The following is a 72,089-nucleotide window of genomic DNA, read 5'->3' on the forward strand; positions in this document are numbered from 1 at the left end:
GGAAACGTGAAGAACAGTCGGTGTTGTGGTGTAGGGAACGTGAAGAACAGTCGGTGTTGTGGTGTAGGGAACGTGAAGAACAGTCAGTGTTGTGGTGTAGGGAACGTGAAGAACAGTCAGTGTTGAGATGTAGGAAACGTGAAGAACAGTCTGTGTTGAGGTGTAGGGAACCTGAAGAACAGTCGGTGTGTTGTAGGGAACGTGAAGAACAGTCGGTGTTGTGGTGTAGGGAACGTGAAGAACAGTCGGTGTTGAGGTGTAAGGAACGTGAAGAACAGTCGGTGTTGAGGTGTACGAAACGTGAAGAACAGTCGGTGTTGTGGTGTAGGGAACGTGAAGAACGGTCAGTGTTGAGGTGTAGGAAACGTGAAGAACAGTCTGTGTTGAGGCGTAGGGAACGTGAAGAACAGTCGGTGTGGTGTAGGGAACGTGAAGAATAGTCGGTGTTGTGGTGTAGGGAACGTGAAGAACAGTCGGTGTTGAGGTGTAGGGAACGTGAAGAACAGTCGGTGTTGAGGTGTACGAAACGTGAAGAACAGTCGGTGTTGAGGTGTAGGAAACGTGAAGAACAGTCAGTGTTGAGGTGTATGAAACGTGACGAACAGTCGGTGTTGTGGTGTAGGAAACGTGAAAACAGTCAGTGTTGAGGTGTACGAAACGTGAAGAACAGTCGGTGTTGTGGTGTAGGGAACGTGAAGAACAGTCAGTGTTGAGGTGTAGGAAATGTGAAGAACAGTCGGTGTTGAGGTGTAGGGAACGTGAAGAACAGTCGGTGTGGTGTAGGGAACGTGAAGAACAGTCGGTGTTGTGGTGTAGGGAACGTGAAGAACAGTCGGTGTTGTGGTGTAGGGAACGTAAAGAACAGTCAGTGTTGAGGTGTAGGAAACGTGAAGATCAGTCGGTGTTGTGGTGTAGGGAACGTGAAGAACAGTCGGTGTGGCGTAGGGAACGTGAAGAACAGTCTGTGTTGTGGTGTAGGGAACGTGAAGAACAGTCGGTGTTGATGTGTAGGGAACGTGAAGAACAGTCGGTGTTGAGGTGTACGAAACGTGAAGAACAGTCGGTGTTGAGGTGTAGGAAACGTGAAGAACAGTCAGTGTTGAGGTGTACGAAACGTGAAGAACAGTCGGTGTTGTGGTGTAGGAAACGTGAAGAACAGTCAGTGTTGAGGTGTACGAAACGTGAAGAACAGTCGGTGTTGTGGTGTAGGGAACGTGAAGAACAGTCGGTGTTGTGGTGTAGGAAACGTGAAGAACAGTCGGTGTTGAGGTGTAGGGAACGTGAAGAACAGTCGGTGTGGTGTAGGGAACGTGAAGAACAGTCAGTGTTGTGGTGTAGGGAACGTGAAGAACAGTCGGTGTTGAGGTGTAGGGAACGTGAAGAACAGTCGGTGTTGATGTGTAGGGAACGTGAAGAACTGTCGGTGTTGTGTAGGAAACATGAAGAACAGTCGGTGTTGAGGTGTACGAAACGTGAAGAACAGTCGGTGTTGTGGTGTAGGAAACGTGAAGAACAGTCAGTGTTGAGGTGTAGGTAACGTGAAGAACAGTCGGTGTTGAGGTGTAGGGAACGTGAAGAACTGTCAGTGTTGTGTAGGAAACGTGACGAACAGTCGGTGTTGAGGTGTAGGAAACGTGAAGAACAGTCGGTGTTGTGGTGTAGGGAACGTGAAGAACAGTCGGTGTTGAGGTGTAGGGAACGTGAAGAACAGTCGGTGTTGAGGTGTACGAAACGTGAAGAACAGTCGGTGTTGTGGTGTAGGAAACGTGAAGAACAGTCGGTGTTGAGGTGTAGGTAACGTGAAGAACAGTCGGTGTTGAGGTGTAGGGAACGTGAAGAACTGTCAGTGTTGTGTAGGAAACGTGACGAACAGTCGGTGTTGAGGTGTAGGAAACGTGAAGAACAGTCGGTGTTGTGGTGTAGGGAACGTGAAGAACAGTCGGTGTTGAGGTGTAGGGAACGTGAAGAACAGTCGGTGTTGAGGTGTACGAAACGTGAAGAACAGTCGGTGTTGTGGTGTAGTAAACGTGAAGAACAGTCGGTGTTGAGGTGTACGAAACGTGAAGAACAGTCGGTGTTGTGGTGTAGGGAACGTGAAGAACAGTCGGTGTTGAGGTGTAGGAAACGTGAAGAACAGTCGGTGTTGTGATGTAGGGAACGTGAAGAACAGTCGGTGTTGAGGTGTACGAAACGTGAAGAACAGTCGGTGGTGTGATGTAGGGAACGTGAAGAACAGTCGGTGTTGTGGTGTAGGAAACGTGAAGAACAGTCAGTGTTGAGGTGTACGAAACGTGTAGAACAGTCGGTGTTGTGGTGTAGGAAACGTGAAGAACAGTCGGTGTTGAGGTGTACATAACGTGAAGAACAGTCAGTGTTGTAGTGCAGGGAACGTGAAGAACAGTCGGTGTTGAGGTGTAGGAAACGTGAAGAACAGTCGGTGTTGTAGTGCAGGGAACGTGAAGAACAGTCGGTGTTGTGGTGTAGGAAACGTGAAGAACAGTCGGTGTTGAGGTGTAGGAAACGTGAAGAACAGTCGGTGTTGTGGTGTAGGGAACATGAAGAACAGTCGGTGTTGAGGTGTAGGGAACGTGAAGAACAGTCGGTGTTGTGGTGTAGGGAACGTGAAGAACAGTCGGTGTTGAGGTGTAGGGAACGTGAAGAACAGTCGGTGTTGAGGTGTAGGAAACGTGAAGAACAGTCGCTGTTGAGGTGTAGGAAACGTGAAGAACAGTCGGTGTTGAGGTGTAGGGAACGTGAAGAACTGTCGGTGTTGAGGTGTACGAAACGTGAAGAACAGTCGGCGTTGTGGTGTAGGAAACGTGAAGAACAGTCAGTGTTGAGGTGTACGAAACGTGAAGAACAGTCGGTGTTGTGGTGTAGGGAACATGAAGAACAGTCGGTGTTGAGGTGTAGGAAACGTGAAGAACAGTCGGTGTTGTGGTGTAGGGAACGTGAAGAACAGTCGGTGTTGAGGTGTAGGAAACGTGAAGAACAGTCAGTGTTGTGGTGTAGGGAACGTGAAGAACAGTCGGTGTTGTGGTGTAGGAAACGTGAAGAACTGTCGGTGTTGTGGTGTAGGAAACGTGAAGAACAGTCGGTGTTGAGGTGTAGGGAACGTGAAGAACAGTCGCTGTTGAGGTGTAGGAAACGTGAAGAACAGTCGGTGTTGAGGTGTAGGGAACGTGAAGAACTGTCGGTGTTGAGGTGTACGAAACGTGAAGAACAGTCGGTGTTGTGGTGTAGGAAACGTGAAGAACAGTCAGTGTTGAGGTGTACGAAACGTGAAGAACAGTCGGTGTTGTGGTGTAGGGAACATGAAGAACAGTCGGTGTTGAGGTGTAGGAAACGTGAAGAACAGTCGGTGTTGTGGTGTAGGGAACGTGAAGAACAGTCTGTGTTGAGGTGTAGGAAACGTGAAGAACAGTCAGTGTTGTGGTGTAGGGAACGTGAAGAACAGTCGGTGTTGTGGTGTAGGAAACGTGAAGAACTGTCGGTGTTGTGGTGTAGGAAACGTGAAGAACAGTCGGTGTTGAGGTGTACGAAACGTGAAGAACTGTCGGTGTTTTGGTGCAGTGAACGTGAAGAACAGTCGGTGTTGAGGTGTAGGAAACGTGAAGAACAGTCGGTGTTGAGGTGTAGGGAACGTGAAGAACAGTCAGTGTTGAGGTGTAGGAAACATGAAGAACAGTCAGTGTTGAGGTGTACGAAACGTGAAGAACAGTCGGTGTTGTGGTGTAGGGAACGTGAAGAACAGTCAGTGTTGAGGTGTAGGAAACGTGAAGATCAGTCGGTGTTGTGGTGTAGGGAACGTGAAGAACAGTCGGTGTGGCGTAGGGAACGTGAAGAACAGTCTGTGTTGTGGTGTAGGGAACGTGAAGAACAGTCGGTGTTGAGGTGTAGGGAACGTGAAGAACAGTCGGTGTTGAGGTGTACGAAACGTGAAGAACAGTCGGTGTTGAGGTGTAGGAAACGTGAAGAACAGTCAGTGTTGAGGTGTACGAAACGTGAAGAACAGTCGGTGTTGTGGTGTAGGAAACGTGAAGAACAGTCAGTGTTGAGGTGTACGAAACGTGAAGAACAGTCGGTGTTGTGGTGTAGGGAACGTGAAGAACAGTCAGTGTTGAGGTGTAGGAAACGTGAAGAACAGTCGGTGTTGAGGTGTAGGGAACGTGAAGAACAGTCGGTGTGGTGTAGGGAACGTGAAGAACAGTCGGTGTTGTGGTGTAGGGAACGTGAAGAACAGTCGGTGTTGAGGTGTAGGGAACGTGAAGAACAGTCGGTGTTGATGTGTAGGGAACGTGAAGAACAGTCGGTGTTGTGTAGGAAACATGAAGAACAGTCGGTGTTGAGGTGTACGAAACGTGAAGAACAGTCGGTGTTGTGGTGTAGGAAACGTGAAGAACAGTCAGTGTTGAGGTGTAGGTAACGTGAAGAACAGTCGGTGTTGAGGTGTAGGGAACGTGAAGAACTGTCAGTGTTGTGTAGGAAACGTGACGAACAGTCGGTGTTGAGGTGTAGGAAACGTGAAGAACAGTCAGTGTTGTGGTGTAGGGAACGTGAAGAACAGTCGGTGTTGAGGTGTAGGGAACGTGAAGAACAGTTGGTGTTGAGGTGTACGAAACGTGAAGAACAGTCGGTGTTGTGGTGTAGGAAACGTGAAGAACCCTCGGTGTTGAGGTGTAGGTAACGTGAAGAACAGTCGGTGTTGAGGTGTAGGGAACGTGAAGAACTGTCAGTGTTGTGTAGGAAACGTGACGAACAGTCGGTGTTGAGGTGTAGGAAACGTGAAGAACAGTCGGTGTTGTGGTGTAGGGAACGTGAAGAACAGTCGGTGTTGAGGTGTAGGGAACGTGAAGAACAGTCGGTGTTGAGGTGTACGAAACGTGAAGAACAGTCGGTGTTGTGGTGTAGGAAACGTGAAGAACAGTCGGTGTTGAGGTGTACGAAACGTGAAGAACAGTCGGTGTTGTGGTGTAGGGAACGTGAAGAACAGTCGGTGTTGAGGTGTAGGAAACGTGAAGAACAGTCGGTGTTGTGATGTAGGGAACGTGAAGAACAGTCGGTGTTGAGGTGTACGAAACGTGAAGAACAGTCGGTGGTGTGATGTAGGGAACGTGAAGAACAGTCGGTGTTGTGGTGTAGGAAACGTGAAGAACAGTCAGTGTTGAGGTGTACGAAACGTGTAGAACAGTCGGTGTTGTGGTGTAGGAAACGTGAAGAACAGTCGGTGTTGAGGTGTACATAACGTGAAGAACAGTCAGTGTTGTAGTGCAGGGAACGTGAAGAACAGTCGGTGTTGAGGTGTAGGAAACGTGAAGAACAGTCGGTGTTGTGGTGTAGGGAACGTGAAGAACAGTCGGTGTTGTGGTGTAGGAAACGTGAAGAACAGTCGGTGTTGAGGTGTAGGGAACGTGAAGAACAGTCGGTGTTGAGGTGTACGAAACGTGAAGAACAGTCGGTGTTGTGGTGTAGGAAACGTGAAGAACAGTCAGTGTTGAGGTGTACGAAACGTGAAGAACAGTCGGTGTTGTGGTGTAGGGAACTTGAAGAACAGTCGGTGTTGAGGTGTAGGAAACGTGAAGAACAGTCGGTGTTGTGGTGTAGGGAACGTGAAGAACAGTCGGTGTTGAGGTGTAGGAAACGTGAAGAACAGTCAGTGTTGTGGTGTAGGGAACGTGAAGAACAGTCGGTGTTGTGGTGTAGGAAACGTGAAGAACTGTCGGTGTTGTGGTGTAGGAAACGTGAAGAACAGTCGGTGTTGAGGTGTACGAAACGTGAAGAACTGTCGGTGTTTTGGTGCAGTGAACGTGAAGAACAGTCGGTGTTGAGGTGTAGGAAATGTGAAGAACAGTCGGTGTTGAGGTGTAGGGAACGTGAAGAGCAGTTGATGTTGTAATGTCAAGGTGTGCACAGCAAGCTCCCACAAACAGCAAATGAACAATCAAGTCTTTCGGTGACATTCATTGCAGGATAGATATGATCCGAGGCAGTGCAGGTGATGTTCCTCTTATCGCAGTTTATAAAATCTTGAGGGGCATGGTTCGGGTAAATTGATAAGGTCTTTCTCCTAGAATAGGCGAGTCCAAAAGTTGAGGGATTAGGTTTAAGTTGAAAGGGGAATGATTTAATATGGACCTAAGGGGCAACCTTTTCACACAGAGGGCGGTGCGAGTATGGAATGAGCTGCCAGATTAAGTGGTGGAGGCTGGTGCAGTTACAACATTTAAAAGGCATTTGGATGGGTTTTTGAATAGAGAGATATGGGCCACATGCAGGTGAATGGGACTAGGAAATCTGGTCAGCATGGATGAGTTGAATGGAAGGGTCTGTCTCCATGCTGTACATCTCTGTGACTCCAAAAAAGCAGCTTCGGACTTGAGACTTGAAAGCTCATCTCTCAGCGATGGTGGCTATGAATCTATTGGAAATTGTCTTTAAACATTCCTCTGCTTCAGGAAGGAAGGAAGTCTGCTGTCCTAACCTGGTCTGGGCAACATGTGACCACAGGCAATGAGGTTATCCCTTCACGGTTCAGGGGACGGACAACAAATGTTGGCCCTGCCATTGATACCTACATCCCATGAATCAAGTAAAAAAGACAAGCAATGACCTGCATTGGTGTAGCACCTTTAAAGTAGGAAGCCATCCCAAAATCAAACAAAATTCACACAAGGAGATATTAGGAAGGCTTGTATCCAAGAGGTGGGATTTTGGAAGAAGGGAGAGGAAGAAAGATGAAAGGGAGAATTCTGGAGTTTTAGGCCTGGGGTTTGCTGCAGGGTACAGCCACCAGTGGTGAAGTAATTAAAATCAGGGCAGGACAAGTTGCTGGAATTCGAGGGGTGCAGATATTGTGGGGGTGGTTGGAGGATTGGAGGAGATCACAGAGATACCATGGGCCCGCGGTCATGAAGGAATTTGAAAACAAAATAAGAAATGTAAGTTTTAGGCATTACCAGATCAGGTGCACACATAGGTTAACAACAGGCCAACAGCACATGGTGACAGGAGTTGGTACAAGTTTGGATTGGGACAACAGAGCCTAGAGGAGAGCTGAAGGTTCCCGATTTCACCTTCCATTGACTTGGCAAATATCATCCCCACGAATCTTCACTTCAATCCATGTCAAAGCAACAGCGACAGAACGAAACATGTCTCCAGAGAGACGTTGAACTGACCCTCTCTGACCCTCAGTGTAAAGAAGATTGAGGACAGTGGAAAATCGGCTGCCCATTTACTCTGAGTCCCTTCAGCACGCGGTGTGGTTTTAGCACTGCCTGTCCCTACAGTGCGAATTACCTAGGCTTCAAATTGTCAGTTGATGGGAAGCTGGAAAAACACAGCAGGTCAGGCAACATCTAAGGAGCAGGAAAGTCAACGTTTCGGGCCTTGTTTCCCTCGAATATACAGCCCTCTTAAAAATGTTCCACAGATATGTTTCTTCATGGGAAGAAAGACTCTGGGTTGATAACGCCTTTCATAATTCATGTCACTTTTCAGTGCTTCACAATGACTGGGGCCACTCGTGAAGATCAGTCAGGGAGTGCTGCTCCCTGGATGCTGTCTGACCTACTGTGTTTCTCCAGCCACACATCTGTTGACCCTGGCTTCCAATATCTGCAGTCTTCCATAAAGTGATTTGATCTTTACCCGCCTGATAACGTTGTATCATCTCTCTTTCTGCTCTCTTCTGTCTCGAAAGGCTCTACTAAGCATTAGGACAACCTGAGCAGGGTTTGAGAAGACTCAGGAAAACTTAAACAGGGTGCATTCTGGTGTTCGATATCTGGAAATGGACCTCCCAAACATTCCCGTCCCGGTTTTATCATTCATTTTCTCCCTCTCCTGCTCCCTTTCCACGTTCTACAGCAATGTTGTATCACGGAGCTTTTCACGTTTGTTCATTTATTAAGGAATTTGCTGTGAAAAGCATTTGCGACATGGTCCTTCATTGTACCTGTAGCGACACCCACTGTACAGGAATGCGAGCCAATACTTAGCCAACAGCTTCTGCATTTCCAGCCCAGCCCATTCTCTCTCTCTCTCTCTCTCTCTCTCTCTCTCTCTCTCTCTCTGAGGAATGTATGCTTCAGATGCTGATTTCAACAATACCCTGTGTTTCTATAAAACCTTTAGGGCAGCGAACTGTCCCGAGCGACTTGACAGGATTGTAAAAGTTGTCAATACATCAAAGAAGGAGAGTTCAGCAGGAACATCCGAGTTCTTGGTCAAACAGGATAAGGAGTGTCTGAAAGGAGGAGACAGACACCGAGAATTTCTTTTCAACGCTGTGTAAAGTAGTGCATGCATGCTGGGGCAATTAACATCACCCACCTCCCCCACCCCCCAATTTTAGCCTGAAACATACATCATCCGGAGACAGCACAGTGGCTCAGTGGTTAGCACTGCCACCTCACAGCACCAGGGTCCCAGGTTCGATCCCAGCCTCGGGTGACTGTCTGTGTGGAGTTTGCACAGTATCCCCGTGTCTGCGTGGGTTTCCTCCGGGTGCTCCGCTTTTCTCCTGCAGTGTGCAGATTAGGGTGGATAGGCCATGGAAAACGCAGGGTTACAAGGATGGGGTGGGATGCTCTTTGGAGGGTCAGTATGGACTTGATAGGCTGAATGGCCTGCTTCCGTACTGTAGAGATTCTGTAATTCTAATGGTTTGACCTGTGGCCTGTCCTGGGGCGGGCGGGGGGGGGGGGGCGATGGATGGTGTGATTGGGGGTGGGGACTGCAGTATGTCTGGGTGACACTATGTGGACCTTGCGGTTCATTCTCTGATTTGAGAAGTCTGTATGTCCCACAAGCTTTAGTGTGTTACTGAGGGGCAGCTCCCACAGGATTGGGAATGGTTCTGTGGACACCGCAAACAACCCACTGGGCAATTCTCTCTCCAGTGGTCTCTCCTCCACTCCCACCAATGAGAAGCATGTTCCCAGCTCATTTTTTTCTCATCTGTTGTTTGTGGAAGCTTCCTAAAACTGACCTGGTTTCTGGTTTTTGCCACTATCATAACAGTGTGCTCTTCTCCCTATAATAACAGTGACTACACTTGGAGCACATTACTGGCTGGGAAATGCTTGTTTAATGTTGTGCAAAACGCAGTATCATTGGGGGTGAAACTGTAAACACTGCCCCACACAGTGTGCACTGTCCCACACAGTGTGCATTGTCCCACACAGTGAACACTGTCCCACACAGTGAACACTGTCCCACACAGTGTGCACTGTCCCACACAGTGTACTGTCCCACACAGTGTGCACTGTCCCACACAACAAGCACTGTCCCACACAGTGAGCACTATCCCACACAGTGAACACTGTCCCACACAGTGAACACTGTCCCACACAGCGTGCACTGTCCCACACAGTGTGCACTGTCCCAAACAACGAGCACTGTCCCACACAGTGTGCACTGTCCCACACAATGAGCACTGTCCCACACAGTGTACTGTCCCACACAGTGAGCACTGTCCCACACAGTGTGCACTGTCCCACACAGTGTGCACTGTCCCACACAGTGTACTGTCCCACACAGTGAGCACTGTCCCACACAGTGTGCACTGTCCCACACAGTGTGCACTGTCCCACACAGTGTACTGTCTCACACAATGAACACTGTCCCACACAGTGTGCACTGCCCCACACAGTGTGCACTGTCCCACACAATGAGCACTATCCCACACAGTGTGCACTGTCCCACACAGTGTGCACTGCCCCACACAGTGTGCACTGTCCCACACAACGAGCACTGACCCACACAGTGTGCACTGTCCCACACAGTGAGCACTGTCCCAAACAACGAGCACTGTCCCAAACAACGAGCACTATCCCACACAGTGTGCACTGTCCCACACAATGAGCACTGTCCCACACAGTGTACTGTCCCACACAGTGTACTGTCTCACACAGTGTGCACTGTCCCACACAACAAGCACTGTCCCACACAATGAACACTGTCCCACACAGTGTGCACTGTCCCACACAACGAGCACTGCCCCACACAGTGTGCACTGTCCCACACAGTGAGCACTGTCCCATACAGTGTGCCCTGTCACACACAGTGTGCACTGCCCCACACAGTGTGCACTGCCCCACACAGTGTGCACTGTCCCACACAACGAGCACTGCCCCACACAGTGTGCACTGCCCCACACAGTGTGCACTGTCCCACGCAGTGAGCACTGTCCAACACAGTGTGCACTGCCCCACACAGTATGAACTGTCCCACACAACGAGCACTGTCCCACACAGTGTGCACCGCCCCACACAGTGAACACTGTCCCACAGAGTGAACACTACCCCACACAGTGAACACTGTCCCACACAGTGTGCACTGTCCCACACAGTGAGCACTGTCCCACAGTGTGCACTGTTTCACACAGTGTGCACTGTCCCACACAGTGAACACTGTCCCACAGTGTGCACTGCTCCACACAGTGTGCACTGTCCCACACAGTGAGCACTGTCCCACAGTGTGCACTGTTTCACACAGTGTGCACTGTCCCACACAGTGTGCACTGTCCCACAGTGTGCACTGCTCCACACAGTGTGCACAGTCTCGCATAGTGAGCACTCTCCCATACAGTGTGCACTGTCCCACACAGTGTGCACTGTCCCACACAGTGAACACTGTCCCACACAGTGAGCACTGTCCCACACAGTGTGCACTGTCCCACACAGTGTGCACAGTCTCGCACAGTGAGCACTGTCCAACACAGTGTGCACAGTCTCGCACAGTGAACACTGTCCCACACAGTGAACACTGTCCCACACAGTGAACACTGTCCCACACAGTGAGCACAGTCCCACACAGTGAACACTGTCCCACACAGTGAACACTGTCCCACACAGTGTGCACTGTCCCACACAGTGAGCACAGTCCCACACAGTGAGCACAGTCCCATACAGTGTGCACTGCCCCACACAGTGAACACTGTCCCACACAGTGAGCACAGTCCCACACAGTGAACACTGTCCCACACAGTGTGTACTGTCCCACACAGTGTGCACAGTCTCGCACAGTGAGCACAGTCCCACACAGTGAACACTGTCCCACACAGTGTGCACTTTCCCACACCACGAGCACTGTCCCACACAGTGTACCGTCCCACACAGTGTGCACTGCCCCACACAGTGTGCACTGCCCCACACAACGAGCACTGTCCCACACAGTGTGCACTGTCCCACACAGTGAGCACTGTTTCACATAGTGTGCACTGTCCCACACAGTGAGCACTGTTTCACATAGTGTGCACTGTCCCACACAGTGAGCACTGTCCCACACAGTGTGCACTGTCCCACACAGTGTGCACAGTCTCGCACAGTGAGCACTGTCCCACACAGTGTGCACAGACTCGCACAGTGTGCACTGTCCCACACAGTGAGCACTGTCCCACACTGTGTGCACTGTCCCACACAGTGAGCACTGTCCCACACAGTGTGCACTGTCCCACACAGTGTGCACAGTCTCGCACAGTGTGCACTGTCCCACACAGTGAGCACTGTTTCACATAGTGTGCACTGTCCCACACAGTGAGCACTGTCCCACACAGTGTGCACAGTCTCGCACAGTGAGCACTGTCCCACACAGTGTGCACAGTCTCGCACAGTGTGCACTGTCCCACACAGTGAGCACTGTCCCACACAGTGTGCACTGTCCCACACAGTGAGCACTGTCCCACACAGTGTGCACTGTCCCACACAGTGAGCACTGTTTCACATAGTGTGCACTGTCCCACACAGTGAGCACTGTCCCACACAGTGTGCACTGTCCCACACAGTGTGCACAGTCTCGCACAGTGAGCACTGTCCCACACAGTGTGCACAGTCTCGCACAGTGTGCACTGCCCTACACAGTGAGCACTGTCCCACACAGTGTGCACTGTCCCACACAGTGTGCACTGTCCCACACAGTGAGCACTGCCCTACACAGTGAGCACTGTCCCACACAGTGTGCACTGTCCCACACAGTGTGCACAGTCTCGCACAGTGTGCACAGTCTCGCACAGTGAGCACTGCCCTACACAGTGAGCACTGCCCTACACAGTGTGCACTGTCCCACACAGTGTGCACTGTCCCACATAGTGTGCACAGTCTCGCACAGTGAGCACTGCCCTACACAGTGAGCACTGTCCCACACAGTGAGCACTGTCCCACACAGTGTGCACAGTCTCGCACAGTGTGCACAGTCTCGCACAGTGTGCACAGTCTCGCACAGTGTGCACAGTCTCGCACAGTGTGCACTGTCCCACACAGTGAGCACTGTCCCACACAGTGTGCACTGTCCCACACAGTGTGCACAGTCTCGCACAGTGAGCACTGTCCCACACAGTGTGCACAGTCTCGCACAGTGAGCACTGTCCCACACAGTGTGTACTGTCCCACACAGTGTGCACTGTCCCACACAGTGTGTACTGTCCCACACAGTGTGCACTGTCCCACACAGTGTGCACTGTCCCACACAGTGTGCACTGTCCCACACAGTGTGCACAGTCTCGCACAGTGTGCACTGTCCCACACAGTGAGCACTGTTTCACATAGTGTGCACTGTCCCACACAGTGAGCACTGTCCCACACAGTGTGCACTGTCCCACACAGTGTGCACTGTCCCACACAGTGTGCACTGTCCCACACAGTTTGCACAGTCTCGCACAGTGTGCACTGTCCCACACAGTGAGCACTGTTTCACATAGTGTGCACTGTCCCACACAGTGAGCACTGTCCCACACAGTGTGCACTGTCCCACACAGTGTGCACAGTCTCGCACAGTGAGCACTGTCCCACACAGTGTGCACAGTCTCGCACAGTGAGCACTGTCCCACACAGTGTGCACTGTCCCACACAGTGTGCACTGCCCTACACAGTGAGCACTGTCCCACACAGTGTGCACTGTCCCACACAGTGTGCACTGTCCCACACAGTGAGCACTGCCCTACACAGTGAGCACTGTCCCACACAGTGTGCACTGTCCCACACAGTGAGCACTGCCCCACACAATGAGCCCTGCCCTACACAGTGAGCACTGTCCCACACAGTGTGCACTGTCCCACACAGTGTGCACTGTCCCACACAGTGAGCACTGCCCCACACAATGAGCCCTGCCCTACACAGTGAGCACTGTCCCACACAGTGTGCACTGTCCCACACAGTGTGCACTGTCCCACACAGTGTGCACTGCCCCACACAATGAGCCCTGCCCCACACAGTGAGCACTATCCCAAACAGTGAACAACTGTCCCACACAGTGAACACTGTCCCACACAGTGTGCACTGTCCCACACAGTGTGCACTGTCCCACACAGTGAACACTGTCCCACACAGTGTGCACTGTCCCACACAGTGTGCACTGCCCCACACAATGAGCCCTGCCCCACACAGTGAGCACTATCCCAAACAGTGAACACTGTCCCACACAGTGTGCAGTGTCCCACACAGTGTGCATTGTCCCACACAGTGAACACTGCCCCACACTGGGTGCACTGTCTCATACAGAGTGCACTGTCCCACACATTTCTGAGTCAGGATGGTGAGTGGCTCAGAGAGGAACTTGCAGGGGCTGCTGTTCACCCACGTACCATAAAATTCTGAAGGATGCCTCTCAGTTTCTTGTGTGTCTGATAGCATGATTGAATTAAGTATAATTCAATTCCCTTAACACTATTATTTTTCCTCCTTCAAATTATTGTTACATTCCCTTTGAAAGTTATTATCGATCCTCCATTCACTGCCTTTCAGGGAATCCGTGACAGAGTTAATCGACTCCTTTGCGTTCTGGTCTCTTGCCAATCTCGGCTCCACCAATGACACCCCCACCTCCCAGCAGCCTGGACTGTATGCTCCGGGATTTCCTACCAAAGTCTCCCTGCCTCTCTCTCAATCCTTCTCCAGGATGCTCTTTATAATGTATCGCTTTGACCGATCTCTCGGTCACCCAACTCCAGAGATCTCTCTCCGTGGGGCTCAGCTCTCTGCTCACACCCTTGTGAGACACCTCAGGATGTTTTACATCAAAGGTGCTAGATAAATGCAGGCTGCGGTGGTTGACAGAGCCTCCGCTTGAGAGCTGCGGTCATGGTGCAAGGTTTCCCAGCCACAGTCCAAGATGGCGTAGTGTAGGTGGGCTGGTGCAGACTCGATGGGCCGAAGGGTCTCTCTGTGCTGTGTGACTCAATGATTCCATCCATCAATACTGGAGCCCCGATGGAAGGCGAGGTAGAAACCGGCCTTCACTTCCTGTGGGAGGGAAAACTGAGCCTGGACTCACTGGAGGCTGGGCCAATTGAAACGTGCGATTTGGAGGAGGTTGGGGAGATAGGGCAGATGCCAAGAGGATGGGTCCCCTTTAGGGAGAGGGGTGGAACGGAGTTAGGAGTCTCCCAATTACAACAGAGATGAGAAGAAATTTGTTCCTTCAGGGGTCTGTAATTTTTTAGAGTGTTCTAAACCAGAGAACCATAGAGGCCAGATCAGTGAATAGAATCAGGGCAGAGTTACATTGAGTTTTGAATGGTTAGGGGAGTCTAGGAACACAAGAAACGCAGGCAGGGAGGTGGAATGGGGCCAAAGGTCAGATCAAGCTTGTTGTATTGAATGGCAGAGCAGATACGAGGGCCCTAAAGGCCTCCTTTTCCACCTGTGTTTGTATGGGAGGAAGTGCGCAGATGGTTTCTCCTCTCTCCTGCCGTGAGACGCCGAGTGTCACAAAGAGACAGATGACGACGATTGGTGTTTGATGTTAGGCCAAAGACCTGATGGCTGCCTTTTGTTTGTTTTCTGTTTTCAAACAGCTATTGACTGCATTGTGGGTCCCTGGGCTCACTGGACGGAATGCAGCTCTCTGTGTGGCTTAGGGAGCCGGGACAGAACACGCTTGGTCACCATCCCACCCAGAAACGGAGGGACACCCTGTCCCGATTTGAAACAACGGCGAGGCTGTTTCGGTCATAACCCTGACCGATGTCACTCGGTGAAAGGTAAAACAATTCACACCACCAAACGTTCGGGCTTTAATACTGTGAATACTGCATTCAGGGCAACCAGGGTCACTGATACCCGTTTGAAAATAAGCAACACTATCCGAGGGTCAGTACTGAGGGAGTCCCGCACTGTCCGAGGGGCTGTACTGAGGGAGTGCTGCACTGTCAGAGGGTCAGTGCTGAGGGAGTGCTGCACTGTCGGAGTGTCTGTACTGAGGGGGTGCTACACTGTCAGAGTGTAAGTACTGAGGAAGTGCTGCACTGCCCAAGGGTCATTACTGAGGGAGTGCAGCACTGTCCGAGGGTCAGTACTGAGGGGATGCTGCACTGTCAGAGGGTCAGTACGGAGGGAGTGCTGCACTGTCCGAGGGTCAGTACTGAGGGAGTGCTGCACTGTCCGAGGGTCAGTACTGAGGGTGTGCTGCACTGTCAGAGGGTCAGTACTGAGGGAGTTCCGCACTGTCCGATGGTCAGTACAGAGGGAGTGTTGCATTGTCTAAGGGGCTGTACTGAGGGAGTGCTGCACTGTCCGAGGGTCAGTACTGAGGGGGTGCTACACTGTCAGAGTGTAAGTACTGAGGAAGTGCTGCACTGCCCAAGGGTCATTACTGAGGGAGTGCAGCACTGTCCGAGGGTCAGTACTGAGGGGATGCTGCACTGTCAGAGGGTCAGTATGGAGGGAGTGCTGCACTGTCCGAGGGTCAGTACTGAGGGAGTGCTGCACTGTCAGAGGGTCAGTACTGAGGGTGTGCTGCACTGTCAGAGGGTCAGTACTGAGGGAGTTCCGCACTGTCCGATGGTCAGTACAGAGGGAGTGTTGCACTGTCGGAGGGTCAGTACTGAGGGCGTGCTACACTGTCAGAGGGTCAGTACTGAGGGAGTGCTACACTGTCAGAGGGTCAGTATTGAGGGAATGTTGCACTGTTGGACGGTCAGTACTGAGGGAGTGCTACACTGTCAGAGGGTCAGTACTGAGGGGGTGCTGCACTATCGGAGGGTCATTACTGAGGGAGTGCCGCACTGTCAGACGGTCAGTACTGAGGGAATGTTGCACTGTTGGACGGTCAGTACTGAGGGAGTGCTACACTGTCAGAGGGTCAGTACTGAGGGAGTGTTGCATTGTCCGAGGGTCAGTACTGAGGGAGTGCTACACTGTCAGAGGGTCAGTATTGAGGGAGTGCTGCACTGTCAGAGGGTCAGTACTGAGGGAGTGCTACACTGTCAGAGGGTCAGTATTGAGGGAGTGTTGCATTGTCTGAGGGTCAGTACTGAGGGAGTGCTACACTGTCAGAGGATCAGTACTGAGGGAGTGCTACACTGTCAGAGGGTCAGTATTGAGGGAGTGCTGCACTGTCAGAGGGTCAGTACTGAGGGACTGCTACACTGTCAGAGGGTCAGTATTGAGGGAGTGCTGCACTGTCAGAGGGTCAGTACCGAGAGAGTGCTGCACTGTCAGAGGGTCAGTGCTGAGGGAGTGCTGCACTCTCAGATGGTCAGTGCTGAGGGGGAGCAGCACTGTCGGAGGGTCAATACTGAGGGAGTGCCGCACTGTCCGAGGGTCAGTACTGAGGGAGTGTTGCATGTCCGAGGGTCAGTACTGAGGGAGTGCTACACTGTCAGAGGGTCAGTATTGAGGGAGTGCTGCACTGTCAGAGGGTCAGTACCGAGAGAGGGTTGCACTGTCAGAGGGTCAGTGCTGAGGGATTGCTGCACTCTCAGAGGGTCAGTACTGTGGGGGAGCAGCACTGTCGGAGGGTCAGTACTGAGGGAGTGCCGCACTGTCGGACGGTCAGTACTGAGGGAGTACTGCACTGTCGGAGGATCAGTACTGAGGGAGCACCACACTGTCCAAGGGTCGGGACTGAGGGAGTGCCGCACTGTCCAAGGGTCGGGACTGAGGGAGTGCCGCACTGTCTGAGGGTCGGGACTGAGGGAGGGCCGCACTGTCTGAGGGTCGGGACTGAGGGAGTGCCGCACTGTCTGAGGGACGGGACTGAGGGAGCACCACACTGTCCAAGGGTCGGGACTGAGGGAGTGCCGCACTGTCCAAGGGTCGGGACTGAGGGAGTGCCGCACTGTCCAAGGGTCGGGACTGAGGGAGTGCCGCACTGTCCAAGGGTCGGGACTGAGGGAGCACCACACTGTCCAAGGGTCGGGACTGAAGGAGTGTTGCATTGTCCGAGGGTCAGTACTGAGGGAGTGCCGCACTGTCCGAGGGGCTGTACTGAGGGAGTGCTGCACTGTCAGAGGGTCAGTGCTGAGGGAGTGCTACACTGTCGGAGTGTCTGTACTGAGGGAGTGCTACACTGTCAGAGTGTAAGTACTGAGGGAGTGCTGCACTGTCCGAGGGTCAGTACTGAGGGGATGCTGCACTGTCCGAGGGTCAGTACTGAGGGAGTGCTGCACTGTCCGAGAGTCGGTACTGAGGGGATGCTGCACTGTCAGAGGGTCAGTACTGAGGGAGTGCTACACTGTCAGAGGGTCAGTACTGAGGGAGTGCTGCACTGTCAGAGGGTCAGTACTGAGGGCGCGCTGCACTGTCAGAGGGTCAGTACTGAGGGAGTGCCGCACTGTCCGAGGGTCAGTACAGAGGGAGTGTTGCATTGTCCGAGGGGCAGTACTGAGGGAGTGTTGTATTGTCCGCAGGTCAGTACTGAGGGAGTGCTACACTGTCGGTGGGTCAGTACTGAGGGCGTGCTACACTGTCAGAGGGTCAGTACTGAGGGAGTGCTACACTGTCAGAGGGTCAGTACTGAGGGAGTGCTACACTGTCAGAGGGTCAGTGCTGAGGGAGTGCTGCACTGTTAAATGGTCACTGTCAGAGGGTCAGTGCTGAGGGAGTGCTGCGCTGTCAGAGGGTCAGTACTGAGGGAGTGCCGCACTGTCAGACGGTCAGTACTGAGGGAATGTTGCACTGTTGGACTGTCAGTACTGAGGGAGTGCCGCACTGTCCGAGGGTCAGTACTGAGGGAGTGTTGCATTGTCCGAGGGTCAGTACTGAGGGAGTGCTACACTGTCAGAGGGTCAGTATTGTGGGAGTGCTGCACTGTCAGAGGGTCAGTACCGAGAGAGTGCTGCACTGTCAGAGGGTCAGTGCTGAGGGAGTGCTGCACTCTCAGATGGTCAGTGCTGAGGGGGAGCAGCACTATCGGAGGGTCAGTACTGTGAGGGAGCAGCACTGTCGGAGGGTCAGTACTGAGGGTGTGCCGCACTGTCCGAGGGTCAGTACTGAGGGAGTGCTGCACTGTCAGAGGTTCAGTACTGAGGGAGTGTTGCATTGTCCGAGGGTCAGTACTGAGGGAGTGCTACACTGTCAGAGGGTCAGTATTGAGGGGATGCTGCACTGTCAGAGGGTCAGTACCGAGAGTGTGCTGCACTGTCAGAGGGTCAGTGCTGAGGGAGTGCTGCATTGTCCAAGGGTCGGGACTGAAGGAGCACCACACTGTCTAAGGGTCGGGACTGAGGGAGTGCCGCACTGTCCGAGGGTCAGTACTGAGGGAGTGTTGCATTGTCCGAGGGTCAGTACTGAGGGAGTGCTACACTGTCAGAGGGTCAGTATTGAGGGAGTGCTGCACTGTCAGAGGGTCAGTACCGAGAGAGTGCTGCACTGTCAGAGGGTCTGTGCTGAGGGAGTGCTGCACTCTCAGAGGGTCAGTACTGTGGGGGAGCAGCACTGTCGGAGGGTCAGTACTGAGGGAGTGCAGCACTGTCGGACGGTCAGTACTGAGGGAATACTGCACTGTCGGAGGATCAGTACTGAGGGTGCACCACATTGTCCAAGGGTCGGGACTGAGGGAGTGCCGCACTGTCTGAGGGTCGGGACTGAGGGAGTGCCGCACTGTCCAAGGGTCGGGACTGAAGGAGCACCACACTGTCTAAGGGTCGGGACTGAGGGAGTGCCGCACTGTCCAAGGGTCGGGACTGAGGGAGTGCCGCACTGTCCAAGGGTCAGTACTGAGGGTGCACCACACTGTCCAAGGGTCGGGACTGAGGGAGTACCACACTGTCCAAGGGTCGGGACTGAGGGAGCACCACACTGTCCAAGGGTCAGGACTGAGGGAGTGCCGCACTGTCCAAGGGTCAGTATTGAGGGAGCACCACACTGTCCAAGGGTCGGGACTGAGGGAGCACCACACTGTCCAAGGGTCGGTACTGAGGGAGCGCCGCACTGTCTGAGGGTCGGGACTGAGGGAGCACCACACTGTCTGAGGGTCGGGACTGAGGGAGCACCACACTGTCTGAGGGTCGGGACTGAGGGAGTGCTACACTGTCAGAGGGTCAGTATTTTGGGAGTGCTGCACTGTCAGAGGGTCAGTACTGAGGGACTGCTACACTGTCAGAGGGTCAGTATTGAGGGAGTGCTGCACTGTCAGAGGGTCAGTACCGTGAGAGTGCTGCACTGTCAGAGGGTCAGTGCTGAGGGAGTGCTGCACTCTCAGATGGTCAGTGCTGAGGGGGAGCAGCACTGTCGGAGGGTCAGTACTGTGGGGGAGCAGCACTGTCGGAGGGTCAGTACTGAGGGTGTGCCGCACTGTCCGAGGGTCATTACTGAGGGAGTGCCGCACTGTCAGAGGGTCAGTACTGAGGGAGTGTTGCATTGTCTGAGGGTCAGTACTGAGGGAGTGCTACACTGTCAGAGGGCCAGTATTGAGGGAGTGCTGCACTGTCAGAGGGTCAGTACCGAGAGAGGGTTGCACTGTCAGAGGGTCAGTGCTGAGGGAATGCTGCACTCTCAGAGGGTCAGTACTGTGGGGGAGCAGCACTGTCGGAGGGTCAGTACTGTTGGGGAGCAGCACTGTCGGAGGGTCAGTACTGAGGGAGTGCCGCACTGTCGGACGGTCAGTACTGAGGGAGTACTGCACTGTTGGAGGATCAGTACTGAGGGAGCACCACACTGTCCAAAGGTCAGGACTGAGGGAGTGCCGCACTGTCTGAGGGTCGGGACTGAGGGAGTGCCGCACTGTCTGAGGATCGGGACTGAAGGAGCACCACACTGTCTAAGGGTCGGGACTGAGGGAGTGCTGCACTGTCTAAGGGTCGGGACTGAGGGAGCACCACACTGTCCAAGGGTCGGGACTGAGGGAGTGCCGCACTGTCCAAGGGTCAGTATTGAGGGAGCACCACACTGTCCAAGGGTCGGGACTGAGGGAGTACCACACTGTCTAAGGGTCGGGACTGAGGGAGCACCACACTGTCCAAGGGTCGGGACTGAGGGAGTGCCGCACTGTCCAAGGGTCAGTATTGAGGGAGCACCACACTGTCCAAGGGTCGGGACTGAGGGAGCACCACACTGTCCAAGGGTCGGGACTGAGGGAGCGCCGCACTGTCTGAGGGTCGGGACTGAGGGAGCACCACACTGTCTGAGGGTCGGGACTGAGGGAGCACCACACTGTCTGAGGGTCGGGAATGAGGGGGTGCCGCACTGTCTGAGGGTTGGGACTGAGGGAGCACCACACTGTCTGAGGGTCGGGATTGAGGGAGTGCCGCACTGTCTGAGGGTCGGGATTGAGGGAGTGCCGCACTGTCTGAGGGTCGGGATTGAGGGAGTGCTGTATAATTAGAGGGTGACTAACAGGCAAAGAATGAAATGCAAAACATTGCTGGTCCACTCTGAACTATGATCTCTTCACAGAGGTGGCTAAGATTTTGCCTGACATATACAAGAGGAACTTCAAAGATCCATGGAAGAGGCCCCACATGTTGGCAAAAGAGCAGCAGCCGAGGTAACCGAGAGAGATGGGGGCTGTTAATGTTTCACTTTCCACACCTATGTTTAATGTTGAAGAGATGACAAACTAGGATGTTTTTTTTCACCATTAATAGCATATGGTTGTTTGATTGTTGAGGAAACAGTATGGGAGAGGAGGGAGCTATATCTGACCATCTTCCTCAGTGTGGGGGAGGGGGTAATATCTGACCATCTTCCTCAGTGTGGAAGAGGGGTGGTATATTTGACCATCACCCTCAGTGTGGGAGAGGGGGTGGTATATCTGACCATCTCCCTCAGTGTGGGAGAGGAGGGGGGTATATCTGAGCATCTTCCTCAGTGTGGGAGAGGGGGTTATATCTGACCACCTTCCTCAGTGTGGGAGAGGAGGGTCGGTATATCTGACCATCTTCCTCAGTGTGGGAGAGGGTGGTAAATCTGACCATCTTCCTCAGTGTGAGGGGGGGGGGGGTATATCTGACCATATTCCTCAGTGTGGGAGAGGGGGCGTATATCTGACCATCTTCCTCAGTGTGGGAGAGGGGGGGTATATTTGACCATCTTCCTCAGTGTGGGAGAGGAGGGGGGTTATATCTGACCATCTTCCTCAGTGTAGGAGGGGAGGGGGTCATATCTGACCATCTTCCTCAGTGTGGGAGAGGGTGGTATATCGGATCATCTCCATCAGTGTGGGAGAGGAGAGGGTGTATATCTGACTATCTTATTCAGTGTGGGAGAGGAGGGGGGTATATCTGGCCATCTTCCTCAGTTTGGGAGAGGATGGGTATATCTGACCAACTTCCTCAGTGTGGGAGAGGAGGGGGTATATCTGACCATCTCCCTCTGTGTGGGAGAGGGTGGTATATCTGGCCATATTCCTCAGTGTGGGAGAGGAGGGTGGTATATCTGGCCATATTCCTCAGTGTGGGAGAGGAGGGGGGTATACCTGGCCATATTCCTCAGTGTGGGAGAGGAGGGGGGTATATCTGGCCATATTCCTCAGTGTGGGAGAGGAAGGGGGTATATCTGACCATCTTCCTCAGTGTGGGAGAGAAGGGGGAATATCTGACCATCTTCCTCAGTGTGGGAGAGGAAGGGGGTATATCTGACCATCTTCCTCAGTGTGGGAGAGAAGGGGGAATATCTGACCATCTTCCTCAGTGTGGGAGAGGGTGGTATATCTGGCCATATTCCTCAGTGTGGGAAAGGGTGGTATATCTGGCCATATTCCTCAGTGTGGGAGAGGAGGGGGTATATCTGACCATCTTTCTCAGTGTGGGAAAGGGTGGTATATCTGGCCATATTCCTCAGTGTGGGAGAGGGTGGTATATCTGGCCATGTTCCTCAGTGTGGGAAAGGGTGGTATATCTGGCCATATTCCTCAGTGTGGGAGAGGAGGTGCTGACCACACTCTGCCTAATTTACAGCGGTCACCAAACCCTTGTTGCAGGGGCTGTGCCCTTGTATTGATGATGTCTATAGCCTGTAGGATGGCCCCTAGGCGTGGGTCTCAGCTTGAGGGCTCTGGGCAGTGTATTGGCTGCTTCCTGTTCCTGGTTACAGTGTGGCTGTCATTATGGGAATGCTGGGATATAAAACCCTTGTGCCCATTCCCGTCCTCATTTTCATAGGAAGGTGGTGAGGTGCCCTGTTCTGGAGTACAGAGTCTCTGTGATCTCACAGAAATTCACGTGGATGGCAAACTGGGAGGTGTTCACAATGATATCTGTCTGAGCCTGAGAGAATCCGCTGAGAAAAGAGTAGTCAAGGTCTCAAATCCCCCTGGCGTTGCCATCGTTACTCTGCTCTGAGACTGGAGGACCAGTTAGAAGAGGTGCCACTGTCCTGTAAGCAATGCCTCAATGCCTGATCACCTGCTCCTGGGTCATACCCGGGTTGGGCAAGGGCTCGGAGAAGACCTTGAGGTGGGCAAAGCCTCTTGCTCAGAGAAGCTTGTCATGGCCCCCCTCCCAACCCCACCCACTCAACCTTCCCTCCACCTTCCCCACCATCACCCCCACACCATTCCAACAGCTTGTCCTCTTCACAGAGGGTGGAGCCTGCCACTGTATCTCCCCCATGCTCAGCGGCTTATCAACTCAGTGGGCATCACAAGCAGCGACTGCCATCCGTGGGCTGGCAGGGATTTTGAGTGAATCTTCCCCATCCTGTACTCCTACCCTTAACCCAGTGGGGGTGAGGCCAAAGTTGGCCCTCTTGAATGCTGGTTCGAATTGACATGCAGACCAATTACTCTGGCCTCAAGTGGCCTCTCCATGGAATGCTACCTTTGATAATCATGTGGCAGAGAACACAGCGCTAACGCAAGAGCTAGTTGTGTGAAGTCATGTCCCCGATGGAAATCTCTGTCTACCCAGAATTGTCTCTCTGACATTTTGTCTGCAGAGGGTATCGGGTTTTGATGGATTTATTGTTCATTAAAGGATAGGATATTCTTTAAGGTCCTTTCAGTCAGTGCCTCCACTTTCCAACAGAGAGAGAAGAACATCTTAGTCCAGTAGCTCAGTTTGGTGTAGAGTTGATTAACTTGTTCCCTGCTTCCTGCCTCTGTGCAGGATAAATGTCCCGGCTGAAGCACTGGAAAAGCTCATTGTAAACAGACCTTCTCAAAGTCATCAAGGCTTGTAATTGTCACCAAATCTGTCAGTAAAACCTACATTAAAACTGCAGCCATCTTACAGGGCTCCTGAGACTGAGGAGGGAGAGGAAAGCGTTCAAAACAGATGACAGCTTAACCTTCCCCAAGGTCTGTCGAATGACGGAAATGTACAACATGTTTCACAGCATATGCCAAAGAGTTTATCCGATTATATTACATCCGCTCTACTGAGGCACTGTCCCCCCACCGCCCCCACCCCCCAGCTGGCTGGGAGACAGCGAGAACCTCGGGAAAGGCAACGCTGCCTGATTCTCTCGGGCCACCTGTCCCCAGACAGTGCCGCCAAAGAGTGACGATTTGGTTTACCCGTCCCCCCAATACCATTCCACCCCCCCCCCCCACTTCTCACCCTGTGTCAGCAGGACCCCCTAAACATACAAATCAATCACTGCAGGTGCTGGAAACCTGAGATTTACAAACAGGAAATCTCCAGCCAGCTGCCGGTCTGCTGAGACGGTCAGAATCCTTCACCTGGGACAGGAGCAGGATTAGATCATTCCATCCCTCTGGCTTGTTCCATTAGATAGAGTCATAGAGTCCCACAGCAAGGAAACAGACCCTCCGGTCCAACCAGTCCATGCCGAACATAATCCCAAACTAAACTAGTCCCAGCTGCCTGCTCCTGGCCCGTAGACCTCCAAACATTTCCCATTCATGAACTTATCCAAAAGTCTTTTAAATGTAACTGTACCCACATCCACCACACACAAACCACCGACTGTGTAAAAAAGTTGCCCCCATGCCTTTTTTTACATCTTTTGCCTCTCACCTTAAAACTACGCCCCTTAGTTTTCAATTCCCCCACGCTAGAGAAAAGACATCTGCCATTCACCTTATGTATACCCCTCATGATTTTATAAATCTCTATAAGGTCGTCCCTCAGCCCCCTACACTCCAGGGAAAAGTGCCCCAGCCTCTCCTTATTACTCAACCCTCCATTCCCGGCAGCATTCTGCTAAATCTCTTCTGATCCCTCTCCAGCTTCATAATAGCCTTCCTATTAAAAGGAACGACATACAGTCCACCAGAAGAGGCCTTACTAATGTTCTGTACAACCTCAACATGTACAATCCTCCTGTACAATCCCAACTCCCAGACTCAACCATCTGAGTAATGGTGGCAAGTGTGCTAAACACCTTCTTGCCTGATCTGTTGTGAAACCCTTACCTTCCTTGTGGCTTGAACTATTAACCCAGAGACCCAGGGAATATTCTGGGGACCTGTGTTTGAATCCTGTCATGGCAGATGGTGGGGAATTTGAATTCAATAAATATTTGGAATTAAGACTCTAATGATGACCATGAAGCTATTGCCACTCATCAGGAAAAACCCATCTGGTTCACGAATGTCCTTCAGGGAAGGAAACTGCCATCCTTACCTGGTCTGGCCTACATGTGACTCCAGCCCCACAGCAACATGGTTGACTTTTAGCTGCCCCCTGGGCAATTAGGGATGGGGCAAGAACTGACCAGTGACACCCACATCCTGGGAATGACTAAATAAAAACACGCCTTTGCTGCAGAATCTGATCGGTAGCAAAATGGTTTGACACACAAAAAGTAGAAAAAGCTGCAGCATCTCAGCAGGTCTGGCAACGTCAGTGGAGAGAGAAACAGAGAGAATGTTCCAGATCGATGTGCTTTCACTGCAGCTGAAGAAGGTGGCAATTTTAAATCAGTCTCAGTTTTATCGAGTGCATTTCGCCTCGTTCCTTTCAGATGAAAATGTTGAAGATTAGCTGCTAATGCTGCCTTGAGCTGGGGCAAGGAGTACCTGAGGGTACAGAGAGGGGTCTAACACCATTCAGAGGTGTGTACAATCAGAGCGAGGGGATTGTAGTCATGGGATATAATTGAGGATGATTACATCAATGGATACAGCAATCAAAATACACAGTTCTATCATGGATATAATGAACAGCAAATGGTAAGGTCCTGAGGAATCATAGAGTCATAGAGATGTACAGCATGGAAACAGACCCTTCGGTCCAACCCGTCCATGCCGACCAGATATCCCAACCCAATCTAGTCCCACCTGCCAGCACCCGGCCCATATCCCTCCAAACCCTTCCTATTCATATACCCATCCAAAATATTGCAATTGTACCAGCCTCCATCCCTTCCTCTGGCAGCTCATTCCACACAAGCACCACCCTCTGTGTGAAAAGATTGTCCCTTAGGTCTCTTTTATATCTTTCCCCTCTCACTCTAAACCTGTGCCCTCTAGTTCTGGACTCCCCTATCCCAGGGAAAAGACTTTGCCTATTTATCCTATCCACGCCCCTCATAATTTTGTAAACCTCTATAAGGCCACCCCTCAGCCTCTGATGCTCCAGAGAAAACAGCCCCAGCCTGTTCAGCCTCTCCCTATAGCTCAAATCCTCCAACCGTGGCAACGTCCTTGTAAATCTTTTCTGAGCCCTTTCAAGTTTCACAACATCTTTCCGATAGGAAGGAGACCAGAATTGCATGCAATATTCCAACAGTGGCCTAACCAATGTCCTGTACAGCCGCAACATGACCTCCCAACTCTTATATTCAATACTCTGACCAATAAAGGAAAGCATACCAAACGCCTTGTTCACTACCCTATCTACATGCGACTCCACTTTCAAGGAGCTATGAACCTGCACTCCAAGGTCTCCTTGTTCAGCAACACTCCCTAGAGTATTGTGGAACACAGGGACCTAGGAGTACAAGGACATAGTTTGTTGAAAGTGGCGTCACAGGTAGACAGGGCAGTGAAGGAGGCATTTAGCACACTGGCCTACCTCAAAGTTTGTGAGAAGATTTGTAGCTCGGGTGCTCGTTGCTGTGGTTCTGTTCGCCGAGCTGGAAGTTTTTGTTGCAAACGTTTCGTCCCCTGTCTAGGTGACATCCTCAGTGCTTGGGAGCCTCCTGTGAAGCGCTTCTGTGGTGTTTCCTCCGGCATTTATAGTGGCCTGTCCCTGCCGCTTCCGGTTGTCAGTTTCAGCTGTCCGCTGTAGTGGCCGGTATATTGGGTCCAGGTCGATGTGTTTGTTGATGGAGTTTGTGGATGAGTGCCATGCTTCTAGGAATTCCCTGGCTGTTCTCTGTTTGGCTTGCCCTATAATGGTAGTGTTGTCCCAGTCGAATTCATGTTGCTTGTCATCTGCGTGTGTGGCTACTAAGGATAGCTGGTCGTGTCGTTTCGTGGCTAGTTGATGTTCGTGGATGCGGATCGTTAGCTGTCTTCCTGTTTGTCCTATATAGTGTTTTGTGCAGTCCTTGCATGGGATTTTGTACACTACATTAGTTTTGCTCATGCTGGGTATCGGGTCCTTCGTTCTGGTGAGTTGTTGTCTGAGCGTGGCTGTTGGTTTGTGTGCTGTTATAAGTCCTAGTGGTCGCAGTAGTCTGGCTGTCAGTTCAGAGATGTTCTTGATGTATGGTAGTGTGGCTAGTCCTTTGGGTTGCGGCATGTCCTCGTTCCGTTGTCTTTCCCTTAGGCATCTGTGATGAAATTGCGAGGATATCCGTTTTTGGTGAATACCTTGTATAGGTGTTCCTCTTCCTCTTTTTGCAGTTCTGGTGTGCTGCAGTGTGTTGTGGCCCTTTTGAATAGTGTCTTGATGCAACTTCGTTTGTGTGTGTTGGGGTGGTTGCTTTCATAGTTCAGGACTTGGTCTGTGTGTGTGGCTTTCCTGTATACCTTTGTGGTGAATTCTCCGTTCGGTGTTCTCTAAACCATCACGTCTAGGAATGGGAGTTGGTTGTCCTTTTCTTCTTCTCTCGTGAATCGGATTCCTGTGAGTGTGGAGTTGATGATCCGGTGTGTTTTCTCTATTTCTGTGTTTTTAATGATTACAAAGGTGTCATCAACGTATCTGACCCAGAGTTTGGGTTGAATTTGTGGTAAGACTGTTTGTTCTAACCTTTGCATTACCGCTTCTGCTATGAGTCCAGAGATCGGTGAGCCCATGGGTGTTCCGTTGATTTGTTCGTATATCTGGTTGTTGAATGTGAAGTGTGTTGTGAGGCACAAGTCCAGTAGTTTAAGTATGCCGTCTTTGTTGATGGGTTCAACGTCCTGTTGTCTGTTATGTCTGTTCAGCAGGTTGGCTAGGGCTTTGTCAATAGAGGTGAACAGTGCCGTTACGTCGAATGAGACCATGGTTTCTTCCTTGTTTATGTGTATATTTCTGATGATGTCCAAGAATTCCTGTGTTGATTGTCTAGATCCACTGATCAGGTGTTTCAGTTTCTGCTGTAGAAACACGGAAATAGAGAAAACACACCGGATCATCAACTCCACACTCACAGGAATCCGATTCACGAGAGAAGAAGAAAAGGATAACCAACTCCCATTCCTAGACGTGAGGGTACAGAGAACACCAAACGGAGAATTCGCCACAAAGGTATACAGGAAAGCCACACACACAGACCAAGTCCTGAACTATGAAAGCAACCACCCCAATACACACAAACAAAGTTGCATCAAGACACTATTCAAAAGGGCCACAACACACTGCAGCATACCAGAACTGCAAAAAGAGGAAGAAGAACACCTATACAAGGTATTCACCAAAAACGGATATCCTCGCAATTTCATCACAGATGCCTAAGGGAAAGACAACGGAACGAGGACATGCCGCAACCCAAAGGACTAGCCACACTACCATACATCAAGAACATCTCTGAACTGACAGCCAGACTACTGCGACCACTAGGACTTATAACAGCACACAAACCAACAGCCACTCTCAGACAACAACTCACCAGAACGAAGGACCCGATACCCAGCATGAGCAAAACTAATGTAGTGTACAAAATCCCATGCAAGGACTGCACAAAACATTATATAGGACAAACAGGAAGACAGCTAACGATCCGCATCCACGAACATCAACTAGCCACGAAATGACACGACCAGCTATCCTTAGTAGCCACACACGCAGACGACAAGCAACATGAATTCGACTGGGACAACACTACCATTATAGGGCAAGCCAAACAAAGAACAGCCAGGGAATTCCTAGAAGCATGGCACTCATCCACAAACTCCATCAACAGACACATCGACCTGGACCCAATATACCGGCCACTACAGCGGACAGCTGAAACTGACAACCGGAAGCGGCAGGGACAGGCCACTATAAATGCCGGAGGAAACACCACAGAAGCGCTTCACAAGAGGCTCCCAAGCACTGAGGATATCACCTCGACAGGGGACGAAACGTTTGCAACAAAAACTTCCAGCTCGGCGAACAGAACCACAGCAACTGGCCTACATCGTTCGAGGGTCTGAGTATGGGAGTCGGGATGTTATGTTATAGTTGTATAAGTTGTTGGTGAGGCCGCCCTTGGCTGTGTTGTGTACAGTTTTGTTCACCCTGTTATAGGAATGACATAGTTAAACTGGAAAGAGTGCAAAGAAGATGTACAAGAATGTTGCCAGTACTAGTAGGCCCGAGTTAAAGGGAAAGGTTGGGTAGGAGAGGACTTTATTTCTTAGAATGTAGGAGAATGAGGGGTGACCTTATTGAGGTGTATAAAATCATGAGGGGCATAGATCAGATGAATGCAGATAGCCTTTTTCCAAGAGATGGGGAATTGAAAACGAGGGGGCATAGGTTTAAGGTGAGAGGGGAAAGGTTTAGGAAGGGCGTGAGGGGCAACTTCTTCACACAGAGTGTGGTGTGTATATGGAATGGGCTGCTAGAGAAAGTCTTGAGGCAGGTACAACAGCAACATTTAAACATTTGAATAGGTACATTTTTTTGGGAAGGGTTTAGAGGGATATGGGCCAAATGCGGGCAGTTGGAAATAGTTGAGTGGACACCATGGTCAGCATGGACCAGTTTGTGCTGAAGGGCCTGTGTCCCTGCTGTGTTACTCTCTGTCAAAACAACAGCAGTTTAAAAGGGAGAAGAGCAGACAAAGGAAGCGCATGGTGAGGACAGTGCAGGCGAGAGAGAGAGAGAGAGAGCCTGCACAGTTACCACCTTTGCTGTTTGAATTCGTGTATCGCTGGACATCGGAGTGCATCTGGGAAAATTAACAAACAGTGAAATTCACAACTAATCTTGGAGGAACTGTTGGGCAAAGTTCACAGCACAGAATCAGATAAGTTAATTGTTGTTTTAAGTCTGTCCAAGAGAAAGGCTGCAGTAGTGAGTACAGTGGGTTCTTTGTTGATTATATGTTTTTGGAGATAAGTCTCTTTCTTGATTAAACTTAAAATATAAGCCATAGCTATTAATTTAACCTGGGGCAGTGTTTTGTAGAGGAATAAGACGGTGTTATTTTCTGGGTCTGTAGATTGTGAAGGAGCAAAAATGGCCTTTGCAGTGATATGTACTTCTTGTCAGATGTGGGAGTTTAAAGAGAGTTTAAGGGTTACTGCGGATTATATCTGCCATAAATGCTGTTGGATGCGAATCTTATCAGATCGAGTGGATCGGTTGGAGAGACAGATAGAAGTGATGAGGAATTTGCAACAGTAACAGTATGTGATGGATGGCAATTATAGGAAGAGGGGAAAGTCTCAGATACAGTCACATAGATGGGTTAACTCCGGGAAGGGTGAGAGAGGTAGGCAGCTAGGGCAGGAGTCTTTTGTGGATATACCCATTTCAAACAGGTATGCTGTTTTGGAAAATGTAGGGGGTGATGGATTCTCAGGGAAACGTAGCACGAACAGCCAAGTTTCTGGTATTAAGACTGGCTCTAATGCAACGAGGGGTACATACGGGGACATGAGATAGCTTTGGCAAATAGAATTAAGGAGAATCCAAAGGTGTTTTACAAATATATTAAGGACAAAAGGGTAACTAGGGAGAGAATAGGGCCCCTCAAAGATCAGCAAGGCGGCCTTTGTGTGGAGCCACAGAAAATGGGGAGATACTAAATGAATATTTTGCATCAGTATTTACTGTGGAAAAGGATATGGAAGATATAGACTGTCGGGAAATAGATGGTGACATCTTGCAAGATTACAGAGGAGGAAGTGCTGGATGTCTTGAAACGGTTAAAAGTGGATAAATCCCCAGGACCTGATCAGGTGTACCTGAGAACTGTGGGAAGCCTGAGAAGTGATTGCTGGGCCTCTTGCTGAGATATTTGTATCATTGATAGTCACAGATGAGGTGCCGGAAGACTGGAGGTTGGCAAACGTGGTGCCACTGTTTAAGAAGGGCAGTAAAGACAAGCCAGGGAACTATAGGCCGATGAGCCTGACCTCAGTGGTGGGCAAGTTGTTGGAGGGAATCCTGAGGGACAGGATGTACATGTATTTGGAAAGACAAGGACTGATTCGGGATAGCTGAAAATGTGTTGCTGGTCAGGCAGCATCCAAGGAACAGGAGAATCGACGTTTCAGACGTAACCGACTGATCCCGCACGGACTCCGGACTACGGAACCTTCTGATTTGTGCGTGGGAAATCATGTCTCACAAACTTGATTGAGTTTTTTGAAGAAGTAACAAAGAAGATTGATGAGGGCAGAGCAGTAGATGTGATCCATATGGACTTCAGTAAGGCGTTCGACAAGGTTCCCCATGGGAGACTGTTTAGCAAGGTTAGATCTCATGGAATACAGGGAGAACTAGCCATTTGGATACAGAACTGGCTCAAAGGTAGAAGGTGGTGGTGGAGGGTTGTTTTTCAGACTGGAGAACTGTGACCACTGGAGTGCCACAAGGATCAGTGCTGGGCGCTCTACTTTTTCTCATTTACGTAAATGATTTGGATGTGAGCATAAGAGGTATAGTTAAGTTTGCAGATGACACCAAAATTGGAGGTGCAGTGGACAGCGAAGAGGGTTACCTCAGAGTACAACAGGATCTGGACCAGATGGGCCAATGGGCTGAGAAGTGGCAGATGGAGTTTAATTCAGATAAATGCGAGGTGCTGCATTTTGGGAAAGCAAATCTTAGCAGGACTTATACACTTAATGGTAAGGTCCTAGGGAGTGTTGCTGAACAAAGAGACCTTGGAGTGCAGGTTCATAGCACCTTGAAAGTGGAGTCGCAGGTAGATAGGATAGTGAAGAAGGTGTTTGGTATGCTTTCCTTTATTGGTCAGAGTATTGAGTACAGGACTTGGGAGGTCATGGTGCAGCTGTACAGGACCTTGGTTAGGCCCCTGTTGGAATATTGCATACAATTCTGGTCTCCTTCCTATCGGAAAGATGTTATGAAACTTGAAAGGGTTCAGAAAAGATTTACAAGGATGTTGCCAGGGTTGTAGGATCTGAGCTACAGGGAGAGGCTGAACAGGCTGGGGCTGTTTTCCCTGAAGCATCGGAGGCTGAGGGGTGACCTTATAGAGGTTTACAAAATTATGAGGGGCACGGATAGGATAAATAGACAAAGTCTTTTCCCCAGGGTCGGGGAGTTCAGAACTAGAGGGCATTCGTTTAGGGGAAAGATATAAAAGAGACCTAAGGAGCAACTTTTTCATGCAGAGGGTGGTACGTGTATGGAATGAGCTGCCAGAGGATGTGGTGGAAGCTGGTACAATTGCAATATTTAAGAGGCATTTGGATGGGTATATGAATAGGAAGGGTTTGGAGGGATATGGGCTGGATGCTGGCAGGTGGGACTAGACTGGGTTGGGATATCTGGTCGGCATGGACGGGTTGCACCGAAGGGTCTGTTTCCATGCTGTACATCTCTATGACTCTATGACTCTAATACAGCAAACTATCCCAATGTGGGTCTTCCCACTTCCCTCGCTCCCCCCACCTCCAATCCCCTTCCCCTACCTCTATTCACCCCCACCCCATCTCCATTCACCCCCACCTCACCTCCATTTCCCCCACCCCACCTCCATTCCCCACCACCTCCAATCCCCACCCCCACCTCCATGCCCCCCACATCCCCCACCTCCATTCCCCCACACCTCCAATCCCCTCCCCCACCTTCATTCCCCCCCACACCTCCAATCCCCTCCTCCCACCTCCATGGCCCATGCCCCCCACTCCCAACCTCACTCAGCAGCTCCCACATCCCTCTTCCTGTTGGGGCTGGGCATCAACTGAAAATCTCAAACCAGAGCTTACTCTCCTTTTGTTGGTGGAGGGGATTGAAGGATATCGAATTAAGACGGCTGAATGAAGTTCAGGGGGAGATCAGTCACTAATGGCTTGAAGAGCTGAATGGTCTCCTCTTGTTTTCCTTCCAGCAGAGAAGGCTAGGGGAGGGAGGGGAGGGGAGGTGAGCGGAGGGGAGGGGAGGTGAGGGGAGGGGAGGTGAACTGGATAGGAGTGTACAAAACTCTGAGGCGCATCAACAGGGTGCATAGGGAGTCTTAGAAAAGGGCACCACAACGAGAGGAGGGGAAGAGATTTAAGGTAAGGAGCTGAAAGTTTGGAGGGAACTCAAGAAAATATCTTTTCACCCAAAGGGTGGTGGGCATCTAGAAACGGTGGGAGGGGCAGGAACCCTCAAGACTCTCAAGAAATAATTCAATGAGCGCTTGAAACATAATGGCATACCAGGCTAAGGAAGATAGGATTAGCATACAAGGCTAAGGAAGATCGGGTTATAACTAAAGTGTATCAGCTGTAAGGAGAGGTTGGACAGACTAGGATTGTTTTCGCTAGAGTGTCGGAGGCTGAGAGGTGACCTCAGGGAAGTGCATCAAATTATGAGAGGCAAGGATAGGGTGGATAGTTTTCCCGGGGAGGGGAGCGGAAATATCAATTACGAAGTTTAGGGTGAGAGGAAAAATGTTTAAAGGGAATAATTTTACACAGAAGGTGGTAGGTCCCTGGAACACACTACTGTGGGGGTGGTAGAAGCAGATATGCTTGCAATGTTTTAGTCAGACACATGAAGGGGCAGGGAACAGAGGAATGTGGATCATGTGCAAGCAGATGGGATTTAGTTTAGACGAGACAGCACAGACACAGTAGACTGAAGTGCCTGTACCTGTGCCATACTATTGTCTGTATCTGCATGTATCTATGGATGCTTGATGACCAGCATGGATCCGATGGGCCAAAGGGTCTCTTTCGGTTGTGTAAAGACTGGTCCTGCAGGTATAGGTCTGGGCTCCTAGTGGATTCTGGATCCCATGGTGCCCCCTCTCGTGGTGCACATGTGCAACTGCAGGTATAATCTTCTCAGGCAAAACCAGCACAAATAGAAATTGTTGGAGAAACTCAGCAGGTCTGGCAGGTGTGGAGAGAGAAACAGAGTTAACATTTGGAGTCCAGTCATCCTCCTTCAGAACTGACCGTAGATAGGAAAAGGTGTTATTTATGCTGATGGCAGGGGAATGGTTGAGTGGACAGGTGGAGACAGAGGCGAAAGTGAGGACTGCAGATGCTGGAGATCAGAGTCGAGAGGGTGGTGCTGGAAAAGCACAGCAGGTCAGGCAGCATCAAAGAAGCAGGAGAGTCAACATTTCGAGCAAAAGCCCTTCATCAGAAATTGTCATCAGGTGGAGACAGAGCCCAGTCTGGCAGACAAAGGGATGGATGATGGTGAGCCAGGGAAGGAGACACACTGATAATGGGGACCCTGAGTAGGTGAGATTGGATTGGAAGTGCTGAAAGCAGCCCATATCATAACGGTGAATAAGGAGTCTTAGTGGAGGGCTCCACAATGAGGCAGGGGGAATAGATTTAGAGTTGAAACTTTATTGCTGGAACAGCACAGCAGGTCAGGCAGCATCCAGGGAACAGGAGATTCGACGTTTCGGGCACAGGCCCTTCTTCAGGAATGAGCAGAGAGTGTTCAGCAGGAGAAGATAAAAGGTAGGGAGGAGGGACTTGGAGGAGGGGCGTTGGAAATGTGATAGGTGGAAAGAGGTCAAGGTGAGGGTGATAGGTCGGAGTAGGATGGAGGCGGAGAGGTCAAGAAGAAGACTGCAGGTCAGGAAGGCGGTGCCGGGCTGGAGGGATTCGGCTGAGACAAGGTGGGGGGAGGAGGGATGAAGAAACTGGTGAAGTCCAAGTTCATCCCCTGTGGTTGGAGGGTTCCCAGTCGGAAGATAAGACGCTCCTCCTCCGACCGTCGCGTTGTTGTGGTTTGGCGGTGGATGAGTCCAATGACCTGCATATCCTCGGTGGAGTGGGAGGGGGAGTTGAAATGCTGTGCTACAGGGTGGTTGGGTTGGTTCGTCCGGGTGGCCCAGAGGTGCTCTCTGAATCGCTCCGCAAGTAGGCGGCCTGTCTCCCCAATATAGAGGAGGCCACACCGGCTGCAGCGGATGCAGTAGATGATGTGGGTGGAGGTGCAGGTGAATCTGTGGCGGATATGGAAGTTTCCTTTGGGGCCTTGGAGAGAAGTGAGGGGGGAGGTGTGGGCACAAGTGTTGCACCTCCTGCGGTTGCAAGGGAAGGTGCCGGGAGTGGAGGTTGGGTCGGTGGGGGGTGTGGATCTGACAAGGGAGTCACGGAGGGAATGGTCTCTACGGAAAGCTGATAGGGGAGGGGAGGGAAATATATCCTTGGTGCTGGGGTCTGTTTGGAGGTGGCGGAAGTGACGGCGGATGATGCGCTGTACATGGAGATTGGTGGGGTGGTAGGTGAGGACCAGTGGGGTTCTGTCCTGGTGGCGGTTGGAGGGGCGGGGCTCAAGGGCGGAGGAGCGGGAAGTGGAGGAGATGCGGTGGAGGGCACCGTCGACCACGTCGGGGGGGAAAATTGCGGTTCTTGAAGAAGGAGGCCATCTGTGTTGTACGTATTTTGAACTGGTCCTCCTGGGAGCAGATGCGGCGGAGACGAAGGAATTGGGAGAATGGGATGGCGTTTTTACAGGGGGCAGGATGGGAGGAGGTGTAGTCCAGGTAGCTGTGGGAGTCGGTTGGTTTGTAGTAGATGTCCGTGTTGATTCGGTCGCCTGAGATAGAAACAGAAAGGTCTAGGAAGGGGAGGGAGGAGTCCGAGACTGTCCAGGTGAATTTGAGGTCGGGATGGAAGGTGTTAGTGTAGTGGATGAACTGTTCAACCTCCTCGTGGGAGCACGAGGTAGCGCCGATACAGTCATCAATGTAGCGAAGGAAAAGATGGGGGGTGGGGCCAGTGCAGTTGCGGAAGATGGATTGTTCCACATACCCTACGAAGAGGCAGGCATAGCTGGGGCCCATGTGGGTGCCCATGGCTACTCCTTTTGTTTGGAGAAAGTGGGAAATAGATTTAGAGTAAGGAGCTGGAGGTTTGGAGGGAATTCAAGTAAATATCTTTTCACCCAGAGGGTGGTGAGTATCTAGAACTCACTGCCTCAAAATGGTGGGTGAAGCAGGAACCCTCAAGACTCTTAGGAAATAATTTGATCAGCACTTGAAACACAATAGCATACAAGGCCAAGGAAGAAGGGTTTGGGTGTGGGAGTAGGTAGCAACTGTCATAACAACTATTTATTTTGTACCTTTAGAGTCAAAGAGATATACAGCATGGAAATAGACTATTTGGTCCAACTCATCCATGCCGACCAGATATCCTAAACTAATCTAGTCCCATTTGCCAGCATTTGGCCCATATCCCTCTAAACCCTTACTTTTCATATACCAAACGAGATGCCTTTTAAATGTTGTAACTGTACCAGCCTCCACCACGTCCTCTGGCAGCTCATTCCATACACGCACCACCGTTTGTGTGAAAATGTTGTCCCTTAGGTCCATTTTAAATCTTTCCCTTCTCACCCTAAACCTATGCCCTCTAGCTTTAGACTCCCCTACCCTGGGGAAAAGACTTTGTCTATTCACTCTGTCCATGCCCCTCATGCTTTTATAAACCTGTATAAAGTCACCCCTCAGCCTCCACTGGCATTGAGAATCCTGAGGGACTGCTGAAGAAGACAGTGATGGCTGAGGGAAGTGTGTCCGTATTCTGAACATACTCAATCTCATCAAGCTCAGTAAATCCAGAGAACCCAGAGGAAATCCGCACAGACACAGGGGTAGAATGTGCAAACTCCACACAGATAGTCGCCCAAGGCTGGAATCAAACCCAGGTCCCTGGCGCTGTGAGGCAGCAGTGCTAACCACTGAGACACTGCGCCACCCCAAAGGTTCAAGGCTGAACCTCATGCACTCTGAGTGGCTGGTTTGTCGAACTCCAAAGGGACATGTATATTGATCCATTCCTGGGATGTGGACATTGTTGGCAAGATCAGCATTTCTCATCAGTTCCCAGTTCACTCTGGGAAGGTGGATGTGTGGCTGCAGACAGTGTGGGCCGTGGCAGAAACCATGTACAGTAAGCGTGTACAGTAAGCTCTGCCAGTTGTTTCTCCCTGCTACTGTGTGGTGTCTGTACGATTGATATTTTTAATTTGTGGGGTGCTTTGGTCAATCCAAAACACATTCTGGCTGCCACACAATTGACACCTGGTTTTATAGGCCTCACACAGAGAGCTACAGCATGGAACCAGACGCTTCAACCCAATTAGTCCACACCGACCACGTTCCCAAACTGAATTAGTTCCATTTGCCATCCCTCCAAACCTTTCCTCTTCGTTTCCCTGTCCAAAAGTCTTTTAAATGTTGTAAATGTACCTCCATCTACCACTTCCTCTGGCAGTTCATTCCACTCTCCGTGTAACAAAATTGCCCCTCAGTCCTTTTTTAAATCTTTCTCCTCTCTCCTTAAAAATATGCCCTCTAGGTTTGAACTCCCCCAGCTATTCACCTTATTAGACTAGATTACTTTACAGTGTAGAAACAGGCCCTTCGGCCCACACCGACCCTCCGAAGAGCAACCCACCCAGACCTATTCCCCTACACCTAATGCTACGGGGCAATTTAGAATGGCCAATTCACCTGACCTGCACATTTTTGGACTGTGGAAGGAAACCACAGCACCCAGAGGAAACCCACGCAGACACGGGGAGAATGTGCAAACTTCACACAGACAGTTGCCTGAGGTGGGAATTGAACCTGGGTCTCTGGCACTGTGAGGCAGCAGTGCTAGCCACTGTGCCACCTTATCCCCCCCTCATGATTTTATAAACCTACATAAGGTCACCCCTCAACCTCCGACCCTCGAGTGAAAAACGTCCCAGACCCTCCAGCCTTTCTTTATAACTCAAATCCATCCAATCTTGGCATCATCCCGGCAGAACTTTTCTGAACCCTCTCCAATTTAAAAGTATCATTCCTATAGCAGAGTGACCAGAATTACACACCGTACTCCAAATGTGGTCTCACCAACATCCTGTACAAATTGGGTGATTGTGAGGAGTTTGCACATTCTCCCTTTGTCTGTGTGGGTTTCCTCCACGTGCTGTGGTTTCCTCTCACAGTTCAAAGGTGTGCGGGTATGTGAATTGGCCATGCTAAATTGTCCATAGTTTTCAGGGATGTGCAGGTTAGATGCATTGATCAGGGGAAATGTAGGGGAATGGGTCTGGGTGGGTTACTCTTCAGAGGGCGTGTGTGGTCTTATTGGGCCAAATGGACTGTTTCCACACTGTAGGGATTCTATTCTAGCCACAGATAGATTGATTGCTGTGATTGTCAACAGTGTCACTATTTTTGTAACTGTGTGACCTGTGAAATTCTTAACGGGCTCACCAGAAGCTGAGAGGCCGTTTGTTTGCCTGTCAAATCCAGAGCCAGGGATCAAAATCCCAAGGGTAAAAGGGTTGCCATTTTGGAAGGCAACTTCCTGTCTTGGGGAGTTCTGAATCTTTGGAATTTTCGAAGTCAGAAGAGCTTGGTCGATCAGGCTGAGGTCGATGGATCTTTTAGCGCTAAAGGAATCGAGGAATATGGGGTAAGGATTAAAAGTGGAACCTGAAGGTCAGCCATTATCTTGTTAAAAGACAGATCAGACTCAAGGGGCTGAATGGCCTATTTCTCCTCCAAATCTTATGTTCTTTGTGCCAGAATAGGAGAAGCTGAGCCAGATGGTCTTTTGATCTTGTTTTCATCCAACAATTCCCTTTGTTCTACGAAAATTGTTCACTGGAGGAGAAAGTGAGGTCTGCAGATGCTGGAGATCAAAGTTGAAACTTTATTGCTGGAACAGCACAGCAGGTCAGGCAGCATCCAGGGAACAGGAGATTCGACGTTTCGGGCACAGGCTATTCCTGAGGAAGGGCCTGTGCCCGAAACGTCGAATCTCCTGTTCCCTGGATGCTGCCTGAAAATTGTTCACTGCCTGGCCAACCTCCTGCTTCTCCAAACCATGAAAGCATATCTTGAGTTTATCTGAATAAATAGTCGTGACTGCAAGAGCAAGTTCCAGTGGGGAATTGAATGATGCTGGATTATGGCAAAATGTTTTGTTTTGTTTCTGAGGGAAGAGGTCTTCATGACAATCGAGTTTGAAACCTCTCTGTGTGTTATACCCCATGTGTGAACAAAGTAAAATCATCGCTTAGTGCCAAGGAGGTTTATCTGATCTGAGGTCTGCAGTGAATTGCGTCAGTGTAATCCAACACTGCCGCGCTGTGAAATTGCACCTAATTGTATTTCATGCTCTTGAGCAATTGCTGACTCTGTCAATTTCAAGGAAATATTGAAAAACTTAATACACCAACTGTTTCTTTGGAAATTCCTTGCAAATACTTTTCCCATGGTTCTGAAGGATTTGTCACATTCCGGCCGTTGGCGGAAGGGGGTTGCTGAGGGAGAAGGTTGGAATCTGACCCAGATGCAAGAATTTCACGTGACCCCTCCATGACCCCTGGAAGCGCTAGGCTTCGGAGTACCTGACAGGGAGAGCTGAGGATGATAGGGTCAGGTCTGCAAACCATGTAACCTCACGCCTCAACAACCCCTCGTTGTCTCATGTTCCTTAACCACAGTCACAATGAGCCCAACAAACTGCGGCTGAGGTGTAGAAATCACAGAGTTGGTGGGAGATCCAGAGGTGACTTGAGGGAGACCTTTTCCAGGCAATGAGTGGTTTGGGTTTGGAGAGTCCTGATAGGGTGATAAATGGAAATTCCTTGCAAACACGTTTCCCATGTTTCTGCAAGATTTGTCACATTCTGGCCATTTGAAGGAAATGAGAAAAAAAAACTTGAAAAAGAAATGTTGCAATGACATGGGGAAAGTCCCTGGGTATGGAGATAATGGGATTGATCTCCAAAAGAGCTAGCAGACACCAAATGGGCAGAATGGCCTTCATTTGTGCAATAGCATTCTATGGTTCTAGAACATTATCTTGTCAGGCCAAAAGCATTGAATAATAGCTTCAGCTGTGTCCCTATCTTTTATCCCATTGGCTGTTCAGAAACTCCAAATTATGAGGAATGCCGAATTTCACTCAGTCACAAATAAAATCCCAAAGGTGTCCACAAACTGGCCTTTTCATTGCCTTGACTAGCTTGTTTATTGCTATGGCCATCAGCTCAGGCCTCTGAGTTGACAGATTTTGAGTCTGAGTCCCACTCCAGCCCAGTGGTGAGGCAGTGCTGCACTGTCAGAGGTACTGCCTCTCTAGTGATCAGGATTCGTTAACACCATCAATGTATTGTAATGAACCTTGATCATTGAGGGAAGGAGAGCAGGGGACTTGTCTACAATGCACTGGTGTATAGTTATCCTTTAATAGCATGAAAGACAGATTATCTGGTCATTATTGCATCACAGTCAATGGGATATTGCTGTAATAGTGCTTTTATTTCCTACTTTTACCACTAAATGCACTTCCAAATGATAAGTACATAATTGGAAAGAAAGCACGATGGATTGTTATGAAAATGATGGGTAATGCAAGCAGGTCTTAGCTTTCATATTAATGCATCTCTGCTTCACCATCTCCTTGGCATTAGTGACCTATTGAAAAAAGTTCCAAATCTGAACACAATATTCTAATAGCAGCCTCGAAAGACCATGTCTCTTCATTTTTATGCTTTTCAAAAACAATTGTGACCTAAAACAGGAAAGCACTGTGTGAAAACCAGTGTTTTGAAAAGATAGCTACATGAAAAGCAAGTAACCTGTAACCCATGGCAAGCATCATAAATAACTGTTTGAATGAGCAGTCATTGAAATGGTTGAAGATAAACAAGAGTCAGACTTCTGGTTGACAAGATATCGATTGGTCTATGGACTAGTGACCAGTTACAGATGTCAAGGGCCTTCTGCTTGCCAACAATCATGTGATTGGTTGTCTGGTAACTGAGCAGCTTGGAGGCCAGCACAGGAGATGCCTCTCTGTTCAATGCAGTCAGAATCCATCCTAAACCCAAAGCCAATCAACTTATCTTTCCTTCAGCAGTTGTTCTAAGCTCTTACCTAATTAGTCAAAGGTGTTTTATTAGCAAATCAGCCACCTTGTGTCTTTTGCAAGCCAATGGAATAATCTGGAGAAAGGTGACTGAGAAGCAACATCTGACCAGCAGAAGGAAAATTCAAAGTTTGGGAGAAGATTTGTAGCTCGGGTGCTCGTTGTTGTGGTTCTGTTCGCCGAGCTGGGAATTTTTGTTGCAGACGTTTCGTCCCCTGTCTAGGTAACATTCTCAGTGCTTGGGAGCCTCCTGTGAAGCACTTCTGTGATGTTTCCTCCGGCATTTATAGTGGCATTTATTATAAATGCCAGAGGAAACATCACAGAAGCGCTTCACAGGAGGCTCCCAAGCACTGAGGATGTTACCTAGACAGGGGACGAAACGTCTGCAACACAAATTCCCAGCTCGGCAAACAGAACCACAATAGAAGGAACATCTCAGCAACCCATGAATAAGAACCAGCAAACGGCCTGCACGTTTCCCTCCGCCCTGTGTAAATGTGTATGTCTATGTGTATGTATATGTGTGTGTATGTGACTATCTGTGTGTCAGTGTGTGTCTATGTGTGCATGTGCATGTCTGTGTGTATGTATATATATATGTGTGTGTGTGTGTGTGTGTATGTGTATGTGTGTGTAAGTGGAGGGGTTTAGAATTTTAATTAGTAGTGTAATATGCTGACAGTTTATAGAGTCATAGAGATGTACAGCATGGAAACAGACCCTTCGGTCCAACCCGTCCATGCTGACCAGATATCCCAACCCAATCTAGTCCCACCTGCCAGCACCCGGCCCATATCCTCCAAACCCTCCCTATTCATATACCCATCCAAATGCCTTTTAAATGTTGTAATTGTACCAGCCTCACCACTTCCTCTGACAGCTCATTCCATACATGCAACACCCTGTGTGTGAACGTTGTCCCTTAAGACCATTTTAAATCTTTCCCCTCCCACCTTAAGCCCTCGAGCTTTAGACTCCCCTGCCCCGGGGAAAAGACTTTATCTATTCACCCTGTCCATGACCCTCATGATCTTGTGAACCTCTATAAGGTCACCCCTCAGCCTCCGACACTCCAGGGAAAACAGCCCCAGCCTGTTCAGCCTCTCCCTATAGCTCAAATCCTCCAGCCCTGGCAACATCCTTGTAAATCTTTTCTGAACCCTTTCAAGTTTCACAACATCTTTCCGATAGGAAGGAGACCAGAATTGCACGCAATATTCCAACAGTGGCCTAACCAATGTCCTGTACAGCCGCAACATGACCTCCCAAGTCCTGTACTCAATACTCTGACCAATAAAGGAAAGCATACCAAACACCTTATTCACTATCCTATCTACCTGCAACTCCACTTTCAAGGAGCTATGAATCTGCACTCCAAGGTCTCTTTGTTCAGCAACACTCCCTAGGACCTTACCATTAAGTGTATAAGTCCTGCTAAGATTTGCTTTCCCAAAATGCAGCACCTCACATTTATCTGAATTAAACTCCATCTGCCACTTCTCAGCCCATTGGCCCATCTGGTCCAGATCCTGTTGTAATCTGAGGTAACCCTCTTCACTGTCCACTACACCTCCAATTTTGGTGTCATCTGCAAACTTACTAACTGTACCTCTTATGCTCACATCTAAATCATTTATGTAAATGACAAAAAGTAGAGGATACAGCACCGATCCTTGTGGCACTCCACTGGTCACAGTCTGAAAAACAACCCTCCACCACCACCCTCTGTCTTCTACCTTTTGCCAATTCTGTATCCAAATGGCTAGTTCTCCCTGTATTCCATGAGATCTAACCTTGCTAATCAGTCTCCCATGGGGAACCTTGTCGAACGCCTTACTGAAGTCCATATAGATCACACCTACCACTCTGCCCTCATCAATCTTCTTTGTTATTTCTTCAAAGAACTCAATCAAGTTTGTGAGACATGATTTTCCACACACAAAGCCATGTTGACTATCCCTAATCAGTCATTGCCTTTCCACATGCATGTGCATCCTGTCCCTCAGGATTCCCTCCAACAACTTGCCCACTACCGACATCAGGCTCACTGATCTATAGTTCTCTGGCTTGTCCTTACCACTCTTCTTAAACAGTGGTGACATGTTAACCAACATTCTGTCTTTTGGCATCTCACCTGTGACTATCGATGATATAAATATCTCAGCAAGAGGCCCAGCAATCACTTCCCTGGCTTCCCACAGAGTTCTAGGGTACACCTGATCAGGTCCTGGGGATTGATCCTCTTTTATGCATTGCAAGACATCCAGCACTTCCTCCTCTGTAATATGGACATTTTGCAAGGTGGCACCACCTATTTCCCTACAGTCTACATTTTCCATATCCTTTTCCACAGTAAATACTGATGCAAAATACCTGTGGATAGTGTCTAATTACTTGTAATAAATAGTAATTCCTATTCAGAATGGAAACCTGGTAGTCATACTGTCTATTAACTTGGGTCTGAAAATGAGATAAGTTTGGAAATTTTGTGTACTTATTTTAAAATCTTAATCTGTTGTGATGACTCCATGACTAGTAGGCTTGATTTCTGGTGTTTTACTCCAGGGAGCTGTGACAAGCCTAACTGAGAGCTTGCGCAGGTTTAGCATACGCAAGGTTGCTATCTGACATGGGTACACCCAGGGGTACATTAGAGTGCATCACTGACATATACTTCTGTAAACTGATAACACTTTTTAAATTCCCATCCCAAATTATTTCTTAGATTTGCATTTAAGGGTTGCATCTGAACTGGAAGGGGACCAATGTCCTGGGTGGAAGGTTTGCTCGAGTAGTTCGAGAGGGTTTAAATTAGTATGGCAGGGGGAATGGGGACCTGAGCTATATACCGGAGGTGAGAGTTGATGGAGATGAGGCAATAGCAAGAGGTAGACCAGCCAGTGGGAAGGATTTTCCTGGGAAGGAACCAAGGGATCAGTTAAAGTGTGTTTGCTTTAACGCAAGGAGTATCAGGAATAAAAGTAATGAATTTAGAGCATGCATCAGTACCTGGTGCTATGATGTTGTGGCCATAACAGAGAGTGGGTTTCTCAGGGGCAGGAATGGTTGCTGGATGTTCCAGGGTTTAGAACATTTAAAAAGAATAGGGAGGGGGGGAAAAAGAGGAGGGGGGTGTGGCACTGCTAATCAGAGAGGGTATCACAGCTACAGAAGCTTCCATTGTCGAGGAGGGTCTGTTTACTGAGTCAGTATGGATGGAAATTAGGAACAGTAAGGGAGCAGTGACCTCATTAGGGGTTTACTACAGGCCCCCCAATAGCAGCAGGGAGATTGAAGAAAGCATAGGTCGGCAGATTTTGGAAAAGTGTGAATGTAGTAGGGTTGTTGTAATGGGTGACTTTAACTTTCCCAATATTGATTGGAACGTCCTTCGAGCAGATGGTTTGAATGGAGCTGTTTTTGTCAGGTGTGTTCAGGAGGGTTTCCTAACTCAGTACGTTGACAGGCTGACGAGGGGAGAGGCCATTCTAGACTTGGTGCTCGGAAACGAGCCAGAGCAGGTATCAGATCTTGTGGTGGGAGAGCATTTTGGTGATAGTGACCACAACTGCTTCACATTCTACATATCTATGGAGAAGGAGAGGATTAGGCAAAATGGGAGGATATTTAATTGGGGAAGAGGAAACTATGATGCGATTAGACATGAGTTAGGAAGCATGGATTGGGAGCAATTGTTCCACGGTAAAGGCACTATAGACATGTGGAGACTGTTTAAGGAACAGTTGTTGCAAGTGATGAATAAATATGTCCCTCTGAGACAGGCAAGAAGTGGTAAGATAAAGGAACCTTGGATGACGAGAGCGGTGGAGCTTCTCGTCAAAAGGAAGAAGGTAGCTTACATAAGGTGGAGGAAGCTAGGGTCAAGCTCAGCTCTAGAGGATTACAGGCAGGGGAGGAAGGAGCTTAAAAATGGTCTGAGGAGAGCCAGGAGGGGGCACGAGAAAGGCTTGGCAGAACGGATTAGGGAGAACACAAAGGCATTTTACACTTATGTGAGGAATAAGAGAATGGTCAAAGAAAGAGTAGGGCCAATCAGGGATAGCATAGGGAATTTGTGTGTGGAGTCTGAGGAGGTAGGGGAAGCCCTAAATGAGTTTTTTGCTTCTGTCTTTACGAAAGAAACAAACTTTGTAGTGAATGAAACCTTTGAAGAGCAGGTGCGCATGCTGGAATGGATAGAGATAGAGGAAGCTGATGTGCTGAAAATTTTGTCAAACATTAAGATTGACAAGTCGCCAGGCCCGGACCAGATTTGTCCTCGGCTGCTTTGGGAAACGAGAAATGCAATTGCTTCGACACTTGCGAAGATCTTTGCATCCTCGCTCTCCACTGGAATCGTACCTGAGGACTGGAGAGGGGCAAATGTAATTCCTCTCTTCAAGAAAGGAAATAGGGAAACTCCAGGCAATTACAGACCAGTAAGTCTCACGTCTGTCGTCTGCAAGGTGTTAGAAAGGATTCTGAGGGATAGGATTTATGACCATCTGAAAGAGCATGGCTTGATTAAGTGCAGTCAACATAGCTTTGTGAGGGGCAGGTCATGCCTCACAAACCTTATTGAGTTCTTTGAGGATGTGACTAGAAATGATGAGGGTCGAGCTGTGGATGTGGTGTATATGGACTTCAGCAAGGCTTTTGATAAGGTTCCCCATGGTAGGCTCATTCAAAAGGTCAGGAGGAATGGGATACAGGGGAACTTAGCTGTCTGGATACAGAATTGGCTGGCCAACAGAAGACAGCGAGTGGTAGTAGAAGGAAAATATTCTGCCTGGAAGTCTGTGGTGAGTGGTGTTCCACAGGGCTCTGTCCTTGGGCCTCGATTATTTGTAATTTTTATTAATGACTTGGATGAGGGGATTGAAGGATGGGTCAGCATGTTTGCAGACAACACAAAGGTTGGAGGTGTCGTTGACTGTACAGAGGGCTGTTGTAGGCTACAGCGGGACTTTGGCAGGATGCAAAGATGGGCTGAGAGGTGGCAGATGGAGTTCAACCTGGATAAATGTGAGGTGGTGCATTTTGGAAGGTCGAATTTGAAAGCTGAGTACAGGATTAAGGATAGGATTCTTGGCAGTGTGGAGGAACAGAGGGATCTTGGTGTGCAGGTACATATATCCCTTAAAATGGCCACCCAAGTGGACAGGGTTGTTAAGAAAGCAGATGGTGTTTTGGCTTTCATTAACAGGGGGATTGAGTTTAAGAGTCGTGAGATCTTATTGCAGCTCTATAAAACTTTGGTTAGACCGCACTTGGAATACTGCGTCCAGTTCTGGTCACCCTATTATAGGAAAGATGTGGATGCTTTGGAGAGGGTTCAGAGGAGGTTTACCAGGATGCTGCCTGGACTGGAGGGCTTATCTTATAAGGAGAGGTTGACTGAGCTCGGACTTTTTTCATTGGAGAAAAGGAGGAGGAGAGGGGACCTAATTGAGGTATACAAGATAATGAGAGGCATAGATAGAGTCGATAGCCAGAGACTATTTCCCAGGGCAGAAATGGCTGGGGTCATAGTTTTAAACTGGTTGGAGGAAAGTATAGAGGGGATGTCAGAGGCGGGTTCTTTACACAGAGAGTTGTGAGAGCATGGAATGCGTTGCCAGCAGCAGTTGTGGAAGCAGGGTCATTGGGGACATTTAAGAGACTCCTGGACATGCATATGGTCACAGAAATTTGAGGGTGCATACATGAGGATCAGTGGTCGGCACAACATTGTGGGCTGAAGGGCCTGTTCTGTGTTGTACTGTTCTATGTTCTATGTTCTAGATAAACAAAACAGGGTGTAGCCTGGCTTTTGTCTCAATGTTTGGTACTTAAGGGATGTAACGTGTGACAATAGACAGTTTTTTCAGGAATGATGGACAGGCAACAGAATTGAGAGACAGTATTTAAAGTGCACCCTCTAAAGAGCATAGACCATAACTACAATGTAACAGGCAAGTGGTTACATATTGGATTTCCACTCTCAAAGTTTTCAATATAAATGTTTTTAATGTTAAGATAAAAGCCTGACCAAAAATTGTAGCAATAAGATATGGTGGAGGATGTGTCTGGATACAATAATCCTTAATCACTTGATTGTAGGGAACCTGAAGGTTGCTGAGCAAAGAAACATGGTGTCAGAGTTTTGCAGCTTCCACTCATCAGGATGGAATGCAAGAGTGACACATTTCAAAAAGAACAACAATTTATTTCGTATATGGAACCGATATTGATTAGTCGGCAAGTCAACTCTGATTGGTCAAAGTATTGTCCCAGGGAATGGACCAGGGAACTATTATCTCTTTGGTTTTTAAGATTTGTTTAATTTTTAAAAAGCTACAAGACTTTGATACGTTCCTTTCTCCTGCAGAGGACAAGTCTCAACATCTATTTAGCTTCTAGCAAGGTGAGATGACTGCACAGAGGGCACTATCCTGCTACAAGTCAGCCTAGATTTCCATGTGTATTGTACATGGACTCTGGCCAGCCAGCTCAGAGCCAGTCCCTAGAATGAGGAGTCTCTCTGACTCTCCTGTTGCTATCTGTCAGCCAGGACTCCCTGATTGGCCCAGGTTAATAACCCGAATCGGGGATCTCATAGTGAATGGGGTCTACCTGGCCCTAGTTCCAATCACAACACAAGGGTAAGTGAACTACATTGGGAGCCCAACTGATCAATTATGTACTGTAATTCATAGCACACTTGGGATTGTTCAACATAGGAGGTGTAGTTAGTAAGTTTGCAGATGATACCAAAGTGTGAGGTCTACTGGACAGCAAAGAAGGTTACCTCAGATTACAACAGGATCTGGACCAGATGGGCCAATGGGCTGAGAAGAGGCAGGTGGAGTTTAATTCAGATAAATGCGAGGTGCTGCATTTTGGGAAAGCAAATCTTAGCAGGACTTATACACTTAATGGAAAGGTCCTAGGGAGTGTTGCTGAACAAAGAGACCTTGGAGTGCAGGTTCATAGCTCCTTGAAAGTGGAGTCGCAGGTAGATAGGATAGTGAAGAAAGTGTTTGGTATGCTTTCCTTTATTAGTCAGAGTATTGAGTACAGGAGTTGGGAGGTCACGTTGTGGCTGTACAGGATATTGGTTAGGCCACTGTTGGAATATTGCGTGCAATTCTGGTCTCCTTCCTATCGAAAAGATGTTGTGAAACGTGAAAGGGTTCAGAAAAGATTTACAAGGATGTTGCCAGGGTTGTAGGATCTGAGCTATAGGGAGAGGCTGAACAGGCTGGGGCTGTTTTCCCTGGAGTGTCGGAGGCTGAGGGGTGACCTTATAGAGATTTATAAAATCATGAGGGGCATGGAGAGGGTAAATAGACAAAGTCTTTTTCCTGTGGTCGGGGAGTCCAGAACTAGAGGGCATAAGTTTAGGGTGAGAGGGGAAAGATATAAAAAGAACCTAATGGGCAACCTTTTCACGCAGAAAGTGATGCGTGTATGGAATGAGCTGCCAGAGGAAGTGGAGTAGGCTGGTACAATTGCAACATTTAAAAGGCATCTGGATGGGTATATGAATAGGAGAAAGTGAGGACTGCAGATGCAGGAGACCAGAGTTGAAAAATGTGGTGCTGGAAAAACACAGCAGGCCAGGCAGCATCCGAGGAGCAGGAGAATCGACGTTTCGGGCATAAGCCCTTCTTCAGGGATGAAATTGAATATATGAATAGGAAGGGTTTGGAGGGATATGGGCCGGGTGCTGGCAGGTGGACTAGATTAGGTTGGGATATCTGGTCTGCTTGGATGAGTTGGACTGAGGGGTCTGTTTCCATGCTGCACATCTCTATGACTCTATGACTTTAAGTGTTGTCAATTTCCCAAGTCACATCTATCAGTCGACATTATGTTCTGAGTTTTGCTCACATGGTCTGGTTGAGTACAGTTTGTACTCGTTGCAAACGTAGGGGTTGTGTAGTTTGACACGTTTGATCTGTCAGCCATTGAGACATACAGCTTTGTACCTGACAGCACACTGGCACTGGGTAGTGCAAAGTATATCTGGTTGGTTGGTTGGATGATAGTATCCGGTTGGCTGATTGGTTGGATGACAGTATCCGCCTGGTGGGTTGGTTGGATAACAGCATCCGATTAGTTGTTGGTTGGTTGAATGAGAATATCTGGTTAGTTGGTGGTTGGATGACAGTATCCGGTTGTTTGGTTGGTCTGCTGGATGACAGTATCTAGTTGGCTGGTTGGTTGGATGACAGTATCCAGTTGGTTGGTTGGATGAGAGTGTCCGATTGGTTGGTTGGTTGGATGATAGCATCTGGTTGGTTGGTGGATGACAATATCTGGTTTGTTGGTTGGATGACAGTATCTGATTGGTTGGTTGGTTGGATGACAGTATCTGGTTGGTTGATTGATTGGATGACGGTATCCAGTTTGTTGGTTGGATGACAGTTTCCGATTGGTTGGTTGGTTGGATGACAGTATCTGGTTGGTTGGTTGGTTGGATGAAATATCCGGTTTGTTGGTTGGATGACAGAATCCGGTTTGTTGGTTGGTTGGATGACAGTATCTGGTTGGTTGGTTGGATGACAGTATCTGATTGGTTGGTTGGTTTGTTTGATAACAGTATCTGGTTGGTTGGATGACAGTGTCTGATTGGTTGGTTGGTTAGATGACATTATCTGGTTGGTTGGTTGGATGACAGTATCCGGTTTGTAGGTTGGATGACAGTATCTGATTGGTTGGTTGGTTGGATGACAGCATCTGGTTGGTTGGTTGGTTGGATGACATTATCTGGTTGGTTGGTTGGATGACAGTATCTGGTTTGTAGGTTGGATGACAGTATCTGATTGGTTGGATGACAGTATCTGGTTTGTTGGTAGGATGACAGTATCTGATTGGTTGGATGACAGTATCTGGTTTGTTGGTAGGATGACAGTATCTGATTGGTTGGTTGGCTGGATGACAGTATCCGGTTTGTTGGTTGGATGACAGTGTCTGATTGGTTAGTTGGTTTGATGACAGAATTTGGTTGGTTGGATGATAGTGTCCGGTTGGTTGGATGACAATATCTGGTTGGTTGGTTTGTTTGATGACAGTATCTGATTGGTTGGTTGGTTGGTTTGACGACAGTATCTGATTGGTTGGTTGGTTGGTTTGTTTGATGACAGTATCTGGTTGGTTGGTTGGTTGGATGACAATATCTGGTTGCTTGGTTTGTTTGATGACAGTATCTGGTTGGTTGGTTTGTTTGATGACAGTATCTGGTTGGTTGGTTGGTTGGATGACAATACCTGGTTGGTTGGTTTGTTTGATGGCAGTATCTAATTGGTTGGTTGGTTTGTTTGATGACAGTATCTGATTGGTTGAAATCACCACTCGTGTTGCTACTGATTAAAGATTTTTGAGATGCCTTCCGCTTCCAAGATATGCATTGAGAATAGACTGAAAGGTGTGATTGCTCTCAGACGCAATGGGATTTAGGCTCAAACTAGTTCATAAGTGACACAACAGAGAAATCTGATGAACTGAGTGTTTACTCAAATTAAAGGTTATTAACTTACCTTGGTATGGGCTCTGAACATTTTAGGCCCACATCCAAATTTGGAAACGTTGGCATGGTTTCTGAACTAACTTAAACATAGCATCAGCTGTATTCGGGTTTACTTTCCACAGTATTGAATAGTTCTAACCATAACTAACAATTGTGTTATCCTCCTTTCCATTAACCGACTGATTTATTCTTGAATGTTGAACTGTTTCAGTCACGACATGCATCTGCGCATTGAATTGACCTCAGCCACCCTCTGGAATGGCCTCGCAAACCATTCAATTCCAGGGCAATTAGGGATGGGTAACAAAAGCTAGCCCTGTCAATGATACCCAGGAAAAACAGGAAAACGCGGTTTTATTCCTTCAGTACTGGTGTCCATGCTTTCAGCTGCCAGGGCCCTGCAATCTAATGAAGGGGCCTTTAACTGAGCTCATAGACTGACAGAGCTCCATGAACTCTCAGTCTTTTTTGTCTGTCTGTCTGTCTGTCTATCTATCCATCCATCTATCTAATCTAATCCATTTAATCTATCTATCTACCTACCTTCCTATCTATCTACCTATCTTCCTATCTATCTTCCTATCTATCTATCTATCTATATCTGTCTGTCTACCTAATCTATCTATCACCTATCTGATCTAACTTATTCATCTATCTAATATGATCTAATCGAATCTATTTAATCTATCTATCTATCCATCTATCTGTTTAATCAATTTATCAATCACTTGTTAGGGAAAGATCAAGCACTAATGCCCAACTCTTCCCCTTCTGTTCTCTGCCCCCTCTTCCCTTGACAGCTACTGTGCTTATTTCCGAATGAAGGAGGTAAGTCCCTCCTGCCGACTTGGGCTACGGACCAGCCGACTGTTCCGGGAGAAATACGTGTGTGTGGAGTGCCAAGGAGAAGCCATGGGGGTCAGAGATCGTTGTGAAGGTGATGGGCTGGAAGGAACCAGGTAGGGAGCAATCTGTTTCATGTCTCTCATGAAGAAATCTTCATTAAAGACTGCATAGGGGTCCTATTAACATAAGAGGTATGGCTTTGTACTGAAGATTTGTCATCAAACTGTGTCAAACGTCTATTCATATTTTCTGATATTTTTGTCTTTATTCTATGAGTACTATTTAACCAATGTATTTATGACCTACTGCTTTGAATGTTAGCTCTACCATCATAGAGCATAGAAGCAGACCCTTTGGTCCAGCTCATCCATGCCAATGAAGCAACCAAAACTGAATTATCCCACTTGCCTGTGTTTGACCCATATCCTGCTAAACTCTTCCTATTCATGTACCTGTCCAAATGCATTTTAAATGTTGTAATTGTACCAGTCTTAACCACTTCCTCTGGCAGTTCATTCCAAACAAGCACCATTCTCTGTGAAAATGTTATCCCTCAGGTCCCTTTTCAATCTTTCCCCTCTCACCTTAAGCCTCTGCCCTGTAGTTGTAGACTCCCCCACCAAGGGAAAAAGCCCTAAGCTATTCATGCTGTCCATGCGCCTCGTAATTTTATAAACCTCTATTAGGCACCCCTCAGTCTCTGACGCTCCAGAGAAATGAGCCCCAGCCTATTCAGCCTCTCCTTATAACCCAAACTTTCCAGCAACCTTGTAAATATTTTCTGCACCCTTTCCTGTTTAACAACATCCTTCCTACAGCAGGGTGACCAGAATTGTACATAGTATTCCAAAAGGGGCCTAACCAATGTCCTGTACAGCCACAAATGACATTCCAACTCATATACTCAATGCTCTGACCAGTGAAGACAAGCACCCTAGGTCTCTCTGCTCAACAACAGTCCCCAGGGCCCTACCATTAATTGGCCTGGTTTGTCTGACCAAAATGCAACACCTTCCATTTATCTGAATTAAACTCCACGGGCCATTCCTCGGCCCACTGGTCTAGCTGATCAAAATCCCATTGTACTCTTAGATAACCTTCTTTGCCATCCACTGTATCACCAATTTTGGTGTCATCCACAAAATATACTAACCATGCCTCCTATACTCTCATCCAAATCGTTTATATAAATAACAAACAGCAGTGAACCCAGCACTGATCCTTACAGAACACTGCTGGTCACAGGCCTCCAGTCCAAATTAGAACCCTCTCCCACACCACCCTCTGTCTCCCACCGTCAAGCCAATTTTGTACCCAATTGGCTAGCTCTCCCTGGATGCCATGTGATCAAACAATTCCATTTTGCTTTGCCAATACTGAAGATGTGGGATTTGTTAACAGGACCCATCATTACTTTGGTCTTAATTACAAGTTGGCTATTTATCTGTCAGTGATCTAACTCCATTCTTTGATTATCCTTTTACCTTTTGTGAAGGTTTGTGAAGGTTGAGGTTTCGGGTGTAGGTTTGTTCACTGTGCTGTAGGTTTGATATCCAGAAATAGAAAGCAGGAGACGACAGCTTTGCTTCACTTGGAGGTCGCCACTGATGATGTTACCTAGCCAGGTAATGAAACGTCTGGATATCAAACCTACAGCTCAGTGAGCAAACCTACACCCTAATCCTTTTACCTCTGTACCTACTATAAATGGACTGTGTGTATTTATGTGTGTGTCTGTGTGTGTGTAAAAGTGTGAGTGTGTGTACGTGCGTGTGTGTGTGCACGCGCGTGTGTGTGTGTATAGCACGTTGTTCTGTGGAGCTTTCTGATGTGGAGTGTGACACACCAAGATGATCGTCATGACATCCTGTGTTGGCATGGCTAATTATAATTCAGCTACCGTAATCCTCCAAATACAAGGATGGCAAAAACTGTTTTGGTGCAGGAGTTACTGGAGACTTCCAAAGTGGAATATGATACACCAACCTGATTATATGCAAATAGCTCTCATTCAGTGTAAAAATCAACACCCCACCTTTGGTCTAGTGGACAAATAGTCTGTATAAAAGGCATTGCTCATTCCTTTTGATTGTCAGTCCACTTAATATGTCCTCATCCCCTTCCAAACCTCTCGTTTTGCTTCCCTTTATAAACTGCCGAGGGTTGGATGCAATGTTGGCCCAGTTGCATTTACTTTAAACAACACTATTTCTGTGACTAGGCTTCATTGCTAACAATGGAAATGATACCTGATGAAGTCCCAGTCCTTATCAAGGTGATGAGCCACAAGTCTCCTGCACATGGGGTGTGCCCTGAATGTGTCATAAATCCATCTTTACACCATCAGCCTCTTGCTTGGATTGTGTCTTCCATTATTTCAGATTAGAGGGATGATATCCCCTATCTACACCAGATAAAACTGATCAGAGACTCACTGAGCTTCGCTAGATATCAGGGCATACCCACTAATGTGTGATACCAACCACTCAGACACATAGCTGAAGACACTGTGGGAATCAAGTAAGACTTATTCACATTTAAAACAGGAACTTACAGCTGGCAGTGAGTCAGAGGTAGGAGTGCATGCACAGAAATCTCCCATACATCGCTGCACTGATCGAGCACTTAGTCCCAGTCCCAACTTCAGTTCTGACTTCAGATTTAAGATGCATTCACTCCAAAACTAAACCACAACCAATCAGTGCTATAGATGCTTTGTAAAGTACCATGAAATTACCATCTAATTGTTTAAAAAAACTGCACTACTTGGACTAGGCTGCATGTGACTCCAGACCCACAGCAATGTGGTTGACTCTTATCTGCCCCCTCACAATGGGCCAAGGATGCACCACAGTTCAAGGACATCTAGAGATGGGTGACAAACGTGAATATGTTCTCATGTTGGATATAGCACTGGATGAGTCATCTAGAGAATATGAATTCAAATTTCATTGTTGTGATTTGAATCCTTCTTTGCATAAGTCAGATTGCTATTAATACCCTAACTAGTTCACTAACATCCTTTAAAGTTTGTGCGAAGATTTGTAGCTCGGGTGCTCGTTGTTGTGGTTCTGTTCGCCGAGCTGGAAGTTTTTGTTGCAAACGTTTCGTCCCCTGGCTAGGCGACATCATCAGTGCTTGGGAGCCTCCTGCGAAGCGCTTCTTTGATGTTTCCTCCGGTGTTTATAGTGGTCTGTCCCTGCCGCTTCCGGTTGTCAGTTTCAGCTGTCCGCTGTAGTGGTTGGTATATTGGGTCCAGGTCGATGTGTTTGTTGATGGAGTTTGTGGATGAATGCCATGAACACCGGAGGAAACATCAAAGCAGCGCTTCGCAGGAGGCTCCCAAGCACTGATGATGTCGCCTAGCCAGGGGACGAAACGTTTGCAACAAAAACTTCCAGCTCGGCGAACAGAACCACAACAACATCCTTTAACTCCAGAACCTGTTAGCTCGGGCAAACTACAAATTACAACTGACTCCAGCCTCACATCAGACTGATGAACTCTTAGCTGGCCTAGTAAGTCACTCATTTATGTAGGATTTGTATTGATTCTTTTGCGGGATGGGGAGGTCAGTGGCAAGGCCAGCATTTGTTACGTGTCTCAAATTGTCCTTGGACTGAGGAGCTTACTAGACCCGTTGCGAGGGGAGGGGGGAGGTCTGGAGTCACGTGGAGGCCAGTCCAGTTTTCTAAACAATTGGATGGCCACCATTACATTGACTAGTTTTATATTCCTGAATTATTAGTTGAACTTAAATTCTGCCAGTTTTTATGGTGGGATTTGAACCCATTACCTCACAGCATTAGCCTGGGCCATTGGCTTATTAGGCTGGCAACATTTACCGCTGTGCCACTGCCTCCACTATTTGAAGGCAATGAAAGGTAGTCATTAAATCATTGCCTTATCCATATCAGGAAAATGAATTTGAGGGAGACAGAAATGAATATATGAACACAGGAACCGGCCATTCAACCCTACCATCCCGTTCTGCCATTCAATGAGGTCATAGCTAATCTGTGGCCTAATTCCACCATCCTACCTTTGGCCCATATCCCTTCATTCCAACAAAAGAAAAGTATCTCTGAGACAGTCTGAAAAAAATGCACAGGAATTGACATCACAAACCCAGGAAAACTTAACACATAAATAGAAAGTGGGTCACTAACACTAGTGCTTCACCAGAGACTCACTGATGATGTTACCTAGTATGGTGACAAAACATCTGAAAACAAACCTTCCAGCTCAGTGAGCAAATTTACATCCAAAAGTACCTATCTCAGATTTAAAGAATTCCACGTTTGTCCCCCTGGTTTCCTAAAACTACCTTTGTGTGTGGATCTTTCTTTCCCCTCTAGAACATTCTGGATAGCGGTCTCCAACGCTGGCTGCCAAGGATCTTGGGTACGTGAATCTCTGCATGAAACTTGTCGCTGTCCCCCACAGTCGCTGATCTTTGTTTAACGCTGCTCTGAATTTGACACGGAACCCCATTCAGCAATAGAAGTCAGCTCAGGGGAGCCACAGAGAGGAAAGCCCTGCGCAGAGCCATCGTCACTCGCTGGACTCCTGCATTTGGCAATGAGATGTGAGACATGTAAAAATGGCAGAAGGAAAGGCTATGTAACCTTGCTGCATGCTATTTACCTCAGTATCCTTCTACGTAAGCACATGCAGAGTCTTATAACCTCACGACAGAACAATGAAAGTCTCAAAGCACAAAAAGAACAGCTAAGAACCTTTAAACCTTTTACCTCTGAAACTCTGCTGACAGCTACCTCCATAAACACACTTGCATTTATTAAAAAAAACAAAAAAGTCCTTTCAATGGTTTTCTACTATTTGTCAAGTTTTTTTAATTGTCTATCCATACGCTATGTAACTGGGAACAGCAAAGATGAGAATATTTAGATGCAAAGACTGAATATTATTTAAAATTACTTTTGAATAAATCCATTATCATGATGATCTTGGCTACATTTACATTTTTTCAGGTAGTCCCTATGTGCTGGGACTGCGGAAGTGAGGTTGAGCAGATTGGACCTTCATTGGAATTTCGAAGACTCAGAGGTGACCTTATTAAAAACTACAAAGGTTCTTACAGGGGCTTGACAAAGGGGTCTCTCCTTTGTGGGTGTAATCTCAGAATAAGGGGTAAAACATCTAAGACAGAGGTGAGGAGGAATTCCTTCTCTCAGAGGGTAGTGAAGCTGTGAAATTCTTTACTGCGGAGGGCTGTCGAGACTGTATATTCAAGGCCGAGACAGATACTTAATCTGTACAGAGGAACCTCGATTATTCGAATGACATGAGTGGGGAGTATTTTGTTTGGATAATCAAATGTTTGGATAATCAAATGTTCAGATAATTGATGCCAGACAACACAGTTTACCCAAGTAATGGGACCCTGCGATCTTGTTCAGATAATCTGAAATTTGGACAATCGAATGCCGGATAATAGAGGTTCATCTGGAATGGAATCAGGGAGGAAAAACAGGAAAGTAGAATTGAGGAATACCAGATCAGCCACAATCTGATTGACTGGCAGAACAGACTCAATGGGCTGAATGGCCTTTTATCTGCCCCTATGTCATTATTAATAAGGCAGTGCCTCAGAGGGCTTGTCCTATTAGGGTTCTTTCAACATAGCCATATGTGTCATCAACCCTCTGACACTGTTCTAAGACAGGACTTTTCCTGCAGATTTCCGGACCCTACTGTCAGGATTAATTAGGCACCAGGAGTCCACAGAGGGTGAGCAGCAGGTGCCCGTTGTGACTTTCTCTGGATTGGCCAGATGGTGGCCATCCAAATATGATCAGAGGATGGTGTCTTAATCTGGGAGAGGGCCACTCAGGGGTTGTCCAACCTGTAAGCAGAGTGCCATGGTGGGGGTCGGGGGGGGGGGGGGGGTTAGTAAGGCAGAGGTCACAAGAATGCTCAGTGCCTCAGAGATAGCAGAAATAACACACAGCAGGCTCTCCGTGGGAAGAGAAACTCATGGGGGGTCAATAAACAGAGGACATGGATGTTCGGTGATCAGGAAAAGAACATAGAGGTGACACGATTTTTTTCATTTTGATTTTTATTGTCAATGTATTTTACAGTAAGAGCACAATAAAACACTGTGAAAAGCTTTCATTTATCACCATGATATGGTCCCATTTTGAATAATTTAAGAATAAGGAGGAAAAAAAATGAAAGACCTAGCTTAAAAGGACAGACCGGGAATGGTTATGGTATGGATTGAACCTCATTCTTGACGAAGGGCTTTTGCCCGAAACATCGATTTTCCTGCTCCTCAGATGCTGCCTGACCTGCTTTTCCAGCACCACACTCTTAACTCTAATCTCCTTCATCTGCAATACTCACTTTCGCCTATGGATTGAACCTCGTTAACATTTCATCCTGGGCTTGTGGGAACCGTTGGCCAGCAGTTATTTCTCACTGTGAATGGTCTTCATCAGGCTGATATAATAAAATAAAGAACTGCCAATGCTGGAGATCTGAAACAAACTAATCCAGAAATCCCTGGAGAAACTCAGCAGGTTCATAAGATCTAGGAGCAGAATTAGGCCATTCAACCCATCAATTCTGCTTTGCATTGACATGGCTGATGTGCTCCTTAGCCCCATTTTCCTGCCTTCTCCCCATAATCCTTCAACCCATTACCAGTTAAAAATCTGTCTAATTCTTACTTAAATATACTCATTGCCCCAGCATTCACCACACTTTGGGGTAACGAATTCCACAGGCCTGGCAGCATCTGTGGAGACAGAAACAGAGTTAATGTTTCCGGTTCCTTGACTCTGTTCTGCAGAAAATAACTGCACAACAACAGCTTGCCTAAAAGCTGACAGATGAATGGGGAGTGAACCAACGGCTTGGCTTTTCTGATGGACACTTCAGCCTGGTCTTCTCTTCTCAGAGAGGGAGGGCTGTATGAGGGCAGACAGATGGGTGTCAGAGTGAGTGGGGGAAAAGGATGATGGAGAGAGCAGTCAGAACGTGAACAGGGTTGAATCGGAGAGTTTGAAGATTACACCTGGCTCCGCGTAGAGAGATCAGAAGCTGGGGCATATTTTTTATTCTTGCATGTAGACCAGAACCTAAACTGAGTAAGTGCTGCCGACAATCCATTTAACTACTTTGGCAGGGATTCAGTTAAGACCAAAGATGACAGATCATTTTCCCTAAAGGGGATTAGTGAACGAGGAAAGTTTTCCAATTGATTCATGGTCAGCATTACAGAGACTAGCTTTATCTATTGAATTTAAATCTATTGAATCCACGGTAGGATTTGAACTCATGTCCATAGGCACTAGCCCAGGCGTCTGTAAAAGCAGGCCATTACCACAACAGGTCATTTGGGTATAACGCGTGTTTTGTCAACACAAATTGGCTATAACCCAATAGACAAATTGTGGATGATGTTTGGATAATGCAAGCTTTCTTCCGAACAGGCTTAGTGATTTTCGGTAGTGATCTTCTAAAGTGTCATGATTTGGAGATGGCAATGTTGGACTAGGGTGTACAAAATTAAAAATCACAACACCAGATTATAATCCAACAGGTTTAATTGGAAGCACTAGCTTTCGGAGCGCTGCTCCTTCATCAGGTGGTTGTGACAAACACTTGAAGGAGCGGCGCTCCGAAACCTAGTGCTTTCAATTAAACCTGTTGGATTATAACATGGTGTTGTGTGATTTTTAACTTTCTACAGTATGATTTTCTACTGTAAAAGGAGTCTGGAGGGATTGTGGACGTGGGGGCGGGGAGTGACTATGAAATGGCAGTCTGGAAGAGAAATCTGGGCTAATGCTTATGGCCGTGTGGTGACCTGGAATTTAAAAACAAAACCCGCCTAGCTCTTCCAGTCACATAAATCCTTCCTCGACACAACAAAGTAAGTGCGAAGTGAAATCTACGTTAAAATCTCCAGACACAAATGTTCAAAAGCTGGGCCGTACGGTTCAAAATCATATGGGGTCTATCCTTTGACCCGGGCAGATATTAGAAAGGAGAATGAGAAGGGACAGATCCTCCACGCTGACAGATGGCTGGACAACACTAACACTTCAAAGGCAAATTCTGACTTGTATAATTGATACAATCAGAAAAATCTGTGGATGTTTAGCAAGCGTCAACAGAATTAGCGTAAGGGCCCTCTAACTCGATGGCTACAAAATCTTAACAAAGGTTCCTGTGGAGTAGTGATAATATCCCTACCTCTGAGCTAGGATAATCTGGAGTCAAGTCCCATCTGTTATTGAGGTGTGCAATGATGTCTCTTTATGTAGAAAATATCTAAATGTGGCTCCGGAGCAAAGCAGTCTTAACTGCAGGGGTCAACCTGACCTCCTAGTCAGCGCCCATTTTGATTTCCCTTCCTTTCAGACATGACCATCCTCGGCCTTCTCCTTTGCCATAATGAACCAAACTGCAAATTGGAGGAACAACACCTCAGCTTCTGCCTGGGCAGCCTACAGCCCAGAGGACTCAATACAGTTCTCCAGTTTCAAATAACCTCCCTCCCCTCCATTCCCCTCATCGACCCTTCCTTCTAACCACCAACCAGATTCATTCCTCCCAATGACCAACCAGGTCGTACCCTCTGCCTGTCTTAACCGATTCCCACTTCACCACCCTGCCCCCACCTCCTTTATCTGCAGCTCCCCCCACACCCACCCCCAGTCCTGAAGAAGGGTTACACCTGGAACATCGACTTCACCTCCTGATGCTGCCTGGCTTGCTGTGCTAAACATAGAATGGAATCCCTACAGTGTAGAAACAGGCCCTTTGGCCCAAGTCCACATTAGCCCTCCAAAGAGTAATCTACCCATACCCATTCCCCAACTACTCAACATTTACCCCAGACTAATGCACCTAACCTACATATGGGTTAGGTGCATTATGGGTAATTTAGCATGGCCAACCCACCTAAACTGCACATCTTTAGACAGTGGGAAGAAACCAGAGCGCCCAGAGGAAACTCACGCAGACACTGGGAGGATGTGCATACTCCACACAGACAGATGCCCGAGGCTGGAATTTAACCCAGGTCCCTGGCGCTGTGAGGCAGCAACCACCAGTGCTAACCACTGAGCCACCGTGCTGGCCCAATCTACAGGAGACTGTTCTTCCAGCTTGTCTACCTTCCTTTGAATAGAGCTTCAAGAGCAATCGATACCCTAAACCAATGTTGCCCTCTCAGTGCAGTCTACACCATCAAAGGAAGTCAGGGAGGAATGAGATATTAAAGTTGTCCTTCCCTCTCAGATTGACATAAAAACAAGACTTGGTTTCTACAGTCTTTAAAGGAAGAGAATTCCAATGTGTCTCATCAGATTCTTTTTCTCACCTGTTTTAAATGGGCAACCCATTATTTTTAAACAGTGACCCCTAGTTCTAGATTCTCCCACTTCAGGAACCATCCTGTTCATATTGACTTGGTCAAGACTCCTCCAGATCTTATATGTCTCAATCAAGTTCATTTCTTACTCGTCTAAACTCCAGTGGGTGCGAGCCGAGTGTGTGCACCCTTTCCTCATAAGACAACCTACCAACTCTAGGTAAATCTTCTCTCAACTGCTTCCAATACATTTGGATCTTTCCTTACCCAAAGAGACAAACACTGTACCCAGTACTCCAAATGTTGTCTAACGAGTGATGTGTAACAGTAGCACAACCTCCCTACTTTTGTATTCAATTCTGTTCATAATAACTAATAACATTCTATTAGCTATCCTAATTAAACACTGTATATGCCTACTAACCTTTTACAGTTCATGTACTATAACACCCAGACCCCGCTGACAGCTCTGCAATCTCTCAACATTGAAATAATGTTTTTTAATTACTCATGTGAAAAATGGACAAATTTTTCTCCATGGTTCACAATTTGCCAGAGGTTTTGCCTGCTCACTTAACTTGGTCAGAAGCAACACCAGGTTATAGTTCAACAGGTTTATTTGAAACCACACGCTTTCAGAGAGCTGCTCCTTCATCAAGTGAATTATGAAGGGGCAGCACTCCGAAAGCTTGCAATTTCAAATAAATCTTGTTGGACTATAACCTGGTGTTGTGCGACTTCTGACTTTGCCCACCCCAGTCCAACGCCAGCACCTCCACATCACGTAACCTAGTTATCGCTTTTTTCTAGTCTCCTTAATGTTCTATACACCATTTACTTTCCTACCAGTGTTGGTGTAGGTCTGGCTTTTCTGTTCATTTTTATTTTGTATGGGAACTCACTGGGCAAAAAAAAACCACAGCCGCTGTGTTTCCAAGGAAGGTTCCATTTTGAAGTGCTTTGGAAGGACCTAAGGCCACGAGAGGCGCTATGGAAATGCAAGCCTTCTTCTCAAACAGGAAAAAAAAGTATTAAAAAATTCCAGTCATAACAAACTCCAGACTGTTAAAAATCACTGCGTTCACTGGAGCACGACACCCATACGGCTGTGTCAGCATTACGCTTTCTTTCACAACGCTGGAGAAAGATTTGTGTCAGCCATGACTGATGAACCTGGGCCTAACCTTTCCTGGCAGAGGGCTCAGTTCAGAAAAGGGAGGAATAGCCATCTCCAGGCTTGATGCCTGATGACTCATGACAGCAGTGGATTCAGTGATTATCCCCACTGAAAGGAGGGGGGAACATTCCAATCCTCAAGGCCATTGTCATGAGCCACCACTGTTTGCTTTCACCAAGACAATTAAATTTAGAGTAAAGCTGTTCGAACTTGCATCCAGCACGACAGAGACTTCCGATCACAGGGTGCACGTGTCTGTCCGGCCACTACGCCAGCCGTGTCATTCAACAGAAGTGAAATGTTGAACAGGGACCACAGCAGGAAATGTTGCTATCGGAAACGGCAACAAATCCATTGGGTTTCAGTCAACTATGTTATTGTTTAATGGTTTCTAAAATATAGGTGCACAAAGCTGTATTCATTTCTTTTTACCGTGGTAAAACTCTGGAATACTTCAGAAAGCTTGAACTAGAAAGAAGATGAGCCAAAGAAGGCAACAACATTTTGGTCACGCACACACGGGCCCTAAAGAGATATTAAAGGAAGGGAGAAAGAGGTAGGGTGGTTACTGTAGGAACATAGAAGGGTTGCCGAGGTACTGAAGGCTATGGGCCAAGCACTGTGGAAAACAGGATTAAAATATAGTTAGGTGGTGGATTTTGACTAGGACAGATGGATGGGTGGAAGGATCTGCCTCTGTGTGGTAGATCTCTACGATTCTAACTGCGATTAATAGCACTGAAAGAGGCCATTGTGTTGAAACCATTTGAAAGGGATTTACCTGGCTAATCCCAGCTTCTAGATCTTTCTTCATAGCCCCATGGATTTCAGACAAGGAGTTACAGAATCCTGTCACTATAAATTAAAATCCTTGCAATAATTACTTTACAATTCCCCCCACCCGGTTTAATGACCCCCGATAATGGAAATAGGTCCTCCCCATCCTCAAATACAGACCCCCCTAGTCTCTATTCCAACATCAACAAAAGACAATCTGCCAGTGATGGTCCAGGAAGTGCAGGGATTCAGATTCAGAGGGGCAGAGATTAAAGGAAAGTTGTAGGGCTGAAATCACAGAAGTGTTACAGTGGAGCAAAAGGCCACTCAGTCCATTGCTTCTGTAGCAGCCCTCTGAGTATTTTGACTTGCTGCAAAAATCCAGCCTTTGCCCTGTAACTCTGCACATCAGATGGTTATTCAAACGGATGCAATGCTGTCTTGAAAGCTCAACTGAACCTGCCTCCACCCGACCTACTTACTGTGTGTAAAAGGTTACAGGGATAGGAAAGGAGCAAGAGATCAATAATTTCAACGATTTTAAATTGGAATTGTTGGTGGATTGGGAGACAACTTGGTCACAAAACCCAGGGTTGGGGGGAGTTGGATCCTGGTATGGATTGAGATACCAGGCAGCAGGGCCTGGAGTACAGTGGAATCATTGAAACTGAATAGGCCCAAATTGTGGTTGAGCTACTGCACTCATTTATCTATAGCGTATATGCACATCAACAGGTAAGATTACATATACTGTGGGTTTCTTTTCTCTGATATAGAGAAAATGCTTATTCCAAAGGCAGATATTTGGTTCATGGCAGTTTTTGCCTATTTCTCTAGCCTCTGACATTTTTCTACATTTCTAATAATTTCCTTCAATCTTTAGGCCATCACACATTGATATTCTCTTCCTCTTTTCTCAAAGTTTTCCCTCAATAGCATCTCTTACAAATCCACGTCCTCTTGGAATGTACCTGACCTAGACTGTTTGGCTTCTTCTGATTATTTCCCCAAACTGTCTTTGTTCATTAGCTTCCTACAGCCCCTCATCATTCACTAATTTCTCTGTTGAGGAGATCCTTTCTGATCTTCACCAAACCCAAGTTACAAAGCTATAGATCTTCTAAAAATCAAAATTTCACAGGAAGGCCAGGGTTAAGGAGGGAGATAAGCAAGAGAATGGCATTAGGCTATAATCAGATCATCCACTGAGGTAACAGTGGTTGAAGGACCTGAACTTAAGGGAATTTATATTTGCCAGGAATTGGTGGAGGAGACTGTTAGGTCTGAAGGTTGATAAGTCCCCGGAGCGTGATGGTCTACATCCCAGGGTACTGAAGGTGGTGGCTCGAGAACTCGTGGATGCATTGGTGATTATTTTCCAGAGTTCAATAAATTCGGGATCAGTTCCTGCGGCTTGGAGGGTGGCTAATGTTGTACCACTTTTTAAGAAAGGTGGGAGAGAGAAAGCAGGAAATTATAGACCAGTTAGTCTGACCTCACTGGTGGGAAAGATGGAGTCTATTATAAAGGATGAAATTACGACACATCTGGATAGCAGTAACAGGATAGGTCAGAGTCAGCATGGATTTAATGAAGGGGAAATCATGCTTGACTAATCTTCTTGAATTTTTTGAGGATGTAACTCTGAAGATGGACAAGGGAGATCCAGTAGATGTAGTGTACCTGGACTTTCAGAAAGCTTTTGATAATGTCCCACACAGGAGGTTAGTGAGTAAAATTAGGGCGCATGGTATTGGGGGCAAAGTACTAACTGGGATTGAAAGTTGGTTGGCTGACAGGAAACAAAGAGTAGTGATAAACAGCTCCATTTCAGAATGGCAGGCAGTGACCAGTGGGGTACCAGGGATCAGTACTGGGACCGCAGCTTTTTACAATATATATTCATGATATAGAAGATGGCATTAGTAATAACATTAGCAAATTTGCTGACGATACTAAACTGGATGGCAGGGTGAAATGCGAGAAGGATGTTAGGAGATTACAGGGTGACCTGGACAAGTTAGGTGAGTGGTCAGATGCATGGCAGATGCAGTTTAATGTGGATAAATGTATGGTTATCCACTTTGGTGGCAAGAACAGGAAGGCAGATTACTACCTAAATTGAGTCCATTTAGGTAAAGGGGCAGTACAGAGAGATCTGGGTGTTGTTGTACACCAGTCATTGAAGGTAAGCATGCAGGTACAGCAGGTAGTGAAGAAGGCTAATAGCATGCTGGCCTTCATAATAGAGGGATTGAGTATAGAAGCAAAGAGGTTCTTCTACAACTGTACAAGGCCCTGGTGAGACCACACCTGGAATATTATGTGCAGTCCTGGTCTCCAAATTTGAGGAAAGACATTCTGGCTATTGACGGATTGCAGGGTAGGTTCCAGGTAGGTTCCTGGAATGGCGGGACTACCTCACGCTGAAAGACTGGAGCGACTGGGCTTGTATACCCTTGAGTTTAGAAGACTGAGAGGGGATCTGATTGAGATATAAGATTATTAAAGGATTGGACACTCTGGAGGCAGGAAACATGTTTCCGCCGATGGGTGAGTGCCAAACCGGAGGACACAACTTAAAAATACGGGTAGACCACATAGGACAGAGATAAGGAGAAACTTCTTCACCCAGAGAGTGGTGGCTGTGTGGAATGCTCTGTCCCAGAGGGCAGTGGAGGCCCAGTCTCTGGATTAATTTAAGAGTTGGATAGAGCTCTCAAGGATAGTGGAATCAAGGGTTATGGAGATAAGGCAGGAACAGGATACTGATTTAAGGATGATCAGCCATGATCACACTGAATGGTGGTACAGGCTCGAAGGGCAGAATGGCTTACTCCTGCACCTATTATCTATTCAGTGGTGAAGCAGACTCAATGAGCTGAATGGCCTCTTGCTAATAATATCATGATACTGTTTGGTTCCTTGGGTGTCCATAACACAACCACAACCATTATATACTTATAACCCACACTGATGGGGGTCATCTTTCAATGATCATGTCAACAATTACAGACACTTAGCGAATTACACACAAGCCAACCACAAGCACTTTAAGCTAAACACCAACTCAACAGTATTTTACAAGCAGGTTAAAGAAACAGAATCAGACATTTCTATTGGCACTTGGAGAGCAATCATCAACAAATGAAGACATTTGGAAAGTGGCTCGTTGACAAAAAATCTGTCAGAAGGTGAGAGGTACATAAACATCCAAAAAGGTATTAACATTTAAAGCAAGTTGTTGTTTGCTGGGACTTGCCAGTTATGGCATCGTTTCTTAGAGAGACAGATATACAGCACCAAAACAGATCCTTCGTTGCAACTTGTGGGTACTGCAGATGCTGGAGATTAGTGCGGTGCTGAAAAAGTATAGCAGGTCAGGCAGCATCCGAGGAACAAGAAAATAGACATTCCTGAAGGGCTTTTGCCCGAAACATCGATTTGCCTGCTGCTTGGATGCTGCCTGACCTGCTGTGCTTTTCCAGCACTACTAATCTTGACTTCGTTCCAACTTATCTGGTCAGCATGGACATGCTAAATTAATCTGGTGCCATTTGCCATGTATGCAAACTGTAGTAGTGAACCTGCAGCCTATTGTTCCAAAGAATGAGACAAGTATTATTTAGTTTTATTTATAGACAAGTAGTTTTATTTTTTATATTCTATTCTGACTCTAGTACAGCCAAACAGCAGCCTTTTAACTATGAACTTAGCTTTCCAGCTGCAATTTAGTTCAAACCATAAACAAATGCTGGCTGTCACAATCATTTAAAAATAAAAATCAGTGCTGCTTTCATCACTCAACTTGGTAAATACAAGTTTACTGAACTAAGAGAAAACAACCTTTTTCCAAAGAATTGAACTCCCAGATTTTAATTTTCTCTACATCCAGTAAATTGCAGAAATCCATTCTTTTCATGTTTTTTTTCGGGGATGGGGGATGGGTAACGTCTGTGGTTATAGTGATGGACTGTATCTAGTCCACCAGTAAAAATCACCAATGAGAAAAGATGTAGCGACAGGTTTATAGATAAAACACCAGGCCACTATTAGAACCAAAGCTGCAGAGAAATTCTATTTGGAATATACCTGACCTAACTATAGAGAATAAGTTACATTACATTTTGCTTGTACAGATCAGTGGGCTAATGCTCCTAGTAAACTTCCACACATAACAGCCAACACTTTCACCTAGGTCTAAAAATCAGGCAGGGCCAAAAAAAAATGTTGTAACAATTCCTACCAGCAACAAATTACTACATTTTACAATATCATAGTTTCAACAACAAGTTATTTGCATTCCACAGGTTTTGTTTTGTGAAATATGGGGCTTACAGCATGTCAAATCAAAACTTGGAATGTGGGGGTGATTGGGGAAATAGAAAGGAGTGGGGAGGGTGAAAAAGATGGGTTGAGGAGGAAGGGCAGAGTGGAGAATGAGGTGAGAGCATGGGGAGGAGGACAAGTGGCCATCTAGGGAAGGGTAGAAGTGAGAGAATGGGAGGACAGAAATATCAAGGATAGAGAGGGGAGGAGTGGAGGGAAAGAGAATAGGGGAAATGGGGTGAGTCAGTTATCACAGGAGGAGGAGTAGAGGAAGATGAAAAACTATCCAGTCTCCATGCTTCCTTTTGGTCCACTCACTCTCAATAACTCCCCTTAAAGATATGGGCATTTATCAAATCATCTGGTCAAAATATCAACCTGTGTAGAGATTCCAGGACAAGTTGGTTGGTTGCTTAGACATGGAAAAATAGCTATAGCACAGAGGTTTCATTGAGAAAGATGAAATAATGACCATCTTCCTTTTCCTCCACAAACCCTTTCATCCCCATCTCAGAAGCAGAGGCCTTGGTGCACCAATTTGATTTTTTTCCCCTCTCTTCACCTACCCTGAGCCTGATCAATGACCTGAAAGCAAAACAGAAAAAGAATCAGTTGGGAGGGAAAGCATTTTCCAACAAACCACACACCAGGATACCTTGTAAGTAATTCAATCCATACCAGGAAAAGAATGAATCAAATGAATAAGCTTTCAAAATTAGCTTGGACAGCTCGCTGAGAGATCAGAACAAAATCTGTAAGGAGTCAGATTAACCTGTACGATATTGACTTACTATTCGCTCCTGCACAACATGCTGCCTATGAAGTCAGCCCTTCAAGGAGTTATATAGTTCTGCACAGTTAATACCCTCCAAGGCCAAAAACAGATGTAAAAGGAAAAATAACAGTTGATCGATTGTTAGCAGAATAATCACAGTGGTAATTCTAACACTTGTGGACAAAATGAATTTCCTGCTTTCTTGTAAACTCCTTCAGATCAAATGAGAAACAAAACTGCACATGGATAGGTTACAGTCATGTATATCCTGTTGTGGACACCTGCCTAAGTTCTGTATAAAACCACCAGTTTAGTCATCAGTCAAAGTGCCATAACTACAAGGGTTACTACATCCTCTCTGGATTTATAATAGGACAGCACACAAGTGCCCACTTGTATTATGGCACATTAATGGGCTACGAGCACAAGATGTACTCAAAACAGCGAGATTTAACAAGCACCTGTTCCAGAAGCTCAGTTTTGTCAGAAGCAGGGAGCTTTGTAACCTTCAAAAACCATCTATTCCTGATTAATTAGATTTACTGACGTTACAATCCGCTGGTCTTTTGTGGCAATGCTAATTACACTCCAAATCAATTACACTAACTTCATTTAGTGTACTCTACCAGAGATTGAGACAACAACAGAACATGTAGCTTTAGAAATTAAAATAGTTAGAAACTTAGTCAGATGTACAGCATGGAAACAGACCCTTCGGTCCAACTTTTCCATGCCAACCAGATATCCCAAGTTAATCCAAGTCCTATTTGCCAGCACTTGACCCTTGATCGCTTTAAACCCTTCCTATTCGTATACCCATCCAAATGCTTTAATTGTACTCCACCACTTCCTCTGGCAGCTCATTCCATACACTTACTACCCTGTGTGAAAACATTGCCCCTTCAGTCCCTTTTAAAATCTTTCCCCTCTCACCTTAAACCTGTCATCTAGTTTTGGACTCGCCATCCCATGGAAAAGACTTTGTCTATTTACCCTCTCCATGCCCCTCACGATTTTTTAAACATCTAAGGCCACCCCTCAGCCTCTGACACTCCAGGGAAAATAGCCCCAGCCTGTTCAGCCTCTCCCTATAGCTCAAACCCTCCAACCCTGGCAACATCCTTTTCTGAACCCTTTCAAGTTTCACAACCTCCTTCCGATAGGAGGGAGACCAGAATTGCACGCAGCATTCCAACAGGGATCTAACCAATGTCCCGTACAACCGCATGACCTCCCAACTCCGATAGATGATCCTCACTTTCTCCCAACTGCTATACTCAATGCATTGACCGATAGAGGCAAGCATACCAAACACCTTCACTATCCTGGGACTCCACTTGCAAGGAAGTATGAATTAGACCTTTTGGAGTGCAAGTTCAGAAGAAGCAGAACACAAAACAATGAAAGAGAGTGCTTTAGGGTGTAGGTTTGCTTGCGGAGCTGTATGTTTGATATCCAGACGTTTCATTACCTGGCTAGGTAACATCATACTGTAGCGACCTCCAAGTGAAGCGAAGCTGTTTTTGCCTGCATTCTATTTATATCTTGCTCCTGGATGGGGTTCCTGGGGTTTGTGGTGATGTCATTTCCTGTTCGTTTTCTGAGGGGTTGATAGATGGCATCTAGAGCTATGCGTTTGTTTATGGCGTTGTGGTTGGAGTGCCAGGCCTCTAGGAATTCTCTGGCATGTCTTTGCTTAGCCTGTCCCAGGATAGATGTGTTGTCCCAGTCACAATTCCGGACAATTAAACAAGACTGAATTCCAGAAAATGAAACCCAACGGGACCAACACCCCACGATTCTACGGTCTACCAAAAATCCATAAACCAGGAGCCCCCCTCAGACCCATAGTCTCACTACCCGGAACACCAACTTACAGACTGGCCAAAGAACTACACGCAAGACTGAAATACCTAGAAGAGTCACAGCACTCCATCCACTCCACCCAGGAATTCCTAAAAATCAAAAACACCAAAATAGAGGAAGACAAAACATAGATCTCATTCGACGTAACAGCACTGTTAACCTCCATCAACATCGACCTGGCAAAGGAAACACTTACCACACTTTTAGAAGAGACCATCACACACACCCCAACCACCACCAATCGCATTACCAATGAAAACATCATGAAGCTAGTGGACCTGTGCCTCACCACTCACTTAGTCTTCAACAACAATCTACAAACAAACCAACACACACCCATGGGATCTCCGCTATCAGGATTCATAGCAGAAGCGATAGTGCAAAGACTAGAACAAACAGCCCTACCAACCATCAAACCAAACATCTGGGTCTGCTTCGTAGATGACACCTTTGTCATCACAAAATGAAACAAGATAGAAGAGACATTTAACATCATCAACAACACCCTCACAGGCATAAGGTTCACCAAGGCGGAAGAAACCGACAACAAACTCACATTCCTGGACGTCACAGTCGAAAGAAAGGACCACGGAGAACTACAAACCTGCGTATACAGAAAACTGACAAACACTGACCAAATACTTAACTACACCAGCAACCATCCCAACACACACAAACAAAGCTGTATCAGAACACTATTCCAACAAGCCACCACATACTACAGCACAGACGAACTTCGGAAAACAGAGGAGAACCACCTATACAACGTATTCAAGAAGAACGGATACTCAAAAAATACAGTGCGCAGATTCCTCAAGAACAAACCACGACAAGCAGACCAAACACAGCCAGAAACCCTAACCACCTTACCATACATCAAAGAAGTTTCAGAAATGATAGCCAGACTACTAAGACCCCTCAGAACCCTAGTAGCACACAAACCCACCAACACTCTCAATCAAAAACTAACAAACCTAAAAGACGCAGTACAACCCATGGACAAAACCAACGTCATCTACAAAGTTCCATGCAAGGACTGCCACAAACACTACATGGGACAAACAGGAAGAAAGTTAGCCACCAGGATACACGAACACCAGCTAGCCACAAAAAGACACGACCCTCTCTCCCTCGTACCCTACACACGGACGAAAAAAACCCACCAATTCGACTGGGACAACACATCTATCCTGGGACAGGCTAAGCAAAGTGCAGGTCAGGCAGCATCAAAGAAGGAGAATCGACGTTTCGGGTATAAGCCCTTCTTCAGGAATGAGGAGGGTGTGCCAAGTAGGCTAAGATAAAAGGTCAGGAGGGGGGACTTGGGGGAGGGGCATTGGGAATGCAATAGGTGGAAGGAGGTCAAGGGGAGGTGATAGGCCGGAGAGGGGGTGGGGGCGGAGAGGTCGGGAAGAAGATTGCAGCTCAAGAAGGCGGTGCTGAGTCCGAGGGTTGGGACTGAGAAAAAGGTGGGGGGGGGAGGGGAAGTGAGGAAGCTGGAGAAATCTGTATTCATCCTTTGTGGTTGGAGGGTTCCTAGGCGGAAGATGAGTTGCTCTTCCGCCAGGCGTCGTGTTGCCATGGTCTGGTGATGGAAGAGGCCTAGGACCTGCATGTCCTTGGTGGAGTGGGAGGGGGAGTTAGTGCTCAGCCACGGGGCGGTTGGGTTGGTTGGTGCGGGTGTCCCAGAGGTGTTCTCTGAAACGTTCCGCAAGTAGGCGGCCTGTCTCCCCAATGTATAGGAGGCCACATTGGGTGCAGCAGATGCAGTAAATGATGTGTGTGGAGGTGCAGGTGAATTTCTGATGGATATTGAAGGATCCCTTGGGGCCTTGGAGGGAAGTGAAGGGGGAGGTGTGGGCACAAGTTTTGCATTTTTTGCAGTTGAAGGGGAAGGTGCCGGGGGTGGAGGTTGGATTGGTGGGGGGTGTGGATCTCACAAGGGAGTCGCAGAGGGAGTGGTCTTTCTGGAACGCTGATAGGGGTGGAGAGGGAAATATATCCTTAGTGGTGGGGTCCATTTGGAGGTGGCGGAAATGACAAAGGATGATCCGATGTATCTGGAGGTTGGTGGGGTGATAGGTGAGGACTAGTGGGGTTCTGTCCTGGTGGCAATTGGAGGGGTGGGATTCAAGGGCAGAGGAGCAGGAAGTGGAGGAGATGAGGTGGAGAGCATAGTCAACTACGTCTGAGGGGAAATTGCGGTCTTTGAAGGAGGCCATCTGGGTTGTTTGGTATTGGAATTGGTCCTCCTGGGAGCAGATGCGGCGGAGGTGAAGGAATTGGGAATATGGGATGGCATTTTTACAGGGGGCAGGGTGGGAAGAGGTGTAGTCTAGGCAGCTGTGGGAGTCAGTCGGTTTATAGTATACGTCCGTGTTGAGTTGGTCGTCCGAGATAGAGATGGAGGTGTCTAGGAAGGGGAGGGAGGAGTCTGAGACGGTCCAGGTAAATTTGAGGTCAGGGTGGAATGTGTTGGTAAAGTGGATGAACTGTTCAACCTCCTCGTGGGAGCACGAGGTAGCGCTGATACAGTCATCGATGAAGCGGAGGAAAAGGTGGGGGGTGGTGCCAGTGTAGTGGAAGATGGACTGTTCCACATATCCAACGAAGAGGCAGGCATAGCTAGGGCCCACGCCCTCCACCTCCATGATTTGCGCTTCCCTGGCCCCCAATGCCTTATCTTCACCATGGACATCCAGTCCCTATACACCTCTATTCCCCCATCACGAAGGCCTCAACGCCCTCCGCTTCTTCCTTTCCTACCGAACCAACCAGTACCCTTCCACTGACACCCTCCTTCGACTGACTGAACTGGGGTCCTCACGCTGAACAACTTCTCCTTCCAATACTCCCACTTCCTCCAAACCAAAGGATGAGCCATGGGCACCCGCATGGGCCCTAGCTATGCCTGCCTCTTCGTTGG

The 72,089-nt window shown here is 47.8% G+C and overlaps 1 protein-coding gene across 1 annotated transcript; it reads left to right on the top strand.

The window, feature by feature from the left end:
* Positions 1-14,724: 14,724 nt before the first annotated feature.
* LOC122562444 (somatomedin-B and thrombospondin type-1 domain-containing protein) lies at positions 14,725-55,708 on the top strand. The gene is made up of 4 exons (XM_088000300.1): positions 14,725-14,980; positions 20,616-20,706; positions 50,842-51,000; positions 55,246-55,708. Exons 1-4 carry the CDS (start codon positions 14,740-14,742, stop codon positions 55,349-55,351), a joined length of 597 nt encoding a protein of 198 aa, XP_087856426.1. The 5' UTR covers positions 14,725-14,739; the 3' UTR covers positions 55,352-55,708.
* Positions 55,709-72,089: the final 16,381 nt, after the last annotated feature.

Source organism: Chiloscyllium plagiosum, unplaced genomic scaffold (genome assembly GCF_037043375.1).
Source record: "Chiloscyllium plagiosum isolate Xiang-an unplaced genomic scaffold, Cpla_swu_hap1 HiC_scaffold_24, whole genome shotgun sequence".
Classification (NCBI taxonomy): Eukaryota; Metazoa; Chordata; class Chondrichthyes; order Orectolobiformes; family Hemiscylliidae; genus Chiloscyllium; species Chiloscyllium plagiosum.

Coding starts and splice junctions, on each gene's coding strand:
- LOC122562444 (XM_088000300.1), top strand. CDS start 14,740: ATGTTAGGCCAAAGACCTGATGGCTGCCTTTTGTTTGTTTTCTGTTTT. Junction 14,981..20,615: donor CCGATGTCACTCGGTGAAAG/GTAAAACAATTC, acceptor ATCTCTTCACAG/AGGTGGCTAAGATTTTGCCT. Junction 20,707..50,841: donor GCAAAAGAGCAGCAGCCGAG/GTAACCGAGAGA, acceptor TTCCCTTGACAG/CTACTGTGCTTATTTCCGAA.